This window comes from Pleurodeles waltl, chromosome 6, assembly GCF_031143425.1.
Source record: "Pleurodeles waltl isolate 20211129_DDA chromosome 6, aPleWal1.hap1.20221129, whole genome shotgun sequence".
Taxonomy (NCBI): domain Eukaryota; kingdom Metazoa; phylum Chordata; class Amphibia; order Caudata; family Salamandridae; genus Pleurodeles; species Pleurodeles waltl.
This window is the reverse complement of record NC_090445.1, coordinates 142,881,509-142,953,597: the sequence shown is the minus strand read 5'-3', so window position 1 is coordinate 142,953,597 and position 72,089 is coordinate 142,881,509. Positions and strand designations below refer to the sequence as shown.

Sequence of the window (72,089 nt, the reverse complement as noted above, 5' to 3'; positions counted from 1 at the left end):
CTCCCTCCCGCCTCCCGCCTCCCAGCTGCTCCTCCCTCCCCCCTCCCTTCTTAATGGCTGGCGCTGCGCGTCGCGAGTGAGCGACCTCTGACCTGTTTCAGGTCCTGAGCTAGCCCCCCACGACCGCAGCACCAACCTGCTGCCTCCTGCCTCTGTCCCCTGACCACGCTGCTGTTTGCGTGTTCGAGGCCCTCCTCCACCCGCAGGCATCCTCCTGCGCCTCATCCCTGGGGTCTAGTGGGCTCTGACTAGCTTCGCTTGACCCGTGTGCCGCTTCCGCCGTCCCGTAAGTGTTTTTTCAGTTTTCTCGCTTTTTCAGCGCCTCGCCGCCGGCGCTTCTGCCCCCTTTGTGCCCCCCTGATTGCTGTCTCCCCGATCGTAAATTGTGCCATACTGTTTTTCTGTTTGTGTGATTTTTCTTATTGTATCTGCTCGTATTTTGCTCGTTTTTCAGCGTTTCTGCCCCTTGTGCGCTCCTCGTTCCCTGCCGCTGCCTCCCTGCGGCCCCGCCCCCCTCGCGCCCTCATTTGCCGCTCCCTCCCGCCTCCCGCCTCCCAGCTGCTCCTCCCTCCCCCCTCCCTTCTTAATGGCTGGCGCTGCGCGTCGCGAGTGAGCGACCTCTGACCTGTTTCAGGTCCTGAGCTCGCCCCCCACGACCGCAGCACCAACCTGCTGCCTCCTGCCTCTGTCCCCTGACCACGCTGCTGTTTGCGTGTTCGAGGCCCTCCTCCACCCGCAGGCATCCTCCTGCGCCTCATCCCTGGGGTCTAGTGGGCTCTGACTAGCTTCGCTTGACCCGTGTGCCGCTTCCGCCGTCCCGTAAGTGTTTTTTCAGTTTTCTCGCTTTTTCAGCGCCTCGCCGCCGGCGCTTCTGCCCCCTTTGTGCCCCCCTGATTGCTGTCTCCCCGATCGTAAATTGTGCCATACTGTTTTTCTGTTTGTGTGATTTTTCTTATTGTATCTGCTCGTATTTTGCTCGTTTTTCAGTGTTTCTGCCCCTTGTGCGCTCCTCGTTCCCTGCCGCTGCCTCCCTGCGGCCCCGCCCCCCTCGCGCCCCCATTTGCCGCTCCCTCCCGCCTCCCGCCTCCCAGCTGCTCCTCCCTCCCCCCTCCCTTCTTAATGGCTGGCGCTGCGCGTCGCGAGTGAGCGACCTCTGACCTGTTTCAGGTCCTGAGCTCGCCCCCCACGACCGCAGCACCAACCTGCTGCCTCCTGCCTCTGTCCCCTGACCACGCTGCTGTTTGCGTGTTCGAGGCCCTCCTCCACCCGCAGGCATCCTCCTGCGCCTCATCCCTGGGGTCTAGTGGGCTCTGACTAGCTTCGCTTGACCCGTGTGCCGCTTCCGCCGTCCCGTAAGTGTTTTTTCAGTTTTCTCGCTTTTTCAGCGCCTCGCCGCCGGCGCTTCTGCCCCCTTTGTGCCCCCCTGATTGCTGTCTCCCCGATCGTAAATTGTGCCATACTGTTTTTCTGTTTGTGTGATTTTTCTTATTGTATCTGCTCGTATTTTGCTCGTTTTTCAGTGTTTCTGCCCCTTGTGCGCTCCTCGTTCCCTGCCGCTGCCTCCCTGCGGCCCCGCCCCCCTCGCGCCCCCATTTGCCGCTCCCTCCCGCCTCCCGCCTCCCAGCTGCTCCTCCCTCCCCCCTCCCTTCTTAATGGCTGGCGCTGCGCGTCGCGAGTGAGCGACCTCTGACCTGTTTCAGGTCCTGAGCTCGCCCCCCACGACCGCAGCACCAACCTGCTGCCTCCTGCCTCTGTCCCCTGACCACGCTGCTGTTTGCGTGTTCGAGGCCCTCCTCCACCCGCAGGCATCCTCCTGCGCCTCATCCCTGGGGTCTAGTGGGCTCTGACTAGCTTCGTTTGACCCGTGTGCCGCTTCCGCCGTCCCGTAAGTGTTTTTTCAGTTTTCTCGCTTTTTCAGCGCCTCGCCGCCGGCGCTTCTGCCCCCTTTGTGCCCCCCTGATTGCTGTCTCCCCGATCGTAAATTGTGCCATACTGTTTTTCTGTTTGTGTGATTTTTCTTATTGTATCTGCTCGTATTTTGCTCGTTTTTCAGTGTTTCTGCCCCTTGTGCGCTCCTCGTTCCCTGCCGCTGCCTCCCTGCGGCCCCGCCCCCCTCGCGCCCCCATTTGCCGCTCCCTCCCGCCTCCCGACTCCCAGCTGCTCCTCCCTCCCACCTCCCTTCTTAATGGCTGGCGCTGCGCGTCCGCGCAGCGGACGCGCCGGAGGCGCGCCAGAGGCAAGCCCGTCCGCGCCCGTCCGCGCCTGGACCGCGCCCAGCGCCACACTCCCTGGCCCTCGCGCCCCCCGCATCCGCTACTCGATCAACGAACTCCGCGCCTTCAACCCCGGCCCCTCCACTGAATGCTACCGGGCATCCCCGAAGCACACGAAAGGACCTTTTTCCTGCCGTACCTGCAACTTCTCCTGCACCAGAACGACCATTCCAACTACGAAAACATCCAACCCCAACCACCTGAACTGCATCCTCATCAACACCCGCTCCGCACGAAAACACGCCATCGAGCTCTGGGATTTGCTCGACACCACTGCTCCTGACGTGGCTTTCCTGACCGAAACCTGGTGGAACGACTCCTCGTCTCCGGACATCGCCATCGCCATACCGGACGGCTACAAAATCACCAGAAGAGATCGAGCCAACAGAATCGGCGGCGGAATAGCCATCGCTCACAAAGCTACCCTCAAAATCCACACCCACTCGGACGACACCCTCAGGACAGCAGAACACCTCCACTTCCAGATCCACACGGACCCCAACACGACCCTCAGAGGAACCCTCATTTACCGCCCACCAGGACCAAGAGCCCCCTTCAACAACACCATCGCCGACCTTGCAAGCACCCACGCCCTCGCTTCCCCGGATTACATCCTCCTGGGAGATCTGAACTACCATCTGGAAAATGCCAACGACGTCAACACCGCGTCACTGACCTCCAACCTCCTCAACCTCGGTCTCCGACAGCTAGTCAACACGCCTACCCACATCGCCGGTCACACCCTTGACCCCCTCTTCACCTCTAGCAACCACATTTCCTTCAACCACACCTCCGAACTCCACTGGACTGACCATCACTGTGTCCATTTCACCTATAAGAAAACCACAGAGCAACACCGCATCCAGCTACCTCCCCACCGCCGCTGGGGCAAAGTCACCCAAGAACAACTGACCAGCACCCTCAGCAACAACCCTCCACCCGACGCAATCGACCCGAGCACAGCCGCCATCAACCTCCATCAATGGATCCTCGACTGCGCCAACACGCTTGCCCCTCTCAAGAAACCCACCACCATCCAAGGAAAGAAAAAAACAGCCTGGTTCACAGACGATCTCACCACCTCCAAAAGCAACTGCCAGAAGCTCAAAAAGAAATGGATCCAAGAACGCACACCCGACAACCTCGCCGCCCTCAAAAACGCCAACCGCGAACACCACCAACGGATCCGCACCGCCAAGCGCGCCCACTTCACCGAACGCATCAACAACAACGCCCACGACTGCAAAGAACTCTTCGGCATCGTGAAGGAACTCTCCAATCCGAAAGCCAACTCCAACGACATCCCGCCCTCCCAGAAACTCTGCGACGATCTCTCCACCTTCTTCCACCAGAAAATCACCACCATCCACGACAGCTTCATCACCGGTCCACCGCCAGACCTCACCCCTGACGTCTCCTCCCGCGACTGCTGCCTCACCGCCTGGACCCACGTGGACGAGGCAGAAACCATAGCAACCATGAACACCATCCACTCAGGCTCCCCCACGGACCCCTGCCCCCACCATGTTTTCAACTCAGCCAACGCCACCATCGCCCCCGAACTCCGCAAGATCATCAACCTATCCCTCACTTCTGCCACCTTCCCGGACAGCTGGAAACACGCAGAAATCCAACCCCTCCTCAAAAAACCCAAGGCTGACCCCAACGACCTCAAAAACTTCCGTCCGATCTCTCTCCTCCCTTTTCCAGCGAAAGTCATCGAGAAGATCGTCAACACCCAGCTCACCCACTTCCTCGAAGACAATTCCATCCTGGACCCCTCACAATCCGGATTCAGACGAAACCACAGCACTGAGACTGCCCTCCTCGCCGCCACAGATGACATCAGACATCAAATGGACAACGGCGAAACCTCAGCCCTCATCCTCCTCGACCTATCAGCCGCTTTTGACACCGTCTGCCACCGCACCCTACTGACCCGCCTCCAAGAAGCCGGCATCCAAGATAAAGCCCTCCACTGGATCTCATCCTTCCTCTCCGACAGAACGCAGAGAGTCCGTCTCTCCCCTTTCCGCTCCAAAGCCACCAACCTCATCTGCGGCGTCCCCCAAGGTTCCTCCCTCAGTCCCACGTTGTTCAACGTCTACATGGCCCCCCTCGCTCAACTGGCCCGCCAACACCACCTCAGCATCATCTCCTACGCCGACGATACCCAGCTCGTCCTCTCCCTGACCAAAGACCTGCTCACCGCCAAAACAAACCTCCACGAGGGACTAAAATCCATCGCCGATTGGATGAACAACAGCCGCCTGAAACTCAACTCCGACAAGACGGAAGTCCTCATCCTCGGACGCACTCCCACGGCCTGGAACGACTCATGGTGGCCCTCCGTCCTCGGACTCCCACCCACCCCTGCCAGCCACGCAAGAAACCTCGGCTTCATCCTGGACTCCGCCCTCACCATGTCCAAACAGGTCAGCGCCGTCTCCTCCTCCTGTTTCAACACCCTTCGAATGCTCCGCAGAATCTTCAAGTGGATTCCAACAGAAACCAGAAAGACAGTGACCCAGGCCCTCGTCAGCAGCAGACTTGACTACGGCAACGCACTCTACACAGGCATACCAACCAAAGACATCAAACGCCTCCAACGTATCCAAAATGCCTCCGCCCGACTGATCCTCAACATACCTCGCCGAAGTCACATCTCCCCTCACCTAAAGGAACTCCACTGGCTCCCGGTAGACAAGAGGATAACCTTCAAACTCCTGACCCACGCTCACAAGGCACTTCACAACACCGGACCCTCCTACCTCAACACCAGACTCAACTTCTACACTCCAACACGTCAACTCCGATCCGCCAACCTCGCCCTCGCCATCGTACCCCGAATCCAGCGCAAGACCTCCGGAGGCAGATCCTTCTCCTTCCTCGCCGCCAAGACCTGGAACTCTCTCCCCACATCTCTTCGCCAGACCCAGGACCTCCTCACATTCAGTAGGCTCCTCAAGACCTGGCTCTTCGACCGCTAATCCAGCAGCGCTCCCCCCCCCCTCAGCGCCTCGAAACCCTGACGGGTACATAGCGCGCTTTATAAATACCATGATTGATTGATTGATTGATGTGCAGCTGTAATCAATTCCAATCTCTGATCTTCATTTGGGATCACTCGATCACCAACATCTGGAATTGTTGCAAAAGCAACATTCTGTGCACTGATATGATATGTATAGTTCGTAGGGTATCCCTTCGGAAGGGGCTTGCCTGCAGCCGAGGCTTTAACGGCAATCAGTATTTCATTATCCAACCTCGTCCGAGAACGAGTCACTGCAGCCACAGAAGCCGTAGCTACTGAAGCTTTGGCTGCTTCGTCAGCCAATGTATTACCGGCAACATGTATTCCTACACGTTGGTGCCCCAATGTATGAACTACATGGACACATGGCATCTTATCCTTAAGATCAGCCACCCTTCCCCATAATATTTTGTGTTTCATGGTGTTCCCTTTAGAATCTCTAAACCCGTTCAGTATCCAATGATTGAGATATTCATTGTATGACTGGACGCAATAATACGAATCACAGACGATCAAAGTCTGTGTTCCTGGCTCTGAATGTTCGAGCGCTAGAAGAAGAGCCTTAAACTCGGCCAACTGGGCTGTGCAGTCCCCTAAGGTCTGAGTGTACGTGTTATGAGGATGAAAAACGCCGTCTTCCATTACCCGCACACGGCTGCGCAAGCTGCCGAGTATTGATGTTTAGTACCCACAGCCGGTTGTGCCGATCCGTCAGTGTAAATGATGGTATCATAACTGTCTATTGGCAATATGTGTAAGGGAGCGGGGTACTCCTGTTCATACTGGAGAAATTCTTGTGTCTGAAGTCTTGGGTCAAACACATAATCAACATCAGTGGCGGTCAGAGATGTTGCCCATTGAATCCAGCGTGGATGCAATGCCTTAGCGTTAGGAACGCTCGCTTTAGTGACAGCCTCTAAGGCCGGAACCGGGGAGACAACAACAATGCGTTTCCCCTGGGCAAGCGGTCTCTCCTTTATGACGGCAATCTGAACTGCCGTCAGAATTTTTTCAGTAGGAGCATAACCTTTTTCTGCATTGGAGTACAAATGTGATTTGTATGCTATTGGCACCGTGTCACCCTCATTAAAGGTGACATAGGTAAATCCTAGGGCACCAGCTATTATTCTGATGACCAAATCCGTTTTATTGTCCCGTGTGTACAAGTGTCTAGCTTCTAGCATGTCTCATTGTATGTCCCATAGGATGTGTGTGTGTTCAATTGTCCATCGCCTGCTAGAATAATTGGGCTGAATTAAGTCATATAGTGGCTTTACGCGTTCAGCATAATCTGGAATATATGTTCTGCCAAAATTAAAGAAACCCAGTAATGACTGCAATTTCTTAAGCGTGTTCGGAGGCTGTAGCTGAGCACACTTCTCTAGGAAGTGCGGGCCAGGCTCTTCCCCTCGTTTGATAGTTCATATCCTAGGAACAATACACTAAGAAAGGCTATCTTGCTTTTCTTAAAATTACATTTATATCCGAAGGCGGCAAATCCCAAAATTATCCGATCGACCCTGGCAAGATGAATGTCAAGGGTGTCATCAGTGAGATAGATATCATCCACATATGATAATGCCTCGGAATCAAGCTCCTGTAAGATTGATGTGACACGGGCCGAAAACAGTCCAAAAGCGTTTCTGAGAACCATAGGAAAATGCACTTAGGTCTCTACTTTCATGTGCTAAATTCTGGCAGAAAAAAACATTAGATATATCCAATGTAGTTTTGTATTTTTTACGCACTATATTATTTATTAGCGCTGTGCTGTGTGAATTTTGTATAGCATAAGTGCGTGCATGACTATTCAAGTGCCTATAATCAACCACTATTCTATATGAATGATCAGGTTTCGCAACGGGAAATAGCGGATTATTCATTGCCGATGTACAGGGCTCAATTACTCCCTGGTATTCAAGTTGTGACAGTATCTCCATCACTGGAGCTTTTGCTTCATGTTTAACAGGGTATTGTGGCTGCGGGTGTGGTGTAGACCGAACGGGAATAACATGACAAGGAGAGTCCTTGTCCCATCCTACATGATTACGGTATAATGCAGGTGCCTGTGCTAAAGCCCATTCAGCAGCTAATGCTCGTTTGTCTGTCTCCAGAACAAGATCGGAGAAAGAAGGCAAAATGACATCTTCCCCATGTGGGAGTATGCGGACATGTTCAGGTGGCCAGTCTCTCTCGGCCAACAGGATATCACTAGTAAGTTCATCCCAAAATATTACACTAATAATGCATTCCACGTCTCCCTCTATCTGAATTGTTAAATCAAAAACCCGATCGGGTGGAAGTACGCGGCCATCCGCCGTTTCAACTGCGATGTAATCGCTAGTTGCTGTCACATCCAGATGATCTTTCAGATTCTGGCGACATATCGTGACCTCTGCCGCGCTGTCCAACAGAGTCACTGCCCACTTCTTGTTCCTCAACAGTGTTCTAAATACTACTGCGATTTTTAATGGTCAGTGCAGCCACTTTTTTCTTTTTAAACTGTGGCTTTTGTTGAGGAGTCTTTTCTTCTTTTTTAACAGTAGACTGTGGCGAGTCTTTCTTTTCTTTCACGTATTCCGGACGTCGATCTTGACGGCCCCCTCTCTCGCTGCGTCTATCCGGTGCGTCCTGAAAGGAACGAGAAGGACGTGAATCAGTATATCTGTCTGGAGTTCTAATGTTATCCCTATTTCTGAGATTATATCTCCTTTCGGAGTACTCCGGATGAGGAGAATCAGCTCTTTTGTTTCTCCTATCCTTGAAATCTTTTTGTTTTTCCCAGCGCTTCTTAGAGCCCTCTTGTGCCTGCTTCGTACCTTCCTTATGGGTGGTATTTGGTATTTCCAATTTTTTAGGTTTGGCTCCCAACCCATCCCGTCCTATACTAGTATAGGTATCAGAGATTATTTTGGGTAGCTGTCTCTCTTGTTCCTGGTGTGGAGTTTCCCGGAGACGCTGGCATATCGCCAGTGCTACTGCTTCCCCTTTAATATTACTCAATATTATCGAGGAGACTGCGTCAAAGTTACGCATCAATTTCATCCCCAGATCTAGGGCTGGTGCAGCCCCATGCTCATTTTGTATTTGTTTTAACACTTCCGGTAAATTGGCAAGTGTAGGGGTACCATGTGTGGTAGTATAAACGGCAGCGAAGACTGTACCCCAAGTGGCACATTCATCAACCGAGGGAACCATCCCAAATGGCAAGCACATAGTGAGCAATCTATGTTTCTCCTGTGGCCCCGTATGGGGGAACACAGCTTCCAGCTGATTTGTTTTCTGAGCAATCCAGAACGGTATTTTTTCTCGATCCGAGGGCACTTTACCCATAATGGTATGCACCGTTTGTGGATTAATCCCAGTAGCCAATTGATATCCACCAGCTACTGGCGGTGCTGGACGCGCTGGTGTAGTGTTCAATGTTCGCATTACGAACTGGACCAATCGTCTATATAATGCCACTAATTCATTATATAGGGGGTCATTCTGACTCCCGCCGGGCGCGGTCACCGCGCGCCCGGCGGGAGCCGCCAAAATACCGTACCGCGGTCGGAAGACCGCAGTGGGTATTTTGAGGTTTCCCCTGGGCTGGCGGGCGGCCTCCAAAAGGCCGCCCGCCAGCCCAGGGGAAACCGTCCTTCCCACGATGAAGCCGGCTCGTAATCGAGCCGGCGGAGTGGGAAGGTGCGACGGGTGCTGTAGCACCCGTCGCGTATTTCACTGTCTGCCAAGCAGACAGTGAAATACTCGTAGGGGCCCTCTTACGGGGGCCCCTGCAGTGCCCATGCCAGTGGCATGGGCACTGCAGGGGCCCCCAGGGGCCCCGCGACCCCCCCTACCGCCATCCGGTTCCCGGCGGGCGGACCGCCGGGAACTGGATGGCGGTAGGGGGGGTCGGAATCCCCTCGGCAGCGCAGCTAGCTGCGCCACCTTGGAGGATTCAAAGGGGCGGCGGTACACTGGCGGGAGACCGCCAGTGTTGCCGGTCTGACCGCGGCTTTACCGCCGCGGTCAGAATGCTCTGCGGGGCACCGCCGGCCTGTCGGCGGTGCTCCCGCCGACCCTGGCCCCGGCGGTCTAAGACCGCCGGGGTCAGAATGACCCCCATAATATCCTTAAATCTACAAGCGGCATAGTCTGTATGCCTGGGTGAGGTGTATATGTGGCAAACATGGGCCACGTAGGTCCTTCATTACTTAAAGGACCTAGCCTCACCCGCCGCAGTATATGTGGTAGGGCGCCTTCAAACCAGTTTTGATGCTCCTGATATGTGAGCGATATTTCATGATACTGGTATGCTTCGTACCTTACGGGTACGTCCGCAATGTCATAAGTGTGAAATGTGTGCGTTCGTTGGTCAGCCTCAGGAAAGGCAACCCAACAATAAAATGTTTCTGTTTGGTATGCTTCAGTTGCTTCTATAATCAAAGTAACTTCCCCGCCCTCTTCTGTAAGGCCATGTGCTAATAAATGTTGTGTAAGTGCATGTCTAGCTTTCGCAGGAATGTCTATGGTATTAGCCATAGTTGTTTAGAGAAACGGAACACCAAAATAGGGGAAGTTTTTTCCTTTTGTGAGTTCGAGCTCGAACAACCTACAGCCTAAGCAGGTGTTACCTGTTTGGCTGAGGAGGATTCTCCCAAAGACCACGGACGTCTCCGTATAATGGTACTGAGGGTACCTGTTGTCTGTGAGACAGTGATAGTCAGGGTATCCGTAAATTAGTGCCTAAACACCATCGTTGGTGGCGCCATGTCGTAGTTTGGACTCTTGCTCTGAGCAAGACTGCTGGTCTCAGGATGACAGTACTTTCGTTTGTAGGTGACTACGTCTCTTCCTACAACTATTTGTAACTGTTGTCCAAACCTTACCGGCTTACTAGCAGTACCTCACCAAAAACACAATAGTAAAAGGTGATTTGTAGCAGTCGCTTATGCATGGACTCAAAATACATTATCTCAGGGTTGTCGTGGTTAAACGGAAATTACCCTTTTCTCACAGATTTATAATGTCTCATACAAACAAAGGCAATAACACAGATGCAGTAAAGTTATAATAGTTTTTATTCAACATAACTGCAATTTGTGATAAGTTGCATGAACTGCAATGATTAGGATAATGAATATACCAAGCAACAGTATTGTAAAGAGGAGAGTCATTGTTATAAAGACCCCCACCATTATGCAATATAAGAAAGAAATATATGTATATGTAAAAGATGGAATAAGCCCTAATACCCTAAGGAGAGTAGGTCTAACCTCCTACCTAAAAAGGAAGAGCTGGGTTCGTTAAACCTAATCTGCCAAAACCGTGTCCGTGAGAGGAGCCCCAACCCTCGTTACCTTGGAATGAGGTCTCTATCTCAGACTCCGCAGGGACACGAAGACTGGATCAGTGTCAAGATGACTGCAGCATCGGTATCAGCGATGGTGGCGATGCCCTCTGGTCAGAATCCCTCTGATTATCTGTCTAAAAGTGTGTTGTATTTATACAGATCTACAAGGTCCCCTGACATAAGTGTTATTCATAACAATAGATAACAGGCATGCTTGGGACGGCAATTAATATCAACAATCCCTCGAAAGTATAGAGAGGGAAAATCCCTAAGTGTGAATGCCTACTGTATGTTTGTCTTTCGTGCTTGATCTTGACGCCTTGGCGCAATGACACTGATAATAGAACCCATAACAAGTGGCCTAACTATAAACAAGGCCGCCATTTTAAAGGAAATAAATAATTAAATGGACTATGACAGAGCAAGCTAAGTAGGTTAAAAGTCACTGGGTGACGGGGGCACGAGTTTACAAGCCTACGGCTAAGCTAACTCCTGTTATCCCGCTAAAACAAACTAGGATTCACTACAAAGCATTGCTTGCTGCTGATTCATTGGGGCTAAGGGTATTTGCATTTGCTGATTAGGTACCATAGGAAACTGCTGTTGCATTGGCTGCAACTGTGCCATTTACACACGGGGCATTTGCACCTGTTGCAATTGCATGGGTTGTAAACCCTGCATCTGGTTTACATTATTTTGATAATTTGGATTTGGACCTCTCAATTTTAGTCCTCTCATATTCAGAAATGCATTGACATCATTGTTTTGCTGACCTACACCTTCCTGCACCATCATTGGGCACTCCCGTTTCCAATGCCCGACAATTCCGCACGTGTGACATGGCATCACCTTCTTCATTGCCTGTATACCATTTGGAATCATAACAGTATTCAAATCAGGACCATTATTCACAAAACTTCCTCGGCCCATGCCTCTCATCTGCGGCTGAAACATAGCATTTCCCTGCTGCTGCGCCATCTGTTGTTGAAAACCTTGCAAACCTTGCAAACCTGTCTGAGCTGCTCTAAGCTGCATCACCATCACCTTTTCTTTCAACCTTTTTTGCTTTGTCTCAATCTCATCACTGCAGTATTTTGCATAGTTCAATACTTCATCGATCGACTTTGACTGCCAACAAATCAAATGCGTTTTAATCATCTGGCTGATTTCGGGTCCCAATCCTTCCACAAATCTGAACACAAAATGGAGCATGTCCTTTGCCTCAATCGTTTCTGTGCCACTGTAATTCTTAGACGCTTTCAACAATCTCTCACAATACGCATGTATTGACTCTTTAACCTCTTGGGCTGTCCTGTCAATCCTCTGCCAATCCACATTTTTCGACGCAACCTTGGTTTTTAAGTGCTCGATCACCTTGTGGTACAAACTCATTACCGTAGGTGATGGTGCACCTGTGTCCCTATCTCTCTCTGGTTCACTCGTTGGCCAACCTACAGCCCTTTTACAATCTTCCCACAAATCTGCCGGAACCACGATTTCAAATAAGGTATTTAGGTCTTCCCAGAGACATTTTGCAAGTTTCACAAATCTATCTGTTTGTTGATACCACTCAATCGGTTTCTCTCTTAATTTAGGGAAATCGTCCGTAAAGGATTGAATATCGCACCTGTGCCATGGTACATGTACAAGTTTTCCCCCTGCTGTCTCTCTCATTGATAACATGGTTATCAGGTCGTCATTCTGTTGTGCTTTCTCATTCCGCTCTGGGGTATTTTCTTTCTTTTTGTCTTTTTTCTTAACCCATCTACTTTCCCACTTGTCTAAACATCTCCAGACCTGTGCGCTCTACAGTATCTCCTTAAGGTGTGTTTTCATCCCTGCGGATCTCATGTGTTCAAAGTCTTTTGTCTCAAAGTCTAGCCTGTAACTTCTGCTCAAGTGTTTAGTCTTACCTATATCGATCTCATTTCTGTCTGCTATTTCTTGTAACTTGTTGTGTATGCTGCTTACTTCTCTTGTAATTCTAGGGCACATGTATCTCAGCTCTTCTTCTGCATATGATTGTAATCTGTTCAGACCCATAGTTCCCTCTACCAGTTCATCTGCCTCCATGCCCAATCTTATTTTATTCAGGTATTCTTCTCCCTTCCCGCTGGATGTACTCTGTGGGGAGGTCAGGCTGTTGAACCATTGTGTTAGCTTTTGTGCATTCAGTCCCATCAATGTAGCACTTACATCAACTGCTACTGAAGGTTGCTGTAATGTTTCAGTCTTTGAGGTTAACGGTACTAATAGTGGTGGATTTGACCGTACCACTGTTGACGGAGCACAAATTGGAATTGAACTAAATCCCGACAAGGACCCAGATTCATTTGGCAGAGTCGCTATCGAGTTGTTTCTGGAGTGGTTTCTATGCATCTTCTCCCTGTCCCACTTTGTATTACCACCCCTTGGTCTCATGCGTTTGGGTTTGCATGTATGTACAGTGGCACTGGTGGACCTACAGTGATAGGCAGAGATATTGCATCTGGATTCTGTCTGTTCCCCGAATTCTGTGGCATGTTAATCCCCACATTATGGTTCATTATTGGTGGCATGCCTAACTGGCCCTCCGTTCCTCGAGCGTATCTCAGCACTTCTTGTACCTGCTTTTGAGGCATCAAAAATTGTGTTGGTTCAGCTTGAACCAATGTCGGTCTTTGGTAATTCTGTCCTCCCTGCGCCATTGAATCAGAAGTCATTCCCATGTTATGTCCATCACAGCAGTGCCTTTGAACCTGTGGCTGATAATTATCAGCAGGTTTCAAGTTAGGCACGTCTGGGTATATTCTCTGGACCTGTGGTATTTGTGGTGAGAAAGGCATATCGGAACTGCTCTGCCTTTGAGATATTCTCAAGTTCGGTGTTACATTACCCTGTATTGGTTCTGGGGTGGCAGTACTAATGCTTGAGCCTTTTTCGCTTTCCACATATGGTGGCGGGCGATCATTCAGCAATTGTATAATGAACTCCTCATCGTCTGACTCATCTGACCTTTTCGAGTTTCTGTTGTTCTCTCTATCTCTGGACTGACTCCTGTTTGTCTTATAGGTAGCTTTCCTTCCTTCCGTCTCCGCTTCATCAGTAATTGCTGGAAACAATTTAATCCCCTGCAATACATCTGATCTCCAAACCTTCTGTGTGCTATCCCATCTAGCATCTGCTAGTGTCTTTTCTACTTTTCTTATTCTTGTCTCAAATTTCTTTTGTTGTTGGTTTCTAGCTATTAGCTCCCAAATTGCTAGTGCCTCAAACTGTACTGGTCTTGGAGGTACTTTCATGTCGTACAGCGCAAATCTTAGATTCTCTAAAACCCTTAGATTAAACGACCCATGGATACGGAACGCTACACTTCCATGCTTCTCTGTTAATTTGCACCATTGCTTTAGCCAAAAACATGGTGCTACCCCCTTTTCTTCAATCACGATGTAAGCTGGTGTACCCTCAGGCGGTGTTTCTTCTCCTACATTTGCTTTAATATAAACATCTCCCCTCATGGCACTCATAAATGCTTTGAAAGATTTCATCTTTCCGTCTTTTATTTTTCTAAAATATGTAATCAATAAGTGACTTTAATTCCCGGAATACTCTTTGCTTGCCTTTCCCTACCAGTTGCGCTTCACGGACTGTGTCCAATCCGTGCGCGACCCTTCTCACCAACCAGCCTATCCCAGCGCGGCTCCTAGTGACGTCACACTCACACACTGCGGCTGACAAAGTCCTGCGGCTTGTCCTCTTTTCATTCGGCTTCACTCATAAACTAATTTCTGCAATATAACGCGAGCACTAACCAAAAGAAGAAAACAAATCTGTCGGTTTACTACAGGAAGGGTAATACAATCGCTTCAGAAACCTTAGGGATTTTTCACTAGCCTCAACAGTTATTCCGTCTTTCTTGGTTTCCCGCTTTCGCAAGCAAAATTTGACCCGCAAACTTTTACTCTCAACTGATCAATGAACTATTCTAGTGCACTTTAGAATTCGTCAAATCTCAAAGTCGAAATTTTCTTTCATTCTTCAACATTCATACCGACTAGTTGACCACGCCCGATCAACCTACTAAACCAAACAGATTACAACATCAATCAAGTGTATCATACACTTTTCAACATACTCTGGAGTCTCTTGATCTCGCAGGGCCCGTCTCAACATCAACAACCACGTGGACAATTTTCTGCACGAAGCGCTACACACATGTGAAGTTCGACGACTTCCCTACTCTCATACTTTGGAGTCACACTCCTCTAAAACTTCAACTGGAGTTCGCAACTCCCCCTAAAATCCTCACAATCTTCTCAATTCATGTGCGCCGATAAGCTGTGCAAGCGCAAAACCCTAACCTCTCTCATACCGTCATTAGAAATGCCGAAAACATTCTCACACCTCCATGTCCTCCATTCGCAAGCTCTGAGATTCCGGGAAAGTCATTGGGGACTTAGGGCATCATCATCCCTCCAACTTGTTTTATCAAAGAAAATTCTAACTTGACTCCGTCTATTGTTCGGATGGGGGCCCAAAGGGCGAAACCATCAATCTCTGCTACCATCTACTGATAATGCGTCCAGCCCTTATAAATTACCTGTATCTGGACACGTTGGAGGTCAGTGAATCTTTTAGCCGAGTCGGGCTCTCCTCATCCTAGAATAGTCGGGTCACTCAGATCAATAATCAATAACTATTGTAATCGGTAATCAATACTCAATTAATAGATCAAAATAACACATCGGAAATCAATAACAGTTGGTATTTCGGCGCACCATAACCTTTCAGTCATGAATAACCACACCAGTTTACATGTATTAAAAGTTAATGAATTTATTTCCCTATATTAACAAAGCTAGCACGATGTATATAAGTCTCAAAACCAAATGATATATGTATACGAACATTACTAGCTGTCCATAACGGCGGAAGAAACGCAATCTACGCAAAATCTGAATTATGATACATTCAGTTATGGCAATGCAAATCACTAATATGAGTAACTGTATTTGACTAATTTCATACATTGGTCAGCATAACAAGATTTCAAATTTGCATGGTGCATCGAATGAATACCTCGACTAACCACTGATTAGCATTGGCATGTGGGGCTTCATGCAAAACTAATTTAGTCAACACAAATTTGGAAAACTTCTAGCATGGGTACTATCAAAATAGCAGTTGGTACCTAAAAGGAAAAACACAATGCATAATACAATTATCCTTTCATATTTACCAAATACAATCAGCATTCAAGAAAAGTCTTCGTCCCTCAGGTACCGGTTCGATCAGCATGGGGCAGGTTTCAAAGGGGCAAAGTTAAGGGCAAGCTTCCTTGCAGCGGCAAGGAGAATGGGGCAAAGTTACTGCATCGCAAGATGGGGCAAATCAAAGTTAAAGTCTCTAGGGTGAGAATTCATAAAGTCTCTTTCTCTGGAATAGAGAAAAGGGCATCAAGGTGTCGTCCAAAATGGAGTCTGGCATCTGGCTTCAAATTGGCATCAAGGAAAATGGCTGACTTCTCTTTGTCCAGTGGGTTTAAGTAAAAAACATTCCAAATTCTGCAGGGTCTTCCATTGGAGGGTTCATAGGTTGGCTTCAAATTGTCCAATGAAAACTGTCTTTCTACTAGCGCTCACTTATGCATACATTGTCCTTGGAGCCTTGGAACACAAGTTGCCAATTATTTTGATATCTGTACCTTCATTGTCCGCACCTGCAGAGACTGACCTTGTATCAAAGGGGATAAAACCGGCCTAGTACGAAACCTTGGAGATAAGTGTATTAGTCATCTCTACTGGAAAAATACAACTTCAAGCAAGAATATATGTTTCATTACTTCAAGGAAAAGCCACGTAGTTCGAATTTGAGACCAGGCAACTATGCCAAAGCCTCTACTAAATTTAAGCTAAGCATAAAGCAGTTTCAATAAGAAATCATGGCATACATTTGCAATTATGACGGATTACTACATTTTTCATTTCTTCATGATTAATAAAGCTTGTTTACAATTATGGCGAACTACCCCGAGGGCACAATTTCCCTCGTACATTATTTTCTTTACTAAAATCACACTACATTATACGATTTTGGTTACATGATATATGAATATATGTTGGACCCTCCTTTTCTCCGTCATCACACCTTTGCTGGGCCGAGGAGGTCACGCCCCTAGGAGCTGTGATCTCCTCAGCCCAGCAAAGTTCAGCTCAGGCAGCCAGGAGTCTGCGCAAATCGCACATGTCTGCTCCTGGCTGCCTGAGCTGAACATGAAGAGTGTCTGTCAGGTTGACCTTTGTTCAGCTTGACAGACACTTTTCATGGGGGGCAAAAGGTGGGGCGGGAGTGGCCCCTCCGCCCTAAAGGACGGGCTGCCACTGATGCGCATGTTAACAGCCGAGGAGAGCGATGCGGGACGATCCAGATGTCAAGGCAAGGTTTATGTTTATTCTTGGCAGAATCAATGCTTATTGGACTGCAAATACTTTACAAATAGAATGTGCCCCAATGACCTTTGCAATACGAATTGCAATCTGCACCTATTACTGAAAAATGAAATTAGTATTGCAGCGGTGATCGGGGCACATTCTATTTATAAAGCATTTACTGTTCGTTATAAGCACACTTAGGTTTTACACGCCCCACCACTTTCAGAATTTGCCAACGCCCTCTGCTTGTGAGTGCTGTAATTTTTCAGAGCTCATCAGTACCTCATGGGTACTCTTAGAATACATTGTCAAATCCCTTTGTCTATGAGCCAAGACATACATGAATGGTTGTTCATGGTTGTTCATGTGAACATTTCTAAGGAAGTGCAAAATCATCTATTTTCTTCACATTCACCAATTTCTGAGTTGTTCTCTTCCAATTCCCAACCTGGATATATATTTATTCTGGCCCTTCAGTAAATCTATAACCATTTCCAGGACAGTGAAATGTGTTGAAAAAAAGGCTGAGGATACCCACAAACTTGTCAGAAAAAGAAAGAGAGGGCGATAGAGGGAGAGTGTGTCTTACCTATCAGTGTACATGTAGGTATTTATGTATATGGGATATCTTGAGCGAGAACCGAGCTAAAAGGCAGCAGAGCGCTGAAAATGGAGCGGAGTATGTATATTACTTGCTGGTATTGCCAGACCGTATCTTTGCCTATAATGTGCTGAGCTATCTGTCCCAGGTGGCGATGGAGGGGAGACTGTGGTTGCTTATATAAATAATTTTGAACTATCTTCTGGCACTTTTAATAAGGCAGGCGGTACATTTGTCAGATGTGTGCTGGGATATGAAAAAGAACAGGCTGCTCATAAAGACAGTCTAAATTTTGTGAAATGAATGCAGAACAGGGTGATGAACTTGACAAATATGTGTAATGGAGGAGATTTGGTTAGAGAAACAAATAGGGAAGCCCTTGAACACACTTGTCCAAGGGCTTGTCTTGCTGTTGCCAAGATGGTGTAAATTGCTCATCTAAGGGATGAATTAAGGGTCCTGCCATGGTCCCACCATCTGCTTCCTGCCTTTTCCTTTCCTCACTTACAGTCATAAACTTTACATTTATTCTGGGCCTCCAAGGGTTCGCCTAGTTTTGGGCCGATACTCATTGCTCTATCAGACCCGTTTAATTTGACACTGTGCCTAAGATCCTCTTTGTCCACACTTGAAGAGCTGCCAGATTCCACCAGTGGAACTGGGCCTTCCTGTAAAGGACAGGACTAACTTTGCGCCATGGTAAAAGCAGACTTGTCACAATGATGAGATAATCTGGCACAGAGAAGGGGTATCCAAACATAAGTATTACACAATGATGTTGCGTTTTGGCATGGTTATGGGATATATTTACATAGGAATTTGACATTCTCTCACAGACTACCTTACTCTTCCCACAGGGGAGGGATGAGATAGCACTAACTGAGATACTGTTCCAGGACAGTAAGAAACACCACCTGAATCCTAATCCTAACCTGGGTTTGGGGTGCAACGGGAGAGGAGGGTTTAGATGTTAGACCCGGTTGTTATTATCCAGAAAAGGTGATGATTACATGCAATCCATGGAAACAAAAGTGGAGAGACAAAGGTTGCAGTGGCGGTTCGGGGGGCTGCTTATCGGATGTGTGTGCGGGGGGGGAGATGTTTTTGTAGAGATAAGAGATACACCACAGATAAAGCATGAACGGTTGGATTACAATTTGTAGAGCTATAACAAACAAATAGGTCTACCTTTTTTTACCTAACCTCATGGTCTAAATTACCATATTATTACGTTGTTGACAGTGATCTGAAGCATAGCATAGAGGCATAACAAGTGAGTATAAAAACATCAACAAATATGGCAAGCCCTGGCACAAAAGCCCCTGAGAAACAGACAGATACATCCTGTGTTTACTTGGCACGCCCAAAGCGACAGGGTGGTGCCTTTGGAAGCATGCATGCCACACAGGAGACACAATGCGTACAGTAGGAAAAGAGCTGTGTGGGTGGTGGGAGAATGAAATCATGCATTAGAAAGAAAAACAAAACGAATGGGATTATTCTACAGTGTGTGTTAATAGTAGGAGGAACTGATTTAAGAGTTTTGCTGCACAACACCCTCATGCTACCATAACATAATAAACATCTCTAGGTTGGCTGTACAAATTGGAACACTGAAGGCAGTTATTATTATTAATAATATACGTGTCATGAGGGAACTGAAAATATAGACATAGCTGACCCTCCCAGTTCTGTATATAAAGTTCACAAACTGCAGACACTCTCCTGCACTGTGGGTCTCAGATAGTGCCACCTGCCTGCAGCAATCTGACACCATGTCTCACTCTATCCGCTCCAGCAAATCGACCGTCATTCAAAGCAGCGGTAGCTCAGGTGGTGGCTTTGGTGGCGGGTGGCTTAGCTCAAGGGCAGGTACTAGTGGTGGTGGCTACATTATGCCTAGTGGGGGTTTTAGCACCTCATCGGGCAGGGTCTTTGCAGGGGTACCTTCTGTAGGCTTCGATGTTGGTCCTAGTGAAGGCTTTACAGGTGGCCATGGAGGGAACTTTGGGGGATTCCAAGGAGCAGGCTTTGGAGGGGGAGCTGGAGGAAACTTTGGCGGTGGAGCATTTTTTTCAGGTGGGGGAAGCTCTGGAGTTTTTGGTGGTGGGTTTGGGGGTGGTTATGGAGTGGATACTTTGTTCAATGTCAATGAAAAGCAAGCCATGCAGAACCTGAATGACCGACTGGCCTCCTACCTGGACAAAGTGCGTGCATTGGAGGAAGCAAATGGAGAGCTGGAGAGAAAAATCCGGGAGTGGTATGAGAAGCACCGTCCAACTTCCCTTAACAGGGACTACAGTAAATACTTTCAAATCATTGCAGATCTTCAAAAGCAGGTAAGAATGTTCGTTCCTTAGACCAACTGCAGCTATAAACTCATGCCAAGAAAATTGTGAACACAGTAAATAGCTTTTACTAATCATTGAGACCGTAGGTGGGAACCAAATATACCTGCTCTAGACATATGCCTTCACTTCTATTGGAAGTTAGTCTTGCCTACCTACTTAGGTCAGGGCTAGAAGGGGGACGGCTTCTAACTTTTTCTAAATTTTCATTACCTAGTTTGTCAAAATTACACTTTTTGTGATCAATAATCACATCTTATACATGCTTACTTGAAATACTAGGTGGGGGTATCACATTTTATTTCTTGAGCTAATCAGACCCATAAACACAATTTTTCATTGTTTAAAACAAAATTCTATTGTTGGATTCTGATGTTCAAATACATGTAGCTCAAATACACAATATACTAGGGGTAACTAATATGCCATTATTTTGTTAACCAATATACATACTGTTAATCTACATACTAAAACGTATTATTGGGCACACTGTCTAATCTTACATGAACCACTTAATTATACGTTTCCACTGAGTAATGCATTTCTTTCTTTTGCAAAACTGTCTATAGTTCACTGACTATAAACATAGTTCCTAACTGCCACCAAGACCTTACCATGTAATTAAGTAGCTACGTATACACCCACAATGCTATTTCTTTTGAGTGACAATGAAAGAGTTCTTAAATATCTGATTTTTACATTTTGTATCTTAGTTAACAGAGGCAAACTAGTACAATCAAGATAATCCCATAAAAAAGGATGAAAAGGAAGTTCCAACATATAAGACAAATGACCAGAAAATGTTAATCGAATGAAAATATTGTTTCAATTGAAACCAGAGGTCTGTTACAGCTAGACACAGTCAATATACGTTGAAGTCAGTATGTCTAATACAATCCCAGTCCTTAGACGTGTAAATAGCATCAAATTGTTTCACCTTTTCAGATTAAGTCATCACCTCGTTTTTTTACATTATTGTTCCCTAGTATTCATAGCACATGAAATAGGATTTGCTTATTGCATATGTTATTATTTGCTTTATGTTACGTCAATGTATATATTCAGGAACAAAGTGCAATAAAATAGATCTCATGGCTATATGAAATATACAACTTAAGAGTAGATAATGCTTTAGTGGCCTATTCTGGTAGGTTTTATTAAAGGCTTGACCACAGTAAGCACTATATATGCAGATGGCAGAAGGAAAAATGTTTTAATTTCAGGGATGGTTAACAGAGGGAGAGTTCTTTTTTATTAGACCCTCCATAGGGATGTACCATGATTAAAAAATAGATTTGATCCACTATTAACTCAGGCAAACGGCAGCTAATGTTCACACTCACCTATAATTCTGCTGGCCCCACTTAACACATATAAAATGGTTGCACTTTTTTGGCCTGATTCACAAACAGCACTTTGTAGTACATTTTGTACTTCAAAGTGGGGGTGGGCAGAACTCACAGAGTTTCACTCCATGGAATCCCGCAGAGTTACGTGAAAACTCCATGAGATTCTGCAGAGTTCTGCGAACAAACGGAATTCAGCACGTTGCAGTGCTTGTACTGAGTTTTAGCGCCGGGCGGTCATTCTAAACTGAAAAATCAACACAAATGGCACCATGTGGCATGCCAGAGGGCACTGCTTCTCAAGTTCATTTGGTTGCCGCTCAAGTAGATTTTCTACTCTAGTGGCAGTTATATCTTACCATTGGTGAGCCACAAGCAAGAAAAAAAAAACACCACCTGTCGGTTTGTGAAATTTGGCCAGAACTCAATGGCCGAAATTCTGCTAACTCTGCCAGCAGAGTGCAATTTATTGCCCATCTCTACTACAAAGTGTTATTCACAAACTAGTCTGCAAGTACCTATAATTATCTGTGCCAAGATCTCTGCACATGTAAGTATAATTTTTAGTAGTAAATGGAGGTGAGACACAGGGAGTGGCTTTAAAAAGGGGCAGACTTCCTCCAAAGGAAGATGGGATCAGGAAGGAATTAGAAAGCTTTAGAGAGGACCAAGGAGGTCACCCTGCTCCCACCCACACAATACTAGGCCAATTACTATATTCAGGGAGTGGAAAATTTTAATTTACACTTTTGTAATAAATTTACACTCAGAGTTTGTGAATACTGACAAGTACTGCACTTGCTCCAAAGTGTAAATTACTTAAAATAATAAGTTACCTTTTTGAAGAGAGCTGCATTAAAAGTTGTAGATTTCTGTTGTGCATAGAGTGGGTCTTCTTTAGCCAGAATGCTATTCGAAGTTATCCAATTATTTTTTCCTCTGTAAATAATTAGAATTCAAACACAAAACAACAGAGGCACAGAAAATGATAGGATATGAATAAATTAGAAAATAAAATGTTGGTAGAAAGATGCTTTTTGATCAGCTCTAAAGAAGGCACATTTTAATTTAAAAGCACTTGCATATAGAACACTCGTTTGGGACAATACACATACGCTTTTTGAGGTTACACAAGTTGTCACTAAGTTGATTGGAGTTCCACAATGTCTAGGAAAGCAAATAAAAGAAAGAACAATGTAGCAAATATAATACCAGGGAGTTGTCCATCCCTTCTCATGATAATTTTACCCTCATGAAATCTGTAAGGGTTTGCTTTGTTTGAACAATACCTAGTCACTCAATTTTAGATGAAGAACGTTGGGCCTCAGTACAGAAGTATTACATCATTTATATAGAATACGATATTGCTAATTGAGGAGTACAAGTAGATACAGAGAAAGGTCTAAGCGAAAGGAGTCAGATTTTGTGCAATTTTATCGTAGTGATAACAACAGATGGGAAACTTTGCTTTAACTGGTGAGTATATTTGCGAGATTCCTGTCTACTGCTGACAGAGCTATTTTTGGGTTTCACCTACACAGCACTTGTGCTGTGCTTGTGAAATCTTTTGCAAAGAAACAAAATGCTAAAAAGGGCTTTGAGTCTGCCCATTACTTACCTTCACTTGCCATTGGTTGGCTCCCATTTCACTTTTGTTTGCTTTCTACCTATTGGTCAGTGCGTCCTTCTTTCCTCCGGCTTCCTCGTGGGTTTCAAGTCTTCATTCAGGCCATGAAGCTTGAACCAAGTACTGCTTCCCATGGCTTGTGCCCTTCCACTGGCCGCAGGCTCCTGTAGTCTTTTGTTTTGTTAATACAGTTCCTTCCTTTTATCCCCCACACTCCTCACGCTGTTACTGCTCCCTTTCTCTTGTTAGCTGTCAGCTCCCCCAAGCCCCAACTTGCTTCCCAATTTTAAAATTATCATATTTACAAGAAGGACAATGGTGCAAGTGTCAGAAACACATTTGTGCTGAGAGAATGTATTTTTTTTTCTTTTCACGTTCGATGCAGAAAATGAACCACACAAAATTATTAAAATAACGTGATAGATGTGGCTTCTCTTTACACTCTTCACTCATCTTCCTCACAATCAATTTTACAGAAAGAAATGTCATTCTGCATTGAGAGGAGAGGATGGGGCCTAACGGGCAGTGCTGCTGATTTTGAAATTGGGAAACGAGGTTTCCGTCTTGGCGTCCGCTCAACATCCTGGGATTCTGGGCAAATCACTTTCGGCCTGATTTAGAATTTGGCAGACAGTCTATTCCGTCACAAACCTGGCAGAAATCACATCTGCCATATTACGACCTCCATAGGATATTATGGGATCGTAATACAGGGGGGAAGTGAGGGATATCCATCACATTTGTGACAGAGTAACCCCCTCTGCTAAACTCTAAGTCAGGCCTTTAATCTCCTCATGTCTATAAACAAAACATTAATATGTCCTTGTATAACTTAACCTTTGCTTAGGTAAAGTGCTCCAATACCTTGTGGTCGAGTTCGTGCTATATAAAACTGCTCACGTTTTTCCATAGAAATGATCACGGTTTTAAGGAACACCGAGTTCTCAGGAGAAGCACAGCAGTTTAAGATGCACAACCATAACAAAAAGGCAAGGAAAGCTTCTATACCTAACTTGTCCAGGCATAGCTTTTCCACTGTTATGTTTCCCATCTTACTAAGTAAAAAAGCTTGTGACAGTGTCACTCACAATATAAATGTAATGTCTCTTTGAGTACTTTCCATCCTGAGGAAATGTATCAAGAGATCAACCGCGATGGCACTTCACCTTTACCAAATTGTGGATGATATGATTATTAATGCGCACTGCTCCGTGGAAAAACATAATGAGCATGATTATGTAACAGTTATCACACAGAAATAAACATTTTCAGATTGGGGCATCTCTTTGCAATTTTGAGAAACAGATGCCGGAGCACAAAAGAAAAAGGAAAAGTGTTCAACTATAAAATGAAACCAAAATCACAACCTGAAAAGCAGCCCTTTGGTTGAGTTTCTAAATGGACTCCTTCCCTGATGTGAAATGGGACCGCATTGAAACAAAGCAAGCATTGGTAGTGCCAAAAGATTTCACCCATGCGAGATGTATTGGTGTTGCCAATGTTTTTTTTCAACACGTTGCAGAGCATCGCGGGCTGCTGTGTAACATGGCTTAAAGTAAACAAAAAAAACATGCTTTGTTTACATTAAGGCATGTTACACAGCAGCCCGCGCTACTCTCCAACATGTTGGAAAAAACATCGATAACGCTAATAGGTCTCGCATAGGCGAAACCTATTGGCCATGCCAATGCTTGTTAACACACCCTTGACTTAAACTGGTGCCATTATTCTAAACTTTTGCTTGGAAGATAAAAGGATGGGGACAAGGAGACTGCGAACCATCAGAGGAGGTTTCCTTTGTGTTGCATGCCACATGGGAGGGTTGACTTTTTCACTTTTAGTCACAGTAGACAAGTTGTTTAGCCTTTTAAGTAGCATGCTTCTCATCGGCTTTTATAAACCAGCCTATGGTGCACCCCATCTGAAAGAGTGGTCTACCATGCCAACCCACTGATTGCCCTGTTTGTGTCTCCCATTCTCCTGTTAAGATCATCAAAGCCACGACTGACAATGGGAGCGTCGTCCTCCAGATCGACAATGCTCGTCTTGCTGCTGATGACTTCAAACTCAAGTAAGAGGAAAGACGTGCAGTCACAAATAGGCAACTGGATCACCTGTCCTCTTTCTGATTCTTGCTCACACTGAGAGACTAGACCTGCTAGTGGCAATAAACTTCTTTGTCCAAAAGGAAAGGAAACATTTTACAGGCTTACTAACCTCATTTGCGCCACAACATACCTCCATGGTGCCCTGAACACCTTCTTCTGGTCCCGATAATGGTCCATCACAGGTGTTTTTTTTCGCTTTTCTAAGGCACACCCATCTTTACCCACATGTCAGGCCCTGGTATGTCAGTACTATCCATCCTTGCATTCTGCTCTCACGCGCTGTAGCCATCTCCTGATCATGAGTGCCCTGGCTGATGAATAACTGGGATCCACACATTGCCCCACCAATGCACCTCACTGCAGCTTTGAGACACTGCCTGGTATCTGGGGATTAGTGCCATCACGCACAGTTTGACAAATGCAACCTAGCCCATATCTGTACTAGTTGGCGTTCTAGGACTGTTACCTTTACACACAGCTTTACCAGTCCACACCAGCACTGCCTCACAAAGAACCCTGATGTTTCATCTTTGTAAGCCAACACGTGTTTCTCTACTAATACTACTTCATTCTGCAACATCTCTGTACTAGTCCTTGTTTTTTTTTACAAAACTTTTCTATAGCACTTTAATTATGTGCTCTAGGGACTGATTCGAAATTCACACCCTGCATATACAACCAGACCAATCTTTGCAGATATCCCTGCAAATGTATGTAGAATTGGACTTGCAGCCCGTTTTGTTTACTGCTTTATACTACTCAACAGGCTTGGTTAATCCAAATATTTTTATATTTCAACGAAAACGCAAAAAATGTATTAAGGGAAAAGGGGAAGCAAATCATAACACTTATAACAAAACGTTTCTTCTTTATACCCTGACTGATCGCCTTCTTCCAGGTACGAGAATGAGTTGATCCTGCGCCAGAGCGTGGAAGCCGACATTAATGGGCTGCGCCGTGTCCTGGATGAGCTTACCCTGGCCAAGTCCGATCTTGAGTCTCAGGTGGAGAGCCTGCAAGAGGAACTCACCTACCTCAGGAAGAATCACGAAGAGGTAGAGTTCACTGCTAATGAGTGGTCAGGGCCGAGCAATAGGACGAGATGGCCAAGACCTCCAATCCATTTCACCATATGTATCAGGGGAAAAAAACTATAAGGGGATGATTTAAAAAAAAAAAGAACTGGACTTAATCTGTAATGTACACTCACTTCAAAACATTTAAAGGAAGTAAGTGGATGTGCCATGAGTATATATTTCCGAAGTTAACCCAACATGAAGGTGGCTAACCATTGTGCCTCTGGTGTTCTTACATTTCCAGAACCTACATTGGCTTTTCATTTTTGCTCCATACGGGAACCTCTGTTCCACAATGAACCTTCCTTCAAGTGAATGTATTCACCGAAAATACTTTCTGTTATCTCTATATGCTGACTTTCTTGTTTCACCTGTTAAAATCACCATATTTCACCTAACCCCCGGGTTCCTTCACTGGCACAACGTTCACCGTTATAGCCCCTTCCCACAGTCAACAAGCTGTACATTGGTGAGCATTAGAGGGCCATATCTGGCTATTCCAGCTCTTCAGGTCTTCCAGGTACCTGAGGATGGACTACCTTAATCCCTCCTCCCAGGCTTGGTACCACTTTTTTAGGTCTCAACTCTAGATAGTTGTCTATAAGCAAAAAAAACGTATTTTATCCAATCTAGAATAAGAGCTCCTTTTTGGTCCAATTTTTGTTTATGGTTTAGTGGCTCTCTTGTCTAGCTCACTTCTCTGTTTTTGAGTCAATGGGTTTCTTTTTTATTCTTGTGTTTATCCTACTGCCCAGTGACCATTTTGATCTTATTGTGATTTTGTATTTTGATGGGATGAGTTGTATCCTTTCACGGTGAACATGAGAGCACTAATTTAGTATTTTATTTTCAGCACTACAAGGAAGTGAATTACTTTCTTTGCTCACTTCTCATTCCTCCACAACTTTGTTACTTTTATCTTTTTGCAAGAGCCCGGCAGATGCACTATGCTGCCAAGCTGCTTGCTTTCTCTGATTGCACCCTAAGCATGGACCTCCAATCGGCATACTTTTTAGGTTGAGCTAGGCAGCACGCAAGCCTTGTCTCTCGACATGTTGCAATCTCCATCTATGGACTTGCACTACGCCCATCTCACACCCATCACTTTTATCCATTCCTTGGCCTGCCTTTCAAAATTCCCTGGATTTCTTAGGTAAGCGATTTATGTTTATCCCGCCTTGAGGATGCTACATTAGAACATGAAATGTCATATAGTGCAAAGTCGATTGGAGGAGCACTTTACATGACTACGTGAAGTTTCATATAGCGCAACCTCGATCTGAGGAGCGCTTTACATGAGTACCACTTATGTACAAGTTTAGCAGTTGAAAAATATACAAACTGGAGCATCCAAAACAGAAAAGAACAGAGATCCTCAACACGGATCTCCCGGCACAGTGGGAGAGCTGATACTACAATAGTCACTGCAGTCGGGAAACTCGTCCCATAATGCTTTGCAAGGCATTTCTTTTTCAAAACATTTTGTCCCATAACTCAGCTCGTGGTGGTCCTATGACAACGGGACCACCACCAAACCGGTCAGCACAACATGCTCTTTCTGTGTAGGACATCCCTGGGTCCCCATACAAGGTTGGGGGACCCAAAGATAGTAACCTTAGCCATCAATCAATGTCTTTTTAAGCTCTCTCTATAGCTGAAACCTTTGTTTTACATTTGGGAGTAGTTTGTGTTTTAAGGGCCTTGTTTGTAATAGTATTGCAGTAAGCCTGAAAATGTATAAGGCACTACATTCTCTTGGGGGTACATATATGGTTACACTGAATTATTTTCAGCCATTCTGTTTTCATGTCCTTATGCCCTGTAGGGGCTGACTGTATGGTTACATGACCATGTTTCTTACAAATGCTATTTTTATTATGGTGTCCTCTAGGAGCTGTTCTGAGCATTACAATTAAGATACTACATTATTCCAAAAATCCCGATTGGCCAATAGGGCCCGGTACATCCATGAGGGGGGCAGGTATAATCATCGGACCTCTTTAAACATTTAAATAGTATTTTGCCATTCATTTTCCCATCCCACCCACAAAACATCTCTTTTACTGTTCGGCCCAGCTCTATCCAATTTATACAATCTATCTATTGCTATCAGCCACTCCTGTACTGTAGGAGGTTGTGCACTTATCCATTTATAACAAATTTGTCGCCTGGCGGTAAGCATCAAAAGGAATAATAAACGTTGCTGAGATTGACCTCTCATCTCACAGACGCCAAATAACACTAAGCCAAGATTCAAAATTATTTCTTCCCCAAATATCCTATTTAAGACAGTCTGCACATCTGTCCAATATTTAGATAATCCTGGACAGTCCCAAAACATGTGCACATCATCCGCCTCAGTGCCTTCACATCGTGGGCATTTCCTCTGGGTTCCACTTATCCGAGATAGTCTCGCTGGAGTCCAATACACTCTGTGCAATGTAAACAGATGATTCTTCCTTATTGCCGCAGATTTCGCCGTATTCCAGAGGATATACCATGATTTTTGCCACGTCGCAATTATGTTTATATTTGGGAACACCTCTCCCCATTTCTGGCATGGAAGAGGAGGGTCCTCCTCGACTGCCTCCAACAATGCTTTGTACCAAACCGCCACTTCTTTCGGTATAGATCTTTGATTTAGTTTCTCCTCCCAGCTGGATCTACCAATTTCTCCTTTGTGTAAAGATTTGATCCAACTGACCAGCTGGTAGTATTTAAATTTAGAAATGTTTTCTCCCACTCTCTCCAAAAATGTGGCCCATGGTACCAAATTCACACCCTCTATAATTTGTCCCCATTGTATTATCCCGCTAACTTTTAGTGGATTTGAAAGTTTATCGCACAGACATTCCGGAGTGCCTGGTGAATCCCATATTGGAGCTGAGCCTGAGTAATAAGCTATCTGCAATAAATTGCGGATCTGTATCCAAATTTTACATGCCTGAAACAAAATCTTGAGTCTAACTTTTTTGAAATATTTTGGGTGGCCAAATTTGTATAGAAAAAACTCCGCTCCATCCCCCATGTATGCTGTCAATGCTGCCCACATTGGTGTATAGTCTGATTTTTCGTTTAAGAGAATTCTACTATTCTTAAATTGAAAAGCCAAATAGTACTTATAGAGGTCAGGTGTTCCTAGCCCCCCCGTTCTTTTCTCTTGCATAACTTTTTCCACTAGATTCTTATTCCCTTTTGTGCCCAAACAAACGAAGACATATCTCCTTGTAGTTTTATAAACCACTTACTCTTAAATTCCAACGGAATAGTATTGAATAAAAATTTGAATTTTGGCACAATAATAATTTTCAGAATATTAGATCTACCTATTAGGGACAGCGGGAGAGCCGCCCATGATCTTAGAAGTCTCTTGGCCTCTAAATATGTTTTCTCAAAGTTTACCCTTGCCACGTCTTCCAATTCTTTTGTGATCAAAACTTCTAAATACCTAATTTCCTGTTTAATTAACGGAGATTCATATGCCATATTCCAACACATAATCTCTGCTTTTTCAGCGTTAACTTTATATCCCGACATTCTACCAAAATCTTCTATCACCAATTTTATTGGAGGAAGTGACAGAGAGAGATCCCTAGTATAGATCATAAGATCATCCGCATATAGTGCGACCTTCTTTTCCCAACTCCTACTCTGAAAGGAGAGGATTTCCCTATTATTTCTAATCCGTGTCGCAAGTGGCTCAATATATAGATCAAATAACAGAGGAGACAAAGGACAGCCCTGCCGCGTCCCTCTGAAAATAGCTACTTCTTGCGAAAGCACATCATTAATCAGAATTCTCGCTGTTAGTGACCTATATAGTTCATTAACTGCTCTGATAAAAATAATCCCTAATCCAAACTTTTCCATAACCACCTGCAAAAATATCCAGTTTACTTGATCAAATGCCTTGGCTGCATCAAAGGTTATTATTGCAAGAGGAAGCCTCTCTACCGAAGCCAGATCAATTGCCGCCAATAAATCATGCACTAACTCCTGTAGCTGTCTATCCTTAATAAACCCTTTCTGATCTTGGTGGACCAGTCCCGGTAAAACCTTCCCCAACCTTTTAGACAACAGACTTGTATAAATTTTATAGTCAGAGTTGAGTAATGAAATAGGTCGATAAGAAGAGCACTGTGTTGGGTCCTTATGAGGCTTCAAGATCAAACAGATTACTGTTTCCCTCCAGGAGCTAGGTGCTTGACCCCCCTCTAAAAGCATATGATTAAATAATTTCTATAGAAACGGAATTAGTTCTCCCCTCAGTGCCAGATATAACTCGTTCGGGAGATCATCTGGGCCTGACGCTTTACTTCTCTTCAAGCCCTTAAAAATGTCCATTAATTCTGACCCAGTTACTTCTCCTTCTAAAATGTGCAACCCTGAGCTCTCCAGGCGAGGCAAACTGACCGTAGCCAAGAAATCTCTAACCTGCTCCTCAGAATGCTGCAGCTCATCTGCATACAAATCTTGAAAAAAGGAGACAAAGGCAGCTTCTATTTCTGTACCTTTTACACAAAGCTGACCTGTGATGTTAGACCTGATTGACGCAATATGTTTCTTTGAATGGTCAGATTTTACCTTCCAAGCCAGTAACTTACTACATCCTTACTACAAAATAAAAAAAATAAAAAAATTTTTTTAAAAAAGATACTACATTATTCGCTGCGCTTACATATTTCCCATAACTCACCGTGTGGTGGTCCTAGGACAATAGGACCACCATCAAAATGTTCAGAATGACGTGTTCTTTCTGTCTAAAGCATCTCAGAGTCCCCACACTAGGCTGGCGGAACCACAAAATAATAACCCCCCCCCACCAGTCTGTGTCTTTTTAAGTTCTCTTATGGCTAGAACTTTTGTTTTATAGATGGGAGTAGTTTTTGTTTTAAGGGCCTTGTTTGTAATATAATTCTAGTAGGCTTGCTAGGCCTGAAAATGTGTAACGCAGTATCCCCTTTACGGGCTAAATATAGTGTTACACTGCATTACGTTATGCCATTCTGTTTTAATGTAATTTTGCTCTTTAGGTGCTGACTATAAGGTTACATAACCATGTTTCTTACAAATGTTAATTTTATACTGGTGCCCTCTAGGGGTTGTTCTTAGCATTAGAGTCAAGATACTACAAAATTGGCTGCACTCGGAAACTTGCCCCATAATACTCTGCAGGGTATTCCTTTTACAAAACATTTTGGCCCATTAATCACTGCACGACGTGCGTTTTCTGTCTAGGTCATCTCTGTGTCCCCACACTAGTTTGGGGGACCTCAAAATAATAATATAAAAAATATAATAAATAACGGCAATGTTTTCTTTTTTGATGCAAATAGAGGGAGAAGGTAAGTGCTTTAGTTATATGCAGGGCCACTGGAATTATCAGGCAGAGAGGACCAAATTATGCAGCAGGGTTGACCAATTTATGTGGCAAGAAAAGTCCAGTTATGCATTTCCACGCCAATAGCTCTTACTCAAGTAAATGCCAGACCTATTGCATTGCAAATGCTTGTTTCATTGTTTAAAGGGTCTGGTGGCTCCACACAGCTAGTAGGCTCTTTGCTTTTTCTGATTTGACCTCCATGCACCCCACCACCATTCTCCACCCTCTCCATCATAATTTTTCTAAATCGGATTATTCAGTAAAAGCCTTAAAACAGCAAGGTGCCACTTGACACCTGGTTTGCTCCAACTTGCACAGTACTCCCATTTCGTACATACTTCATTTTTTAATTTACCATTCCACAATGACCGTCACCATAATAAAATATTAAGTTATAGATGAAATATAGAGATGACCACTGCGTATTCTCTCACGCAAGGTAGTAGTCTTTGATTTATTGATTTTCCTTTTGCTAAGAAAAACCATTCAAAGATTTCCACCACGCTTACACACCCCCAGTGGCCATCTAGTAATGATTTTTCTTAAAGGAAAAGAAAAATCGTTGAAGGATAGCAGCCGTGCCGGTGCACTCATACGCTGTGGCTATCTTTGAAGGATTTTTGTTTCACTTTAGGAAAAATCTTGCTAAAGTGTACTCCACTCCTGAACGTGCCACTGTCATCTATGGAGAAAACAAAATTGAGTAGGTTTCACGACACGAGCAAGACCTATTTTCTTTGTCAGTTCTTGAATTTTACAGAGATCTACACACTGAAACGTGTCGGAGCCCCTGTTTCATATGTTTCAATCTTGTCAAGGTAGAGCTCTCTGTACCTAGGAACTCAGCTTCCCCTCTACTGAACAATGCTGTTAACTTTTGGAAAAGTGTGGGCTATAGAGTGTTTTATGGAATCTATATGGTTTTGGTGCATCTTTGAAATTTCTTTAAAAATGAGGGTTGCATCACCGGTTCTGTTTTGATCTGTCACCCAGGAAATGAACTCCTCCCGGCGCACAGAGCAAGGGGATGTGACCGTGGAGATGGACGCTGCACCAGGGAGTGACCTTCTAAAGAGCCTCAGTGAGATGAGATCTCAGTACGAAGCCCTTGCGGAGAAGAATCGCAGAGATTCCGAGGAACGATACCTTCAGCAGGTGGGCAGCTGCATAGTTCTTAATGCCGCTACTGGAATGGGTCAAGCCGGTGCAAAGGGTAGGCTAGCGTAAAAAAAAAATGACGTTAGTCGGGTGGGGGTGGCGGTATGGGAGAAGGGGGTTTTGCACCAAAAAATGTAATTAGGCAGGTTAGAGTACAAAATTACTCTAATCAGCCTAGCATCATTTTCTGACGCAAAACCATCCATACCACATGACTTCTGTCTTAGAAAAGACAGGAGTCATGCCCTCCACCCCAATGGCCAGCACAGGGGACCAGGGTCCCCATGGCATGGCCACTCCACCCAGTGCCATAAAGGGGGGCCCATTTCAGGGCCCCCAATGGCACTTACCAAAACAATGCACGAGCTTTACCATTCTAAATCTAGTCCTAGCTCTTTCAGAGCTAGAGATGTGCTGAGGTGGATTAATTGCCCTTAGAGGAAAAAGCCATAATTTAGTCAGATAATAACAGACACTACTCTGATGTCAGGATGTCTCAGTGAGTTGAAGGATCACTTCTGAAAAATCTGGTGATCTAAAAAGGGCAAGAGTACGAATCCTGGAAAGATCAATTTAGCTTTCCATCCTTCTGAGGTGGATAACTTGAGTACTATTAAAGTGATCAGAGTAAGCCCTGCAATACGCATTGTTTCGAAATGGCAGAAGTGTAGCATAAAACATATCTAAAATACATTATATTATTTTATTGCTACTATTATGAAATGTTATTGTTACTATTGTGTAATTGTAAAATTGAGACTGAAGTGTTTTCTTTTAAATACTTTATTGTAGAGTGCTGAGCTGAAGAGAGAGATCTCGGTTGGGGTGGAACAGGTGAAATCAAGCAGATCAGAGATCTCAGAACTGAGACGTACTTTTCAGACCCTGGAGATGCAGTTACAGTCTCAGCTGGCTTTGGTGGGTTCTAAAATGTGGAAGCAAATGACACAATGAGCAGAAAATTCAAAATTGTGTGTCATTCAAATAGAGTATGTCCACCATCTACATGCATAAAGCTAGGTTAGAAAAAGCACACATTCAAATAAGGGACAGTGTCGTTTTAAATGTGTTTGTGCAAAAATATATAATCTCTCATACTCTGGTAGATATGTTCGCAATCTACGCCAGTTTGTTGTAATCTATACTACTTTTTCTAACTCCACTTAATAATAATATATTTTCCTGCTCATTTCGTAAATGCTCTTTTTCTGTCTAGACGGGATTGAGGGGACTCTGTTTATCTAACCTCCGAGAAAATCTTTTTTTTATCAATTATAGCTAGTATAAAAAGTCGCTGCTTAACGTGTTGCCAATGTACCCAAGTCTCCATCTGTTGCTTTTGTTTTACATCAGCTCCAATGGTTAACTTTCAAAAGTTGAGTGACATTCAAAGCAATGGTCATAGTCCACTGAGCTATCAATAGGCTTTTTTTAAAGTATGTATTAGCATTTAGGTTAAATGTCACAATGAGCACCAAGGGTAATTTACACTAAATTTTCCAATTACGGTGCATTCCATTTACAGACATAGAACAAGGTGGCAGCCTCATGTATCTAATGGGTGATACAAGGATATTCTCGAAAAGCACAAATATAGATACCCTTGAAATCCCCTAGTGTCAGGGAAAGTTGGCATACACATCGCCATTGAGTGCTGTTGTAGCATCACTTCATGCTTACTTTTCACCTTATAAAAAAGTGTCAAACTAGAACATCTGACCCCCTAACTCACCCTCTGCTACCCTTGGGCTTCCAGGTCATACATCCCCCGTTCTTAGCAACTGCTTGTGCTTCGTGTGTTCTTACGTGTCTAATCCGAAAACAGATCAGGAAGAGGTATCTTATGTTATTATGTATGTGTGCGCATTAGTCTTGGCCAAATAAATTGGGTTTGTCCGCATGGGGTAGATGTCATGATCTATCTCCCCCTCTCCAGTACTAGGAGAGGCTGCTTCAGGCGGTTCACATAGTGGTTGTGTAATTGCTCCCCATGCCAGTAGCGCATCATCAATGGGCTTTATAATGAAATAATTATTTTGGTAGCTGACCAATCAGGCACTTTGTTCTGCCCGCCAATTCCTACTGAGAATTGCCAGACCTTGGATAGTCAAGTTCGAAAAGAAGGTTTTTGTTTATGTGCTGTGGCCAAGACTTGGAATTCCTTACCAGTTTGTCTCTGTTCTGAATAGCGCCAAGAAGCTTCACTGAATGTTACATTCTGTACATATCTTACACTGCCATGTAGGTGGTAAACAGTTAGGAAACGAAAATTCCATGGTGATTGTACAAGTTTGATAAAATCGCAAGAAGGTGGATTTCCAGTTCCACGACTTTTAAATTATAAGAAGGAACATGGTTGTGCCAAATGTGTGGCTCTGCAACATGTAAAGAACAAACTTACAGGTTTGTGGTTATCTACAAATAGTTGCTTTTAACGTCCAACTCTGGAAATGCAGTCATTATAAAAGGCAGGAGTAACGATCTGTCCGTTGCTTAAAAGGTAAAGGAATACGCCATATTTCAAAGAGGGGAGGGATTTTACCTATATAAAAATAATGTTATTTACAATATTTTTTTGGGTCAGGGATGAATTGAATCTCCTTCAAGCTTTCTCCCTATTTTTACGTGACTCCAAAAACCAATGACAGGCTTTCACTGCTTTATAGCTATATATATATATATATATATATATATATATACATAGCAATTGACAAGTATACAAGAAATCTACATGACTAATTATTATCCAAATGCGCTTTCAGGGTGGAAAACATCACGGATGTTTATGTAAAAATCCTCAAAGACCTGGCTTTTTGGTGTAAACAAACGTTTGCTTGACCACCCCCTGATAGTACCCATTTATTGTCCATTTTTCCTCCCGGCTTTGACATGTGTTCACAAAATTGGGACTTTTAAATTAAGGATTTGGTGTTCAAGAATGCAAATTCAAAAGATGCACATTTAAGTTCTACTTCAGTGGATAAAGGATTCACTGAAACGTGTTTTAAATTCAGATTCGATCTGGTTCCTCTTAATGGGAGTTATTAATCTGTGATCTAAAAAATACTATTATTTGAAGACTTTTTCTTGCTACGAACTGATTAATTGAAGACTTTTTCTTGCTACGAACTGACACATTCTGTCATGAAGCTTCCATTAGTATAAAATATGTGTGAACAAAACGAAATACAAGATGTTAGTTGAACACTTTTTTGAGGAATCAACCATTAATAAGAACTCAAGTTGATCATCCTTATACAGTTCTCTGTGCCAATTCCTGTCCTCTCCGTTTATAGAAGTTTATTATAACTGGGATCCTGCAATCCCTGACGGACATTACAAGGATATCCCCGATAATATCTTTCTTGTACCTCGTTTTTTATTTTTAAATAATTTTCTGCTCTCTCTCTTATCACTGTCCGTTTCCTGGGTGGGGTCTTTGCATTGTTGCTTTCTCCCTCTGCTCTCTCCTTTCTGCTTTAGCGCTTCGTTGCTCTTCGTGAGTAGGAATGCGCTTTATAAATATGGCATAGATACATACATACATACATACATACATACATACATATTAGAATGTTAAAAGTTACCCGCAGTTCCATGATGTCATGAAGTTACTCGGCCTTCCTGCTCATTCCATGGTAACTTCTTGGTGACTTGCAATGTCTTTATAATCTACGGAGGAGGCACTTTCTGCCATCATATAGGAAAGGATCGAGTTTCTTCAGTTATGTCAACAGTCATATTGTTATCAACATCCAGTACCAGGGGGAGCAGTGTCCATGGTGCACCTAACCAAATTAAGGTAGTTGAAATGCATACAAAACAGATTAAAGCGTGGTACGAGTAGGGAGCAAAATCCACATCCCTAAACACTGGTACTCTGAAGTAACACCATACCTTTACCTTGCAATTACAAATTGATCCTCACACATTAGGGAATAACCACGCAAACCCAGCTTTTTGAATGAAACTCTGCACAATATTCCCTTTTCCATTGGGAGGAGGTTGCCTGAAGGGGTCTGGGTTTGGGATTGTGTCATAGACGGTAGTGCAAAATAGGGTGGTGGGTTGTACTGGGCTCCACCGTTGCCATAGGAGAGGGTTTGAGGTGCGGTGGAGGCAGGGGCCAGGGCTAGGTTGCTCTTTCAGCCCAACCGTAATGTGGTTTTAACTACCAATTATCTGGCCGGCCAAACTGTGCTGAGCGTTCCCACACCTGGAAAATGCATGCGCAGAAACACATGGGCCACTTATAATTGGATGCAGTAGTATACCACATGACATACGACTACTCCCAACTTGTAATCGAGACACAACGGGGATGTGTATTAACTCCACAAGTGATCACACATTTAATGTGCACTTGAAAAAAAATCATGTGTCCTTCATTAAGTTTTCAAAAAGACCATTTAAACAATGATAGTATTCAGCAGCAGAAACTATGGGGACATGAAAACTGAAAAACACTTGCTTTCAGTGGTGCATCTACCTGTTTAATTGAAGTGCAACGGTAAATAATTAGCATTAAGATCACCTACCTTGTCTTTTGTTGATTATTTGTTAATCAGCAGCACACAATATTTTTTAATAGTATCTTTTTTGGAGCTGGACAGGCTTGGCAGCTGGACATCTTCAATATTTCAGGCACTCACACTTGGTTGGCTGGCAGATATGCACTGCAGGTGTGCAACATAATACTTATAGAGTTAAAAGAAGACCGAATTTGTGCAATGTGCAACTGCATGCTAAATCTTCAACCCTCCCCGCCCCCCACCATCCATCTCGGCCAGGTCACCTGGGCCAGATGCACTAACATTAAGAATACCGATTTCCTAATTGCAATTCTCTCCAAATCGCAATAAGAAAATCGGTATTCCCAATATATGAAACTCTTCTGAGTTGCATTAGCGATTCCTAGTGGGTCGTAAACAGTCCTACCTCATGCATATCAATGAAGTGTGTCACAATTTGCTACCCATTAGGAAACACAGCCATCACAGGTGGCCTGCGGAGGTCAGCAGACTATCGTGTGTGATTGCTTTTTAACTAAGCAATCTTTTTTTTTATTCTAGTGCAGCCTGTTTTCCTTAAAGGAAAAAGGGATGCATTTAAAAAGTCAAAATTAAACTTTGCTTTTTCATTTTTTAATAGTGGGCAGTGGTCAGTGTGGCCACTGCCTTCTCTTAAAAAGTTTTTTTTGAACATTCTCAAAGAGACCCCTTTGCGAATGGGTTACCACCAGTTGTGAACTGGTGCTAAAGTATGACTGTTTTGCGCACTGACTTTGGTTGAAAAATATTAATACATACCATTCTGATTCAGTATTTAAAAGGAATGCCCCTTCCAAATACTGAAGTGGTATTTAGTAGCAAGAGCAAATTGAAATTCGGTAACAAGTTACCGATTCTCAATTTGCCTTTTGTAAATTGTAAGAAGCTTTTTTTGCAGTGGCAAATGGCCCGGTTCCCAGAATCAGGCCGTTTGCGACCCTAAAAAAGCTTGGTACATCTGGCCCTGCGGGTAGTATGTATTACTTATCCTACATCTGTATTCTGAAAATGCTAGATGTTGGTCACCCTGAGTGCTCTTCAAGTTTAGGAAAGGAGGGGAGAGAGTGAGTAATAGTGCACTGGTGAACTTGAAAGTCAAACTTAGTTATACTTTCTAATTCACTTTAAATATTCACCAGAGTACGTTTGTTCTTTCTCAATTAAGCTGCCATTAAATGCTCAAGATTTTGGTCCCAGACTATTATCTCACCAATTTCTCTCTTACTCAATATATATTTTATTTTCCTTTTTTCTTAGTTTCAACAAAAATAATCAGCATTTTCGTGTTTCCACATTTAACTTGCTAGACTTTTTTGAGCAAAGGTTAGCCCAAAAGCCTAATCCTGACTTCATTGGGGTTTAATAGGCTGCAGATAGTAATATCAGGACTGTCTGCCAATTTTGATTTCTACAATAAATCTAAAATTGTGCACAAACTGTGTTTGCACTGCTTTTAAAACTAAGCATGGATTTTTTTTTTTTTTATTTAACTCAAACCCTTAAAGTAATGCTTGGAGGAAACGGATACGTAAAACTGAAAATGCAAATTATTCTCCATTCTGGCACAGACACCATGAAATCAAATGCAAATGTGAGCATTCACACTGTAATAGTACTTCTCAACAAATCCAGCCAGCTCAATATGACCTGTCATATTGAGCCGGGTTTGAATTTGACATGTATTATTTTCCCCCCTAATTTGAAATTGTCACTCATGCTTGATTCTGTTATGTCTAATAACCACTTCTAAAGTTTCAACATTATTAATGCACTCCCTACGAGAAGAGCTTGAATTACATTGGGATGTTTTCATCTACTTTGATAATTAATAATTTATCTGGAGATAGTGTAATATTCAGGGTGCAGGGTCTAATCTCTTTTTCTTGCTTTTTCTTCCAGTAAAATGTGTTTCCCTTTTCCGGCAGGAGAAGTCTTCTGCAGCTATCTGAAAGACTGAAGAGGTATTAATAATTTGCATTCCTTATGTTTGTTTAGAAACAATCACTGGAGGCAAGTTTGGCAGAGACAGAAGGGGCCTACTGCGCTCAGCTCGCCCAACTCCAGCTTCGCATCAGCCACGTTGAAGAGCAGCTGGCCCACATGCGGGAGGAAATGGAGCAACAGAATGAGGACTATAGACGACTACTGGACACCAAGAGCCGCCTGGAGAAGGAGATCGAAACCTACCGTAGTCTTTTGGACAGTGAGGGCGGGTAAGGAACACTATGCAGGGCTTAGTGACCCCTCCGACGCCGAAGGTATGACCAATTGCATTCCCCCCAGTTTAGTTGCAGAGACGTGACAATTAAGTTACTTTGCGAAGTTATAATGTTTGTCAACTTTGCACAACTTCCCTTCCACGCAGAATTTCCACAAAACAGTGTCTTTCCTGGAGATTTTTCCTTCAATGCTACTCTTATTTTTGCAGTACAATGCGCTAACAAATCGTTGATTTTCAGTTTGGTTCCTCCTGCTTTTAAAAAACAACTGTCCTGCAGGCTTAAACCTTTAAATAAACTTCCTGAAGTTAGTGGAACGGAACTCTGCCAACTTGGCACACCACTATGTTTAACATCAGTTCCATAATGTAAACCTTTCTAGGGGAGGGGCGGGAAACACTCTTGGGGAGCGTGCAAAATGACTTCCTTTAACTGGGATAAAACAAACTCCCCAAAAAACAAAGGAATCCCTATCAACTGAAGAGTTCTCCAAAGAACTGGCTATTGTGCAAAGAAAAACTCTATTTGTAAAGCATTATAGAAGACTATCTGGCACTTTACAGGAACATGGCCACCTAATGTTTATTTGGATTTTATTGAGTTGTCCGGAGGCTAATCTAAATAGGTACAGTACGGTACGGTATGGTATGTATGTATAATATGGTATTGTGCTGCCCGAGGCTGCCAAGAGTCATAATGCAAGCAAGGAAATGTTGTCTGATATCTGGGTCATAAACTAAGCAATAACTGGATATCAGAACCCCCTATGAGACCTTGACTTAGGTGGCCCTACACCTGCCATCTTACTAGTGCATGGTCTGGTATGATATGTCATGGCATGGCATGATATATTCTTCTGCATCAGTCTTTCATAGATAACACATTGATCACCTTTCACCATTAACTATACCATTGCACAGGCTTTAATAAAACAAGTGAAATCCTAAAAAAATATTCAGATTTCTGTCCCCTGAGTGTTCCTTGTTCTGTATCTGCTGTGTCACCGGATCTCAGGGAACTTAGCCGCTTGAGTTGAACATCAATGAATGGAGTTAATGACAATACAGTACACAAAGAGAGGAGCAGTACATAGCCTTACAAACTCAGAGTCTTTGCAGGGTCAACCTTTACAGAGTTGTGATCTAGGCAATATACATGACCTAATTAATATAGGAAAAGCCTTACTCACACCCCCTCACCATAGCTTGCCTCACTCCTATCCCACCATTCTGACCAGAGTTGCACTCACTATTTTTTGGCTACAATGCTTTTTTTGAGACAAACAATATCAGAAGTGGATTAGCCTGGGCTCGGTGACTGATAAGATGAGCTGTGAGCCTGAATGTTTGCTTATCCAAGATACTTTGATGTATTGCATTAGCCAGTGTTAGAAATTTGACTGTTCAAGAGTCCAGGGTACACTGCTGTCAAACTAGCACTTTCCATCTCCAAATGAACTCTGTGAAATTGAATTGCAATTGTAAATGAGGGATTCCGATCCCTTGGGTCACATTACAACACTATGCACTCAAACACAAAATTTTGCTCTCTGACTTTACAGGATATCTGGCAGTGGTGAAAGTTCATTTTCAAGTATAACTCGATCATCTGATGACAGCTCTTCGATGCTCAGGTCAAGAATTGTAAGTATAAGAGTTGAAGAGATATTGATCCTGCAGGTTCAGGATGAGATGCCGGTATGATTCACTCCTTGGGGTTCCTCTATTATGAAACACATCTTCTGGTGTCATGGTGGCATTTGGTGGTCCTAAGAAACGTTTCTGATGATCCAGTTGGAACTCTGATTACTGAGAAGTCAGCAGGGGGAAGTGGAGGTCCAGCACAGGGGATTCAGAGCACATAAGCTCAAGAAACAAGAGATCTGTGGGTCGGAAGGTCAACGTTTAGGATTTGACAGTAGGTAATTCGGAGACTCTAGAATTATGTCCAGAAAGAAGAACAGGTGCCTGGAGACCATAATAACCAATCATACAATGGCTTGTTCATAAAATAGTCCACTGGTTTGTCTCTCCCAATGAACACTGCTTGAGCTTGTTGTGAGGGGTTTAGGCTATTACCATAGAGAGGAGGAAATTGAATTTCTTACCCTACTGCTGTGGATTCACAGTCATGTTGATCAACTTTGCTTTGGTGAAAAGAACCCCTAAGGATCTCAATGAAGCAGTAGGACAGCAATATTGCAAGATGATTAGGGAAAGATTAGCACTTGTGTTTTTGAAGGGGTTCTTCTAACATCAAAGAACTAAGGGCCAGATGGACATAGCTTTGGGTTTAGGGTTTCTTAATAGTGAATTTTTGCTATTCGCTATTAGGAAATCGCAAACAGTTTTGAACCACTGTCTGTATTACACTGTTTGTGATTCCCACTGGGTTGCAATTAACCTACTTCAATATTATTCATGAATTAGGTTGCAATTTGCGACTCGGAATCACTAAAACCACAGGGATGGTGGCCTACAGCAGACCACGATGCCTGTTCTTGTTTTTCAATAAAACAACTTTTTTTTTTTAAATGGAGCTCATTATCCTTAAAGGAAAATGGAATGTGTTTAAAAAACAAAAATACAAAGATTTCTTCTCATTTTTTAAGAGTAGACAGTGGTCCATGGGACCACTGCCTGCTCCTAAAAAATGTTTTCACCCACATTCACATATCTGAGTGGCTCCCTTATGGACCCCTTCCCATTTGCAGATGGATTATACATTTTTGTAATACATTATTGTAAAGTATTGCAGCATTTGTAAAGGGCAGGGGTCTTCAACCTTTTGTGTAATAGGAGCTACTTATGTTCAAATAAATTCATTCAGAGCTACTAATATTATTAGTGTTGTAATAGTGGCTACATGAGACAAGATTTCATGCCTCTGCATGGGTAATACATACATAAGACTCATAGCTGCAGTGCCTCTTGTACCACAGTAATAACATTTATGGAAGGTCTCTTCAGTGCCACATGATTTAATAATCGATTTTCTAACTTAAATATATTTTGGAAATTCAGCCATTTTTCTCCAAATATCAGCTTATGTGTTTTGAAAATCAGCACATTTTCATCTGAAATTTACACTCTCAATTTTGGTATAGGTAAAAAAAAATCAACCAAGCAAAAGCTTCTATTTTAGTAAGCTGGGTGGTGTAGAGATGAGCTACTTAGAGGTAACCGAAGAGCTACCAGTAGCTCACAAGCTACTCTTTGGAGAAGCCTAGTATAGTGACTCATACTTAACAAGGCCATGAAGCTCTTCTGTACACGTAACATAACACCACAAAATACAGTAGGAAAAATAATGTGATGCTTAGAACGGAGCACGAACGAATCTATAAAATAAATTTTAAGAGGCATATTGGAGGATTTGGTGGTGTCAATTGTTGTGCCTGAGCGTTTTCCAAAGTTCCCTTTGAAAGTTCGCAATATGTCTGTGCCACCAAACCCTATGTTACTGTTTCTGAGTTTAAATTAATAGTTTAAGGCAAGATCCTTAACATAACTGATAATGACACCGGCCAAATTTCTGTGCACAGGCTTGATGCTCTTTTTGCTGAGTTTATGTTATATAAATACAGAATACATTGCAATATAGTGCAGCAACCTATAATAAAGATAGATAGTACACACTACACAAATTTGCATTGCACACAGAACTTATTGTGTAAAACACCACATCACAAAACAATTGTTCAGAACCTATAAGCCACCATCAGAGCCACCATTTGTGAATATAACTTTAGTCATTAAGTGTTATCTAATGTGAAATGTAATTTTCCAGGCATGTACAGATCAAAGCTCACCTTGATAGTTCTTATGAATTCTACTGCACTTTTTCATGTGGGACTAAACCTTTTATTAAAGGACCAGGCTGAAATTTAGTTCTGATCGTTTATCTCAAATTTAACACTAAAACGCTTCACGCCAAATTCCAAAACCTTCTAACTTTTCATTTGAATTATTGGCAAATTGATAAAGTCCAGAACATAGAGGGAAAGGCTAGAGGTGATAAGTTCATAATCACAGAGACTTTACATAATCTAAAGTAACATGTTTTGGTTAAAATAGGCCTGCACAGGTTGGTCCTCATGGATTTTAAAAGCATCTGTATAACTTGTTTTCAAGCCACTTATGAATAAATGATATTTTGTTATACACTCTTTTCCCTCATGTTCTGATTTTCAGCCAAACCAGTTTCGAAAGCTCATATATTAATTTATTCTGTTTGTTTTTCAATTTTCAAATTTCAGATCACATCAAAACAAGCAAGATGAACAACAGCGATGATTTCTGGAAGCTGAATGAAGCACCTCAATAAAAGACTGAAGACGAAAGAGCATACTGCTGCAGATCTCTTTGTTACACATTCACGGGGAGCAATACAACTTCATTTCTATGCAAGCGGCCCTAATGCTTTCTTCCTGCTGTATCTGGAAATATTATTTATCTAGCATAGAGGCAATAATAGAGGAAACTGAGAGCAAAGAAAGCCCCCTTCCGTTTAAATGTGTATGTAATATTCGATAAACAAAGATGCTGATGCAAAACGTAGCATTCTTGAAAAGTTCTGAAAGTTCTAGCGAATTGCTTCCCCTTTGCCTTCTTGGTAGATATCTGCTGCCACCTAACCAAATGCTTCCGGGGTGATTAACTTCTTAGTTGGTCACAGAAAGATTCTCCTGCAGGTTCTCCCTCAGCATGATTGTTTTTAGCAAGTCTACTTCCATTATGATAAAGTATGTGTTATTCTCTTTTAAACTCAGTGCCTTAAAGTGATCATATGGAGGCCTTTGTATTGCATGATATTTTTTCTTATCAACAGTCAACTGAACCCCGCAAGTGGGATCCATTTGGCTGTACTTTGGGTGTTTTAGTTTCTTTTATCAAACCAATAAAAGGGTGTTCTGATGCAAATTTAAACTTGATCTGTTGGTACTTACTGCCTCAGCAAAACCGTAGCAGGATTTTTCTTCAATTCACACAACACGCTCCATCAAGAGATAAACGCAGAGACCTTGGTTTTTGGGTGGTATGAGCTTACTAGCATTATTATGACACTTGATGGAATTACTGCAATATCAAATCCATCCTAAACCATATCCTAGCAAGAGTGATGAGGGGCAGCATGGATTCCTTCTCATATTTATTACATGCTCTGAACAGCCTAATTACTAAACTGCAGCCATTATTTTCTGTGTTATGCTGCTTTGTCTTCACTGTTGTATTTGCCTTCCGACCCAGCCCTATATCAACACCTATTTTCATCAGTGTTCTAGGTTGCCTTGGTAATGTGGGACCTTTATCCCTTCCTGTAAGATGCTTGCACCCTCTCTCTCGCAGTCCAGCCTGAACGCTCTGGTTGAATGGCCCCAATTTCCGCTGTTGTGTGAATCTGAATTGCTTTCTGCACCTCTGCAGAGTCAACCTCCACTGGTTGACACTAAGTAGAGAGCACAATCCCATAGCAAAACCCCACATTTTAGGTCAATTGCTGCAACCTATTATCCCACTGTGGCCATTTAGAATGATGTTCTAAGGCAGCTCCATATAGTATCAGCTCCTCGCGGTTGAGCCCATTGAATTGTAGGAGAAATGGTGATGCGCCAAGATTCAGTAATGAAGACTCTATCTACGTCATGATTTGTAATGCAATCACCATTTAAAATAACATCACATCTTGTCACTGAATAACAGATGTTTTTATTACCCAACTCAAAGGACCTCAGAGGAATTCAAATCAGTGACCATGGGGGTGAAACATAAACTCCTGGAGTGGAGCCATTAGAACCACCAGACCAAACTCTAACACTGGAAACAACAAATGAGGCACTAATGATAATGAAGAAGCTGTCACATTTACTGTAACAGGGGATGGAGTTGAGATTGAGCACCTGGTTGTAAATCTTAATATTTCATTGGATATGTGAGTTATTGAATGATTAAAGTGCAGCCAAAACACAAAACAGCAGTGTGTTTATACTGTAAAAGATAACGTTGACAAATGAGCACCAGCCTCTGTCATTGTGTGGAAAATAAGGGGAGCTGGCAGAGATGTCATTCACTGATGTGTGTAAGCCTGAAGGAGCTTCTCGTAGTCTGGCATAGATTCGTTTTTGAGGGCAGGGCACCCATACTCCAGGCGGCAAGCAATTTAAGGATCAACTTCCCCAAGAAGAAACAACAGACAATGCACTTGTTGGTGCAGGCACACAATCATAACATATATAGATCCTCTGAGTAATATTTGAGTGACACAGAGTATAGAGGAAAGTTACTGAAAGCTGTTCTGTTGTCAAAACCACATTCCTTGACCTCATAAGGAAAAAAATATTTTTCTCTGTGGGAATTATGTGAGGTTTTATGGAAAAGGTGTATAGCACGGAATGTTTACAACTGCAAATATGTGCATTTTTATGAATTTACTAAACATAAGTGTACATCCTAGCTGACTAGTCATAAAATGATTTTTATTAGCGTGGGTTGTGTTGCATAATTTTTGATATCCCCAAATAATCAGATTAGGCATGCCCACACCAAACAAGAGCAATTTTAGGAATAAACATAAATATAACTTCGTTCACTAGCCACAATTAGACACTTTAGAAGCCAGTGGAAGCCTGTCTTTTTCAATTTCACTCAGTGGAACTGAAATGATGGATTTAAGTCCATGCCTTTGGTGGCATATTCACTCTGGAGCTATAGAGAGGTGAATGGGAGGTATTCCACCATTGGAGACTCCTCCATTTCCACCATCTACCCTGCCAATCTCCACTAGAAATGGTGGTGGGGTAAGCACCTGCTTTATCATGTCTAGCAAAGCTACATCCGTAGAAGGTCCTTCATGAAAAGGCTGGCACTTTTTTCATGAAGGGTGAATAATATATAGCATCATGAACAACATCTCCAGGTGAGAAGACTAATTATTAGGGCAAATGAAATGTGTGTCCAACTTTGGAGTATGTGTCCAGTGTTCACATTTTCGAGCAGACTCTCTTCTAGCAGTGAAGGACGTTGGTGAAACATTATTTCTCCACCAACTGGCCCCTAAAGTAGTCACCTTGTAAAGAAACCCTCAAAACTTTAGGTAGATTAACTTTAATTTGTCTGAGCATTACCTGATGCATGTTAGATAAAGGAAATTGCTGCAAAAGTGGATGGAAAATCCCCCAGCCAAATTCTGATTAAGGCTAAAAGCCTTTCCTGGTCTTTGAGTTGTATTACTTATATATAATGATGTATACAAGCTGTATTTCTACCCATCTCATGTTTGAGTCATTAGAGGTCTTCAACACAAAGGGATGTGGTACACAGTGATCATCTGTGGGTCCTAACAGGTACATGTGGCACCGCTAGGAGCAACCATCCATAACCACAGTCTACAGTGATAGCAATGCACTGATGAAACGCAGACCAATGACATATCGCATGGTAAAAAAGAGACAGCTGTTCGATCTCTGAAGCTGAGTTTTGAAAAGGGAGCTAGACGGATGACAATCAACCTAAACTTTATCCTGATCAAAGTGCCACCTAAAGATGCACCAGGAGGCTACCCTTAATGGTGTACCCACTTTCAGTTAAACTATGTATAATGTAGCTGTTATTTCATCACCTCTGGACATGCACCACAATGTAGAAGTGATGTGGGGTCGGAGTACTTTATGATATGTTGCAAGGAAACGTTAACCATTTCCATGACCGCCTGCTGTGTTGAGAATCTGTCAGGCAGATTGTTGCATATAGGCTGGTCTTTATGCCTGTGCCAGGCATAATGTATGCAGGGGGGCGTTCTGGCATTAGGAGACCTGCAAAAATGGCACAATGAGCAGGCATTAAAAGGATGCACCCCTTGAAATCAATTTGGCTCCTTGCACTTTGCTCCACTAGCGTCAACATTTTTGATGCTAGTGGAGTAAGGCGCTATAATAGCGTTATTTTTTTTTTACGCTATTGGCCTAACGTGTGCCATGGTGGGCCGTAGTGCAAAAATGGCGCACCAATGGTGTTGGAAGGAGGCGGTGGGGCAGGGGGTGCAAGAAAACCGGCGCCTCAGTACTGATGCTCCAGATTCTTGTAAAACTGGGCCTGAGTCTTCCTTGACTAGACGGTGGATCTATTTAAAGCACAGCAATGGAATGTTACGGTAAATAGGTAGAATTTTGGGACTTGGTAATGTTTGTGGTTTGTTGACTTGATTTTGTCTTCCTGTTTTTCAAATGTCTAGTTATGATTAGAGGGTGCATTGTTATATGGCGACGTATTTATAAGTCCAGTGGTGCAGGGCAGCGCAGCAAGTGACCTTGCTGCACTGTCCTGTGCCAATAGGAAAGGGCAGAAATGCATCATATTTACAAGATATGTGCATTTCTGTCCTTTCTGCCTAGCACCAACGCAGCCACCCTTGCACCATGGGCACTTTCCTGCACAAAAACAATCGTTGGAGGCTTTTTCCTCTATTTCTCCTTGTTGCACCTGCCTTAAGAAGGCCTACGGTTTTGATGCATTCCCAGGTTTCCATATTCTTCTAAATCTGGGAATGCATCAAAACCCATGGGTGGTGCTTAGGAGCACCCACCACGAGACCCCTGTTACGATCCCTGACGCAGTGTAAGGCAATGCAGTGAATTGCGCTGTGTTGCGTTACACCTTATCCACAAAGTCATGAACAGCCAGTGTAGATATGGGCCTGAACGATGTGCTGCTGGTCTGTCACAAAAAGTGACGCACTGGCAGTGTACAGGGCTTGTAAATATGCCCCTTAGTCTCAATGGTGGGTGGTTGAGCAGGGAGCTGTGTTTTATAGACTGTGTCTACAATTTTTCTAGCAGTGTCGATCAGTGGCTGTGACTGTAATGCATCTGGCTTCACACACATCCCATGAGCCTTGTCTCCTCGATAAAGGTACTGTGGAGATCCATACGCGTGGAGGCCTAGTATCCAGCATTCAGGTCAGCAGTGAGCATATACAGTCTTAGCCTTGATACTGGCAGGTGGCCGCTAAAGCTTCAAAGAAAAGCCAGACACAAGTTCTCGAACGTATGCGTTTGGTGTCCATTAAAAGGTATATGGAGGCGGACGCTTTGCACAAGAATGGTAGTTTCACTGAACAGGGAGCTGAGCCAAAGTTTGTTTCAAAATTAGTCTGATCTGAGCATGAGACACTGGTGAGGCATCCTTGGCACACCTGCCAAAATTCACATTAGTCGCTCCCTTGGGCAAGTGCTTGCCGGTGCAAGACTAGTCCCACTCTGCCATTCCCGCCCTTTGAGAAGAGTAGGGAGGAGGGGATGAAGGTAGAAAGAATCTTGCCTGTGTACATTAATAATTATCACATAACATTAACGAAAGATTAGTTCCACCACGCCCATTTCCCTCTGTTCACAGAATACTGGCACCCTCAGGAGATCATATTTCACAGAAATGAACACTTATGAATTGCATAAATAACTTAATTTGGGGCTGGTATGCCAAGCTGGCACGAAAAGCTGTTTGTTCAGTAAAAAAGAGGTGGCCCTTTGGTCTGGAACATCTAGAGGATTCTGTATATAAGGGTGATCACACAATGCTGGGTTGCTGGTTTCCTGCACTTGCTGCCTTTCCAAAGCTGACCCCCTTCAGTTTTGCTTGGCCACGATGAGTACCTACCGTAGTGCTCGATCTGTAGGTGCCCCCAGCCTTGGGGGCAGCAGTATGTCTGTCCGAAAATCAGTGCAGTCCTACCAGCATGGGAGTGCTGGCGGGGGTGGCTACGGTGGGGGTGGCTACGGTGGGGGCTTCGACGCTGGCTTTGGAGGAGGTGCAGAAGGGGGCTTTGCTGATAGCTATGGTGGTGGCGAGTATATGAATGGTTATGGAGTTGGCTTTGGCATTGGAGGGGCAGGTGGCTATGGAGGTGGTGGCTATGGAGGTGGTGGCGGTGGAGGTGGTGGCGGTGGAGCTGCTGGCTTTAGCGGAGTTGGTTTTGGGGGTGGGTTTAGTGAGGGTCTTCTTTCTGGCGGCAATGAGAAGCAGACCATGCAGAACCTCAATGACCGCCTGGCCTCCTACCTGGACAAGGTGAGGGCCCTGGAGGAAGCCAACACTGAGCTGGAACAGAAGATCCGCGAGTGGTACGAAAAGCATCGAACCCCAGGTGTGGGTTCCCGTGATTACAGCAAGTACTTCGCCATCATCGAAGAGCTGCAGCACAAGGTGAGAAATAACAGGGTGCATCTTCTGTCTGCAACCAACCACCCAGCAGAGATGGTAGGTGCCACTATGCTGAGAGAGGGAAGCCTCATAGCTGTGCGGCAGCCAGCCAGGAAGGCCTCTAAAAACAATGTCCCTGAAATCCGGAAAGAGCTGAGACAGTGAGAATACAATCTATATCTGGGTCTGTCTGTGCGAGCTTTAGTGAACTGAAAGATGGCTACTTTGGGGACTTATTTAGCAATGAGGGAGGAATGAAGTCTATTGAGAAACATTCTTCACTATAAGAATAAATATGCTGCACATGGACACCAGGGTGTTCTCCTAAGTATTGCTAAAGTCTTTGGGTAGTTGAAAAAGTTGAGGTATACACATTACCGAGAGTTTGCCTCACCTGTGTGTTTCTTCAGGTCAGTGGTACCCTTTAATCTTTAAAGCGCAGAAACAACTTCAGCAACTGTGAAAGGATCATGTTGAAAATAAGTTCCCTTTTTCACAGTTTTCGGAGACTGCAAGTACCACTAACTAACACGCATTGTGTTAAAAGCTAACCAGTAAAGCGCCTCAGTTTCCAAAAGCGGCATCTAGGCATCACCAATAACCATGCTCAGTTAATTATGGAAACATTCTGACGTCCGATGTGCTTCACTGGTATTTGACAGATTTAAAATATCAGCAAGAAGTGAACAACCTTGATGGCACCCGAGGGCCCCTAAACAATAATCTAAGTTCTCGGAATTTTTCCTTCCCAGATCATGAACGCCACGATTGACAACGCCAAGGTAGTCCTGCAGATTGACAATGCCAGGCTGGCGGCAGACGACTTTAAGCTCAAGTGAGTGACACGGCTGTTTACTATGTTATGCTGCATGCAGCAAACAAGCACGTTGAGCGCTCGGTAGAGAATACTGAATGAATGGATGGATGAATGACTAGATGGATGTTAATTACTGGCTCAATTATAATTTTAGCGTCAGCATGTGCCTTGTGTCTGAAATGTGTGAATGTATGTCATATAAAGAAAGAGATCCGTGTGCTGTGTAGGAGAGTCTCAGTTATTTGTGCGGGAAGCTGCTCCTTCAGGAAACTAAATATGTGTTCATCTTCTCCTGTACTGTCAGATGTAGACCAAAACCACGATTAAAGTGAAACAGCGTATTTTTGTGCTTTTCAAAGGTACTGAATACAGAAATATGTCAGATCTGGAAAAATGAAAACCTTTTTGGGAGGTTTCTAAGCCTGGGGCAGGAGGAGCGCTGTTACTGTTACTCTAAGGCATGGGCACTCGCAAACATTTTCCTGGGGGCCACAGAGTTTGGTCTTTGATGGCAGCAGGGTGGCGGTCGGAGGTTGGCAGTAAGGTGGGTGTAGGAGAAGCAAAGCATATACTTCTAGTGTCTGAATAGCACAACGTGAAACTATAAACTTGGGAATAATCACGGCTTCTCCACTTAACCAAACTGTGTGATCCTAAGCAAATGTTTTATTTCACTTTCCCTGCTTTTTGTTCATTATCACATGAGGACCTCAAACCTTCTTGTGTTTGATTTAATAAACTATAATATTCTTGTATATTTGAAACCTGGGCCACCCACAGAGTGACATAGCTGACATGCCTCTTAGCTCACCAAAGGCATTGTTGTCGGGGTGGGGGATGAGGGAGTGACTGTTTCTAAATTCTTGTTAGAAAATTATCACTTTGGAAAAATATATTTCTTCAATGCAGTAATATAATCTGGTGTACTAAGGTGAACTTTCTGCTTGTTAATGAAATACACTTTTTGAATTTTGAGCAGACTTGACCATGCTTTTACATTTTTGCTTCGAATATGTCTTTAAAAATGAAGGTGTTTCTGATGTTACGTTATACAGAACACCCTCTGTTATTCCTTTTCCTTACCTTCAACTCACCTTAAATAAATGCTTGCCTGTTTATTTAATTTTTTTTAATGTTAGTGCTGATTCTAGTTAAGAGCAGCCCAGTGCCGCTGGGCCGCATGTATCGGTCAGGAGCTGCAGCATGCGGCCCCCGGGGCTATACTATGAGTATCACTGCTCTAAGGGATACAGTGACTCTGTGAGCAGGGCCGGCCTTTAAAATGGGCGAGCTAGGGCGAGGCCTAGGGTATCCGTATTTTGAGGGGCACATGGAGCTGTGTGCATTAGGTTATGCCAACATCAGCGCTCTTCTCATCTTGCTGCAGCCTTGTCCTGTCCCCTGCTTGTTCGTTTCTGTCTCGCTTGCCAGTTTAAATTCGTTTTAGTCCTTTATTATCATACTGCAGGTTTTTTATCTCCCCTTTAGCCCTCTTCCTGCCCTCCCCTTGCCCCCTGCAGACACACATCAACACAACCATCATCTGCATGAGGCATCTAAGCTATGGGTGATTTAGGTGAGCTGGGGGGGGCTGGGGATATTTGTGCTCAGGGGCCAGTCACTGCTCATCCAGGTACTGACCAGTGAACACAAAAGGTACCCCCTGCTGCCTCATTTAATTCACTTCTGTCCCCAGTGGCGCCAAATTGCTCTCTGCCCACACACAGGGCGCTATCTTGGCAATGGCCGGCTCTGTCTGTGGGTACACAGTGTAAGGACCCAGGACCCACACAAATCAGCCTCCACAGAATGTGGAGAGCCACTGATAGAAGGAGGAGCTTTTACTATAACCTCTCCCACTGGCTCTTCAAACTGAATTGCAGTTTGTACAACTCTAGAACAGAGGGCTTCAAACTGGGGGACGGGCCCCCTAGGGGGGCCTCAAGTGATCCCAGGGGGGGCGCCAGACTCTAGCCAAAAGAAGCATTATACGATAACAGTGCTTTGTTTTAAGCAGAAGCATGTTATTGCATTTTTTAAAAAGGTAACAGTACTTAAGTGCAATGTTTAAAGAGGTCTAGACATATTTAAACATTGCCATCTTTATAAAATAATTGTGAAAAATTCTGAGGGGTGGCCCAATGATTTTTATTTTTCAACTGGGGGCGGCGCGGCATTAAAAAGTTTGGAGACCACTGCTCTAGAATGACTAAAGGGCAACTAAGTGCTAGCTACAGGTAGAACCAGGTGCTTAGCAGAGCAAACATGATTTAAATGTTTTCCAAAATTAAGAGGGATGCTGAAGAGTACATCACTAACTGTCACAATCAATTGTTTACCTCCTAGATCATTTCTATGGAGAAAACAATTATTTTGGCTCCTTTTTTTAACTAACAATGGTAAAGCCAATATTGCCTGCATTTGTGCATGCAACATATGTAAACAGAATGTGTGAATGTCTGTGTTTACATGTTTTGCCACACTGAAGACGGATGTATTGGATTTGCCAATGCTTGTTACTGTTTGCTATTCAGCACTCCATGGGGGTGTATGTGTTTTCTTGCTCTCCCTCCAGGGTTGTCTCATTTCTCAGAGAAAGGTTGTATTGTGTGTGTTTTGTGGGTATGGAAGAGCCATAATATAGGGGTTTGGCATGTTTTGATCTTGCACTTGTTGCTTTCAGTTTATATACGGAAAGAGGGGGGATGCCAGATTTTAGTAAGTATCCTCATGATTTTTAGGTCTCGGCTCTAATGCACATGCGTGTCTCCAACTGAGACTACTGTGTCTTCATCATGGGCTTCACTCCGCCACCATCGTCTTTCAATTTTGCAGCATCCCCATTCATGAAGGGCACTATTAAGTCCCAGAGAGCACCAGCAAATCAGAGTTAAGGTCCGCAGTGTCCTTGTTGTTAGTCATTCTTCCGGACTACTTTTTCACTTTGTTCTCAATGGGTGACTGGACTCACCGCACATTAGGAGTACTATTGTTCCTGTTGCTCGGTTTCTCGAGTGAACCGAGGGGTGCAGAATGGTGAGAGGTTGGTCTTTTGTAAGGGTCTGTTGTCTGTTTGCTTCTTAGTCTGTTCACTCGCATCCATACAGCTTGATATCTTCTACTCAGCCCGGAAGTACGCAGGAAGCAAAACCTGGAATTTGGCCCGGTACATCATGTTAATAACAATCGTCTTTCTGAAAGTAAGATGTATTTACTCAATTCACTAGTAAACCCCACCCTGCTAGCTGCAGTCCCAACCTTAGTCACAATATATGCATCGAAACGACCTGGCATTCTGCCCTTCACCTTCTATACTATCCTGTCTCATAAGCAAAACGTGCGCTCCGAGAATTGTCTTTAGGTCTGTCTCGAAGGGATTTGAGTGGGTTGTTCTGGTAACAGATGTCATGTACTGCGAATGGCATTCTTGTTATTTGTATCATGTGTTATGCCACCACGAGTGCTCTCAAAAGTCCTGGGAGACATTAAAAATACTTCTTACCTAAAAACAATTCCAGGAACACAATTGATTCTATGTTTATAAGTTGTATGTAATTACCCTTAGTATCGCATTGTCTTTTGATCCATGCTGTCCCTTGAGTCATTTTGTGCCCCACCCTCCCCTTTCTAGTCAATGCAAAACTATTGTCCTGCTTCTAATTGTGTAGAATGTCTTGGTTAGTGCCGGGGTGACTCCTCTGATTTGGCAGAGCAGCATCGCCCCCCGTCAGCAGCAGGAGCTGCAAACCTTAAAAAAATGGAACGATAATAAACAATGTTTATTATCCTTCTACTTTTAAAGGGGCGGGGCCATGGGGGTGACGAGCAGTGAGGGGAGCGCAAGGAGCAGTGCGCATGTATGTTTGGCTGGCTGTCTCGGGTTGGCCAAACAGACATGCACACAGGGCTCTCTCCAACCTGGCACTGTGTTGCCGGGTTGGAGAGAACAAACCCAGGCTCCTAGTCTATGTTGGAGCTTCTAGCCAGGGCACTCCAGTCAATCATTACAGTGCTTTAAGCAGCGCCATGATTGGCTACAGGGCAGGATAGGAGCCTGCAGTGCAGCGGAGAGCGGCGGCGATATTCATGTAAGTTTTTTTTTAACTTTCTTTTTTATTTTTGGTTTACCCCCCATCCCCTCCCTGCCACTTTTCGAAGTCGCCAGCCACGACTGGATTTGTGATGTTCAAAATGCGGCCACCCTACAGAAATATAGTTGGGGTGAGGTGGTGCACACATTTTTGTCATGTCAAGAACCATCCAAATATGTTATTAGAGCGCTTTACATGATCGCCAGTTACTTTACACAAGAACACGTTCATGTTTTAAGGAACAATGAGATTTTGTGATTTTCTCAAGATCACAGGATGTTGTGCCAACGTCGAGACTTGAACCTCGTTTCACAGCTCCATCGGTAGCATCTCTGGTCGTAATGCCGCATCCTCTCCTCCTGTTATGAACCTCTGACTGCAAGAGCTCTATACCCTTTGATAAAAAGGTTTAAAAGCTATCATTTTCAAAAGATACCTCTCAGTACAGTGACATAATGCACTATATTAATATCAAGGATTCCTAATGTGAAATACACTCTTTAAGTATTTTATGAACACTATCATAGTTTACTGCATTTCAAACACTTTCAGAGCTTTGCACAGGCTCTTGCCTTGTCCATCTCCGACCATAGTAGCTACACCTCCCGCTGTTTAAAGCCCCTATCTCCACAGTAACCGCTCTCAGCCGGCGCAATAGAAGGCACGGTCAGTGACATACGGGACACCTCTTTCCCAACTGGGTATGGCAGTGAAAGCTACATGGCCAAAAGACAATAATATTGTAAAAGCCAACAGCTCTCCCATTGCCAAGCCATATTGGCTTTGCCAATGCTTGTTTTATCAGTCTTGCCACTAAAATACTGGCCAGACTGGTGACATACTAGGTAAGTGCTAACCTAGATCTGAACTTTTTCCTGTTGTCCTCCTGCCAAAATGTTGTTTCTGAAATGGATTTTGTTTAATGGAAACCATATTTCTTAAATTGGCGGCCATGTGCGCTCATAAGTCTTGATGCATGCATTTCCATGCCACTGCCAACAAACAATGGCAAAGCAAGCTTTTTGGGATTTTAAAAGTGAGACCTATTGGTTTTGATAATGCTAGTTTGCTTCTCTGCCGTGATTGAGAAGTTAGATTGTGAATTACCTTAGCCATCTGAGAATGGCCAACATAAAAAAGGTGGGTGAATCTCAGTAAAATGCAGTGAAACACCCTAGATATGTGATGGCACTGCTAATATGCCCTCATAGTGTGTGTGAGTACATTTATGGCGCCTACAGAAAGGGGGCAGAACTTCCATAAGCAGAGTGACCAGAGTTTCTTCCAAAAGTAGCTCCTCTGATGTGGCACACTGGTATGCTGATGGAACATCCTCTGCCATCCTGGTGGACTATATAAGTCTGGAATATTTCCAATCTCCCTCCTTGGCAAACGGGAAGACAGAAGGAAGAGCGGGAGGAAGGAAAGGAAAATGGAAGGACCCTTTCTTCAAACTGTGACTGTTCGTTTATGTTCTAGGTATGAGAACGAGCTTCTTCTTCGCCAGAGTGTGGAGGCTGACATCAACGGATTACGCCGTGTCCTGGATGACCTTACCCTGTCCAAGAGTGACCTGGAGGTTCAGATTGAAAGCCTACGTGAGGAATTGGCCTACCTGAAGAAGAACCATGAAGAGGTACTGTGTGAAAGAAACATATAGCCATGCATCGTCTATGCAAGTTGCCATTCATGTGTGTGGTTCTAACACAAAGTGCCCAAGGTTAGTGCTGTCGACTGGAGGGGAGGGACTGCAGGTGGCCCATCTTTAACAGCCCTGTACCCCTCAGCCCCTGTGTCCACCAATGGGAGACAGCCATAGCTGGAGAAAATTACACTGCCCTCTCAGATTGGAAACAGTGATGCTGTTCCTATTTTCACTTCACGTGTCACTTATTCTTTCTTTCACTAATAGTGTTTCTTTTTTCCAGGACGTTGTGTTTCTGTAGTTTTTCCAACATATTACTTATGTATAGTATGTACTCTGAAAAGACTGAGTACAGATTGTGGGTGGTGTTTTTAATAGGCCACTATTGAGAGCTGTGGAGTTCCGGGTGAGGGTAGTGCACATTTCTCACAGTGCCAGTCACTTAGTGATAAAGGGGTTGAGAATACCTACCTAACATCCAAAGAGAGTACAGAACAATGGTCAGGTGCACCAAATGAAAATAAGATTCCATGCAATAGTGTGTGAAGAAGGTACACAGCAGTCTAAACATCAACAGTTGAAAAGTTAAATACTTACAGGTGAGTGGGTGTTATATAGGAGTGAGGGAATTGGTGAAGTGAATAAGATGCAAGAATGTATGTGCAGTAAAGCGTGAGAAATGGGTGCTGAAAAGGAGACAGACGAGGTATGTGAGGTATGCACATGGATGGATTGTTACAGAAAAAACAGCATTTAGCCAAGAGACTGCAGAACAATGTGGGGTGAAGAGGAGAACAGGAGATACTCTGACCACTAACTATTGCACAGACGTTTGTAATGTTTAAGTCACAGCCCGCTAGACTTGTTTAAATGACCTTCAGGGCTATTCACAAAGACAAATTACACTTGTTAGTAATTTACGTGTGTAATTTCCTCTTGCACTTTTGAGTGACTTTACTACTTTTTGCTATTCACAAAATCTGAGTGTAAAGTTACTCAAAAGTGTAGACTTACATGTCTTCACTCCCTGAAAAAGGAGGTGGAGCCACATTTATAGGTGCAAGTTACTACTGCCAAAATAGAAACAGTATTAAGTCTAATGCCACACATGAATACTGCAGCACCTTCCTATAGACAATAATGGAGTTATGAACTTAAAATAAAACCCCATAAAAAGTAATGTTATTTAACATTATTTAAAACAGATAAAACTATGAATATATATAACTTAATGTAAAACGTTTACAAATAAAACATTTATTATTTAAATATAAAATATTTTACTATCATTTTTTAATGTAAAGAATACTATAACAATACATTTTATTTAAATATAATTAAATTAATTCTGTACATCACTTTTAATAATTATTAATGCATAATACAAACTTTTTTATTTTAGTTTGGGAATGTATTTTTTAATTTAAACTTCAGAAGAACAATTTTAATTTAGTTTGACATATTTAAATTCTTTACAGAGTTAATTGAAAATTAGGCTAATAGCATTGTCACATTTCCTTTATTTGTTCTACATTCAAAATAAGTATATAGTATCAATTAGCATTAATATTTAATCTATAAACATTTTTACTGATTTATTTTAAAATGTAATACTTTCTTTTAATGTTCCGTATACGTTATCATACGGAGAGCTCCACGCCAACCGTCGAGTCTCTCTATGAAAAAGTACAGGGAAAAGTGACAAAAAGTGTATTGAGCTCAAAAGAAATTGGTAAAAACATTTGTATGCTAAACAATAATGAAACTTTACATTATGTATTTACTCTAAATGCACAGTCTTCATGGTTGCCAGCTGTAGATGGCCCTACCAGTTTTATCAGTGGCCAGTTCCCATTCAGGATGCCAAAACCCAAGGTAACATAGGAAGTCACTAGGACTGTAATGACAGTTCTAAACTCACAGAGAGCTACTTTTCAGTGAGGGTTCCTTTATGACGAGTTTACCCTGTCCAATGAATGTTGTACAGTCAATGAAAGTTCCTCTGCAGTGAAAGTTCTACAGTCATTGAGAGTTCCCTAACAGTGAAAGCTCTATACTAAGGGAGGGTTCATCTGCAGTGATGGTTCAATTACAATGAGATTCCTTCCCGCGGCTGATGCTCTTTAGCAGTGAAAATTATATGTAATACCTTTGCAGTGAACGTTGTACACTCAGTTGCAGCTCCTTTGCAGTGAAAGTTTCACAGTTAGTGAGAGCTCTTTAGTAGTTAAAGTTTTAAAGGCAGTGAAAGTTCTGCACTCAAAAGAGCTCCTTTACAATGCTGGCTCATGTACAGAGAAATTCTCGAGTACAATGAAAGTTTCAAATTCAGTGAAAGACCGACACTCAGTGAGATCTATGCAGTGCAAATTCTGAAGTTAAAGTTGTATTCTTCGTAAAACTTCCTGTACAACCCATGTTTTGCTAGCAGGGAGAGCTCCTTTACAGTGAAAGTTCTACACTTAGTAAGAGCTGTCAAGCAGGTAAATTTCTACATGAAAAAAAAGAGCACCTTTGCAGTGAGCTGACAGTCGACATCCAGTTGATGCTTATAATCTGTTTGTTGTCTTTTTTCTTTGCCCAGGAGATGAAAGCTCTTGCTGGTGGAAGCGCCGGAGACGTGACAGTGGAGATGAACGCTGCGCCGGGCACTGACCTCCTCAAGATTCTGGATGACATGAGGAGGCAGTACGAGGAGGTCGCTAATAGGAACCGGGAAAGAGCAGAGGCACATTTCCAGGAACAGGTGAGCAATGATGCTCGGCTACCAGGAAGGAACCAGCAACATCTGCCACCAATACACAACATATTCCAACATTCAAGGTAACACTTTAGGGACATCAAATGCCATACATCTGGCACTGCTGAGATATGTCATGGAAGGGTCATCTGGGCTCCCAACAGCACTAACCAATTTCTAATTGAAAGTGCATATCAGTCCAATATCCAAGAGACATTAAGAAATGCTCAACATCTAAAGAACGTGACTAAGAGCTCTCCTGGCCCTGTTGAGATGCCTCACAGTTGGGATTTAGTTATGCGACCTCTCTGCGATGTCATGAGACCTCTCTGCGATGTCATGAGACCTCTCAGCTCAGTTACAAGGCCTCCTAGCTTTCTCATCAGACCCTCTGGCTCTGATTTGTCACATCATGAGGCGTCTCAGCTCAGTTTTGAGGCCACCTGGCTCTCTAGAGGGGCCTCCTAGCTCAGTCATGAGTCCTCCCAGCCCTGTAATGAAACCTCCTGACCACGTCATGTAGCATCTCAACTCTGCCATGAGGCCTCCTGGCCGTGTCATGAGGCTCTGGGTCTTGTCATGAGGCCTCCTGGTCCTGTCAAGAGACTGCCTGGCTCTGTCATAAGGCCCCCTGGCCTAGTCATGAAGTCTTGCTCTGTTATGAGGCATCTTGTTCTTGTCATGGAGCATTCAGGCTGTGACCTGAGCCCTCACAACTCACTCAATTTCTAAATAGGGCGCCAAAGCCATATTATTGGCAAAGTAATGCTGCTTCAGCAGAACATACATTCCTCACGTTACCATCCCTCGCTGAGGCAAGAGAACGTCTTAGAGTACATTGCAGAATCAAGTACATAAATAGGCATTACCACAGCAAAGGCACACTTCAGCCCTAAAACAACTGTACTACACCACACCACCAGAAGACTCTGAATAAACCACACCTCAAACTCGTGCAACAGAACTGTAAAGGTAAATACATTCAAAACAATGCAGTTCCACGGAATTAATAGCCTTATATTTACTAAATAGCAGAGCTCTGTGGCATATGCACTCAGTTGCACAGTAACTCAACAGACATCACAGTGACAATACACACTAATACAACCTCACCATGACTCAGATAATTAAGAAATACCAGAATGATGCACCACGGCACCGTACCAATGGCACAACACACCACAAACGCGTTGTAACATTATACACAACAACAGCACAACACTTATTAGTTGTATTTTTGAGTTTGGTGACAATAAAGGTGTCTTCTGGGTGCATGTTAAGATGGGTGGAAATGCAGCAGTCAGCTGAGCAGGTTCCTGAGCTGGGTTTCCACCTTTCAGTGGGAGTGCTGAGAATCAAGACGTCGGAGGCCTCAGTAAGTGATATTTGTGTTTTTCATTTCTTTCTGTTCTTTTAGAGCAAACAACTCAAGAAAGAACTTGCCATGGGGGTGGAACAAGTGCAGTCCAGCAAGTCTGAGCTCAGCGAACTGAGGCGCTCAGTGCAGAGCCTGGAGATCGAGCTGCAGTCGGCCCTAGCCATGGTAGGAAAATGCTAGTTCATATGCCAGGCCACTGAGTGGATATGGGTGGCTAACGAATTCCTACAGCTCAGGTCTCCTGGTCCTGGTCAGGTCTCCTTAGGGATTTCTCAGCTAGTATTCTAATTGGGGTTGGTAGTACTTTCAAAATTTTTACCTTGCAACCTTCAGAAAGTCCTATAGCAACATTTACAAGTTGGCAAAGCTATGCATGTTTTTTTTTTTTTTTGCTTTACCTATTATGCATGAAAATTGCTACTTTTTCAAGATTTCATGTCACACATACTCATACTTAACGCAAAAATGTTCTGTGTTACATCTCTGAGCTAATTCTCAAGAAGCTGCTCCCAGTCCAACGCTTTATGTTGAGGAACCATCTACCTTTGCATGATTTAAGGATTCCCAAACCCTTAGTTGTGCAAATGGCCACAAGGCAGGAGATTCCTGCTTCACTAATAATGGGGGGGAATTGGCATTTTGCCTAACAATGGAGTAGATGAGGGGGACAGGATTGATCATGGGAGGGGAAGGGAGGTCACATGGGTGAGGTGGGGGGTTTAGTGAGCTGGGAGAGGAGATGACACCCTCTTCTGGCTTATGAGGGATTAGAGAAGGGAGCTTTAGCCACCCACCCACTCTACAGGGTTTTGTTTGGGGGCTTGGGGTGATGGCTGACATTTTAGGAGGAGTTGCTGGTGAGTGGGAGAGATACATGGGGGGTGGAGAGTCAGATTTGGGTGGATCCACCCCTTGGGAGGTGGAATAAGAAGTTCAGGTGAAAGGAGATCTGGGGATAGGTTGACTGGAACAGGTGAATGAAGAAGTGGTTGGAGGATGTTTTGAAAGGAAGAGATGAGGACAACGGCGATGGGAGTTTTTGACTGGGGTGAAGGATGAAAAGAATACGTGAGGCATTATTGGGGAGAAAAGGGTGATAGAGGCAAAGGAGAAATACAGTTGATATGTTAAGGAGTTCAATATGTTTTGCTGTTACATTCTTATGATGTTTGTTGCTAATCCTATCCTAATAAATGGCATTTTGCACAATACTGGAGATAAGATGAATGTCCCACGATGCGCAGTAGCGACTGCTGAAATGGAAGCCTGCATTGGACTTTATACCCCAGTGTCTGCATTCAATTCACAGTGCTACAAGACTTTGCGCATCATGAATAAGTCATCCTAGGGAATGTGCTGTGAACCGTGGCATCACTGTCTGCACCTCTTGATGCCAGCACAGGCAGGTTCATGTGAAGAGTAAGCTGTCAGAAGTTGACTGCTTACACCTTGTAAATGTTTATCACCTGACGAAGCAAAACATGTGTGCATGACTGAGCGTCAGGAAGGGTGGTGGTGGGTTTGGGTGGTCTTCCTTTTGCAATTGTTAGGATCTGCAAGAAACATAGGCCCAGATTTACAAAAAAGTGGAGCAGCACGGCACTGCAACAGAATTTCAAACGGGGTGCAGCAACACTTTTGAAATGCAAGGATGCACCATATTTACAAAAACACAGCGCATCCCTGTGTTTCCCGCTGTGCGAAAAACTGCGCCAGAGGGGCCCATATTTATAAGGCGGCGTTAAGCCACAAAAAGTGGCTTAACGCCTCCTTGTAAATATTGTGCAGTGAATAGCGCCACCGGAGCATCACTAAATTGACGCTCAGGTGGTACTAGGGCATTGTAAATCTGGCCCACGTCCCGTTTACAGTGGTAGTTGTAAAATGTAATTAGGGTGTAGCTTTGAGTTGTAACTTTACATTTGCTGTTGACAGCACTGTCCTTGCGAGTGCAAAGTACCCTTGTTCATCAGGGTCACACGTCAAAGGTGGCTGCATACAGCACCATCTTCTGGGCAGCTACACCACTGGAAAAAGAGGAGGGGGGAAGTAGGTAACCTCCTCGCCTGTATCATTCCCTAAATGTGCCAAAATAGCACAAGACAGTCTCTTAGTGACCAATAACAACAAAATTGAGACACTCCTGTTACTTGCTCTTTAAAAGTTTTATATCTGATATCACCTCAGAGAAGAGCCCTTGAAGAAACACTGGCAGAGACAGAGGGGAGGTACTGCTCGCAGCTGGCACAGATCCAGTCCACCATCAGCAGCCTGGAGGAGCAACTCAACCAGATCCGCCTAGACATGGAGTACCAGAGCGCTGAATACAAGCAGCTCTTGGACATCAAGAGCCGGCTGGAGAAGGAAATCGAGACCTACCGGCGCTTACTGGATGGAGAGGCAGGGTAAGGTCTTCAACTCTAAAGATCAAAGGTAGAAAAAGGAAGAAGGCTGGTCAGAATGTTGCAAGGTCATGAGTTGCATGGTAATGCTGGTCGATAGAGGTTTATCAATCCTATTTGTTGAGATTATTGACCCTCATTACAAGCCATACCATCCCTTCAACATATGATACTTACATAATTCGACCCGCATGGGGAAGGAGCTTCTGTTAGCGGGACATTGTCCAGATTTAGTATTTCCACCACAATTCAATAGATTTTCAACAATACCTCAACTCTGAGTCTAGCAGTAAGTCTCTTGTCTGTCTGGACTGTTTAGATTGTATAGGGATGGTCCAGAACTGCTACTCAAAATGCACAGTAGGGCTTTTCAGTACCAAATTTTGAGAATGGCCGCTCCCAATGGACTCCTTCCTCATTCCCTCTGTCCTGCTACCATCTGGCCTCTTTTACTATCCGACGCTCTCTTTTTTCCATCTTTCATGCTCCTCAAAATCGTAGCACTTTGAACCGATATTCTAGTGGCATGCATTCTTATTGAAATAAGCAACCTATCGTACGATAACAAATGAGAATTGTAATTTGGTGAGCACATCTTATGCAGGGGGGCAGCACTAGCCCCCAGGGCCACTGAGGGCTCTTGAAGTATTTGTGTAAAGCATTGGAAGGTAGACACTGATGCAGCTCTGAAAATTAGTCCCAGAAAAAGTAATCCTACTTGTCACTGGGTCTCACCACCAGGATGCCCTTGCAGGTGATAGAGTACTTTACAAACAAAATCATATAACATTGTGTTTGTGTTCACTGTGAAAAAAACAAACAGATACTGGTGTAGCGGTTGATATGTAGTGTCAAGTGACACCATAGCAGCAGCTGTAGCCTAACGGGAGCCTGCAATCTGCTCACTGAAAGTAAGCAAATCAGATTGCAGATTTGGCTGTATCCAGAAAGGTACTATCTCCCTCTCAGCCACTGGAATTCACTATGTATGAGCATCACACACGGGTAGGTATAAAGATACTAGCTAGTAAAACAATAGTGATCTCCCTGAAGGGGCATATCATCTCACTGCCTTGTCAGGTGATGAGGGGCACGAGTCATTCAAGCTTTTGTGTCTAGAAAAGAAAGAAAAGATACATAGACGCAGTGCAGTGACCTCTAATGGCCAATGCTAGCACAGTGATACATGTGTACAGGAGTGGGTTTTCAGTCTGCGTTATGGCCTCATGGCTCTCTGACACAGGTCATAAGTTAAAAATCAAACAACGGCCCCTCATGGATTTTCTAGAAAAGAACGACAATGGAGTCCCCACAATTTGTTTACCTTCCATACCAAACACAATCCTAACAATTCCAATCTAATGCAAGTGAGGTACCAAGCAGGGTACTAAGCAACATGGCTGAGTTCAACAGGTCTTTTCCAGTAATGTGACACACGGCTCTTTGATGAGGCATACAGAGCATATTGATGGCGAAGACCACTCTTGGTCATGATGTGATTCGTTTTCTTCCTTGCAAATGGCCTACAGACACAGACACATACACACCCACAGACACACACACACAAATATTGTCTCTATCTGTCACATGACTCTTTTGCACAGGAAATAACCTGGATCCACTGGATTGTTTTGTGTCTTTTCCTGCAGATTGTCATCAATGACAACCAAGACAGGTTCCTCCACAAGCTCCGGAAAAGGTAAGTGTTTGACTGGCATAAAGCTGATCTGGTCTATGGTCCTTGAAGTTGTGTCTTTGGGTACAAGTCACTGTCATCTGCACTGAAGTTGGGAATCAAAGGGTGCTTACCAGAAATTTCGATCCACAGAAATTAAATTTCGAAGCATTCAAATCATCCTCTACAGGGTTTGACAAAATTAAAGCGTATACATGATTGGTTTTGGGCACAGAAATTTGTTAGTTAATGTGTAAAAAAAAACTTATATATATATATATATATATATATATATATATATATATATATATATATATATGCAAAAAACAAAGGAGAGCTCTGGGAAGCTCCCAATTTTAGGTGGAGAGCTGCTCTAGTAAGGAGCACCCTGCAACACCAGCAACACTCTAGATTTGCTCACCTCAAATGTCTGCTTATCTAGCAAAGTCTTTAAGCATAGGATTAGCACAGTGCTATCATCGCCGAGCTAGATAGTGACAAAGTCTTTTGCCATTTGTACAGCAAAATCTTTAAGCATAGGATTGACATAGTGTCATCCTTGCCGAGCTGTAAAATGACAAAAGCCATTTACCACTCCAGGCACAGTATTGCGGCTTTGGAGTGGTCAAATACCGTCCAAGCCAACTTGGAATGAGTAAAGCAACCCCTGACACGTGTTTCGCTCTCATTAGAGCTCTTCAGAGGGGTATAGCTTTGTCCAGACACAACGGAGCACCCAGTATAAGTCAAACCAAGGCCCTTTCAGGGATAGAGTGTCACTCTATCCCTGAAAGGGCCTTGGTTTGAGATATATATATATATATATATATATATATATATATATATATATATATATATATATATATATATATATAAGTGCCTGGGGCCCAAAGTTTTCTTACGAGCCCAACACTGGAGGTGCCGAAATCTACGGTAGCTGAATAACATGGTTGCCTGTTACATTTTCCAGCTGCTCCATCTTTCGTCAACTAATCTACACTTCTTGCCTGTATATCTCACTTTGACAAGTTATTTTCCATCTCTTGTTTTTTCCTGTTGTTTCCGTTTTCCCTATCTTCCTGCTGCTTGCTCCCTTTTTTGTCTTTCTCTCTCGTGTTGTTTAATAATGAAAACAAATTTCCAGTCCCTAAATGAGTGTCATTCCCCATCACTTGCAACCAAAGGCACAAATTAATAAGCACTGTCAAATGATTAACCTGAGACAAACACCCTCTAAAAATATGAGACGTAGTAATCCGAAAAAAACGATTTATTTATTTTATTAATTTGTTCTTTTTTATATCGGAACAGCATACCTATAGAGATGGCAGAGCGCTTTGCATACAAAGAAAGAGGCAACATTTAGGTAGGCTATAAATCTATCTGGATAATAAGTGAGGCCATGATATAGTATCGGTGATATGATAGTAAAAGAATTTTGTATGTGCAATGAAACAAGAGCAGCTGAAGTACCAATAACATTGCAAAACGCGAAACCACAGTATTTACCAAGGGGTAAAAACAGAGTAGTTGATAAGTCAGCTGGAGTGAAAAAGCGAAAGGAAAACTCAAAATGGAATAATGGGGTTAGGACAACATGCAGGGAAGAGGGGATGGATGGATAGCGCTAGAGCTTACTTGGTACAAAGAGGTAGAATGGAAAAGGCTAACATTAAGTGAAGGTGTATCAGCCAGCAAGAAATTCATTCTTGAGTTGAGATAACCACAGGCCTCATCCACTGTTAACTATGATTCATAGATCCCTTTAAGGTTGCAAAAACTCAAATTTGCAGCCAGCTATTTTGACATGACAGAAGATTAACCGCTTAACTACTTTTGTATGATTTATTAAGAAAAAGCATGAGCATCCCAAGTGCCACCACTTGAGTGACACCAGTCGACCATCTTGTCTTGTAGATTCATCTAGGATGGTGATAACCTATACTGAAGACGTGATTGATGGCAAGGTGGTTTCATCAAAAAAAAACGTAGTTGAACATCCACGGCGCTGAGGCACACTCGCAACACATCGTGCATGGCCATCCCCAGCAACCACCACCATGATGGAAAATAAACCCTAGAGAACAGAACAGCACTTGCGCAAGGATCCCTGTGAAAGGACTACTCTTCTACTGCTGATGGGAGAACTTCCAAGATGATGTGGTTCCTGTAGGAATCACAGAGGTTATGGGATACCACAGGGCAACTTGGGGAAGGCATAGCCTGTTAATCTTTCTTTTTTACCTTTTGAATCTGTAATGCCACTCTCTTACTCTGTTCAACAATAAACCTTTTCATGCAGATGTTGTGTAATTGTTTTTCAAAATGGCGTGTTATTCTTGAAACTTAAAAATATATCATGTTTTCGTAAAGACACATTAAAAGGGACACAGAACATAAAACCAAATGGAAACAAGGCAACTGGGTGCCTTGAGTGCCTGAAGTTTAGTATCATTCCTTGTGCACCAGTAGTACATTCATCGATTAAGGGGTCAAGAAGGTTAGAAATACAATTCTGTTTCTTCTTGCAATCACATAATACTGCGACTCATATTTCTAGGTATGCATCAGTCATGGCAAACGTGTATTATATACTTTCAGAGAATTTGGTTAATTCTTGTAAGTCATTGGCTTTTTTGACTCAGATAGTCATTGGCTTGAGACATTCTTAATCACATTTTCAATCAGCCGGCAGAAGTATTTCTGTCTTGCTTTCTTTCTGTTGGTTGGTTGGATGTATTCTTCTGCCTCCACTGCAATGAATGGGGGGGGGGGGGGTTATTTTACAGCTGTAATGTATAAAGTCATTACGTATTAAGGGGCACAGTTATAAGCCCCTAGCGCCACCTTGCGCCACATTAGTGTCATTTGTTTTTACGCTAATGTGGCCCAACTAGGCAAAATCCTTGCACCACATTTACTAAGTGGCACAAACTAGTGCACCACTTTTCTTGCAGACCCCTTGCATCCCCTAACACCACCATGGTAGCGCCGTATTTACAATATGGTGCTCCATGCGCATGTTAGGGGCAATAGCGTAATTTTGTTTGATGCTATTGTAACGCTATACTGGATTAGTGTAAAAAAAAATGATGCTAATCCAGTATAGCGTTAGAGGCCCATTGACATCAATGGGAGCCTCATTTTAACACCTGCTTTAAGCAGGAGTTAAAAAATAATGTTAGAAATGGTGGAAATCTTGCAGATTCCATTGGGCCATTTTTATCAACCCTCTAACGAGGGAACGCCCCCTTTGAATTCATCAAGCATATATTATGCATGATGTGGCACAAAGGGTTTAGAAGGTGGTGCAAACCTAGTTTGTGCCACCTTGTAAATATGGCACTACGGTAGTGGCCCGTTAGCGTCACATTTGTGTCAAAAATGTTGCTGTAAATGTGGCACTAGAGGCGCCAGGGCCTTGTAAATCTGGCCCTTAATTTGTAAATCTGGACTATTAAGGGGTGCTAAAGGGTTAGGCAGAGGCACAATAGGAGCCGTCAAAACAGCAAATTGTTTAGACCAATGGTTCCCAACCTGTGGTCCCGGGACCCCTGGGGGTCCACGAAGCCTCCTTAGGGGGTCCGCGACTGCTTAGAAAATTAAATAATATTAACAGATTAGGTCCCCAGCTTTCAGTAATTACTCAGTGGGGGGGGGTCCCCGGATTCCAAAAATGATTAAGTGAGGGTCCCTGGGTTCCAGTAATGATAAAGTGGGGGTCCATAGAAGTCTAAAGGTTGGGAACCACTGGTTTAGAACAATTTTTTGATTTTCTGCTATGCTAATATATGACATATCATAGTCAAATAACAACTTGCAAATGTATCTGCGTGCCAACTTTGGATGTAGCACTTCCTGTTTACCTAATATTATGCATACTGTCCTTTGTAACTGTTTCTTAAACGCATCCAATCTATTTATTTATTTATTACAGTGTTTTATAAAGCGCTGGATATAGTGATAACTTTACAGCGCACACTTTATAGCTAACAATGAGAAACATATATAAACGTGGAAGTGTACAGGTAATAACAGCTCATTGAGCTCTAGATGGGTAAAGAGGATTGGAGGGCTGACATTCGACAGTCGCGACCCAAGTGCTGTTGAAGTACAGGAAACCTTAAACAGTTTGAATTAAAGAAGTTTACTAAATCACAGGTAATTCTGCTCATTTCTGAGTTGTAAGCTCAGGGTAATGAGTTTTCAGGAGAGGGAAACATTTGCAAAGCAATGAGGAATTTAAGTTATAAGAATTTAAAACGTGAGTGATCCCATTAAAGTGTATGGAGGTATTTTGTTTCTTAGGCGGACACCAGTAAAAACAAGCATTTGCAATGCAATGGGTTTGTTCGAGTTAGAACTAGTAGCGTTGTAAATTCCTAACTGGACTTTTCTTGCCACTTTAATTAAAAATGAAAAGTAAAAAAGGTTGACATAAGCCAACAGGAACTAGATAGGAAGTCCGTTTCATATTCCTTTCTATTTCATTTATAGTTTTGATGTAAAATGTGAATTGCATCTATACTAAACCAAACGTGGGTAAACCCGCAATCCATGTCGAGAAACAAGGTAAGGATTCGGTTACAGACCAGACTACAGCGAAAAACAGACACTGCATGAATCCAATCCTTTAGTAACAGTAAAGCTATTGAAAAGATAATAATGTCCCAAGCCAATTAGTCCATACAATATAGGATTTATTTTCCTGGGTTATTGAAGTCTTTGGGACCCTACAGTGCTTCAGTACAAACTAAGCTAGCGCTTTTTGTGTAAACCATATAAATTGATTCATTATCATGTACAATACGGAAGTCCAGATGCCACATTCAAAGGTCTAATGGAGGATGTCAAAAATGTTTGAAGTGTTTAGTTTACCAAAGAGTGATAAGCAGCTAACCAGTTAAAAATAACAGAAGCGATAAAATAACTCGCCAGAGGCCTGTAGCATTCCTAGTTTCAGAGCATCAGCACAACCCTCACTCAACCGAGTGCAATTTTGTGTCCAAAGGTACATGGTCATAAATGAACTAAAGTGCTAACCTAGAGACAAAATAGTTTTTTAGGAAGACTGCCGTACAGCAAGAGACCTTAGTCGGTTAATCTTGTATGCCTATGTCTCAATATTTACGGGAAAGTTAGGGCATAATATATTTTTGTGGGGCTTTACCGTGTGCAGTCAATAAAGTAAACACTGGATGAATAGAGTTTTGTGAAGGTACACCGGAAGATTCTTAGAATACGCATAGGGGCCACCATTTGCAAAATCGTTCAGAAGCTTATTGCTTTGAACTGGTAAATACCAGCTCCTGGAAGTATTACTCACCAAGCAGATAAATGCTGGCAAGTCCACAATGTGTGTGCAGAACTTCTGGACCGGTGTATGTAACCAGATAACATTTGGCATAAAACACGTTCTTGTGCAACATTTTACTGCATAGCTTGTAGCCGTATTACATGTTCAAGGCTGGGGCATCCGGGGCAGTGTAGTGTCCCCATCGAGGGATAACACAAAATAATTTAGCCCATCCAAAATTCAGCACTAAAAGTATAACAATGCAAATAAAAACCTTGAGTGAATAAGCTTCATTGCATGGAGTTACAAAAATTGTGGGACGGGCTTCTTTTTACAAATCGGTTCTTTATGTTCGTTAGTTAGTCTTCAATGAAAACAAACCAAGACTGTAGCTAACAGAGCACATTCTGGGCCTGATTTATGAAAAGTTAGCGCCACCTAAACGTCATATGTTGACATAAAAAAGGTGCAAATTTACAAAATATAATTGTATACTGTATTTTGTAAATGTGCGCCTCTTTTACGTCAAAAAATGACGTCAAGATTCCGCAAACTTTTCATAAATCAAGCCCTAAATTGCAAAATAAAATATGGAAACGTTAATCTGACGACATGGAGGAGGTGGCACATTTAGATCTCCAAAACTATTTTAACACACATAAATATCGACATCAGTTTACATCCAGTACTAAGGGAGATCCATATACAACGTCTTCACAATATGCATGACTTGCAGACTGAATGAAAACTGAAAGAACATTCACGCCCAAAATGTAAGGCCCGTATTTATACTTTTTTTAGCGCCGCATTTGCGCCTCTATTTGACGCAAAAGCGACGCAAACTTACAAAATACAATAGAATTTTGCGAGTTTGCGCCGCTTTTGCACCAAAAAATGACGCAAACGTGGAGCTAAAAAAGTATAAATATGGGCCTAAGTGTCTTACAGATTCTCAATAATGCACGAAAATGTTACTGTTTTTGCGGTGGGTGACTTTAATTTGTCAAATACTTGATAACTACAAATCTTGACGTGCAGATATCAAGATGTCAAGCAGTGACGTATTAAGAGTGAGTTTATTTTCTAGCCCTTGAAATTTATGTTCTAGTACTTTTAAATGTGATTTTCCTATTGCAAACACAGGACTACAAGTACTAGCACTGAACAACAACAAAAACAAGCATTTGTAATGCAATGGGTCTTGCGTTTGCGTGAGTTAAAGCTTTTAGCATTGTAAACTCCATTTTCTGTTTATAACGTGTTTCCCTGAAGAACATGTTTTGAACCACTTCCTCCTCAGCGAGAAAAAAGGCCTCTGAACTGAGTACTGCACAGTACCTTCCTGAGGGGCACCATCCTAATCTAAAGGTAAACATCTTCATTTGTTTTGTTTTTACTCAGCAGACTAGGGCCTTATAAAACAATGAAACTCGGGTGGAATCTATTTCCCAAGCATTTGCAATGCAATGGTTCTTGAGTTAAAGCTATTACCTTGTAAACTCCTAACCGGATTTTTCTTGCCACATAAAATGAAAAGTAAAACAGTTTCACATAAGCGAGGTGATGGCCTCCATGAGCGCAAAGTAAACACACAAAAGGGAACAGAATTTCGCTTGCAGTGAAACATATCAGCAAAAGTGCAATTATCCATGTAAGTGCAAAAGTGCAATTATCCATGTAACAGAGTCGATGTCATGCAAAGCGCTCAGTTTCTGCCCAGCGAGATCACACTGCCTACGAACTAAAGAAAAAAAAATAGTGCAGAAACCATACTGAAAACATGAAGCCTCTATGTTTTCAGTAGTTAGCCGGTGAGCTCGAGGCGGGCTAAACACCAGAAGAGGCATGACGTATGCATGCCTTCCACTAATGAAATCAAGCTAATTTTAAAAGGCAAGCCGATGAACCAACCAAACAGATGGGCTTGACATGGGGGTGGATAAAAGCCCACAAAGAGATTACATCAGTGACAGAGCACTTTGCGCTCAACCCTAAAAACAGAAAAACTCCTCCAGCACAAGGAAACGTGTAAGGCATGCCACAGCCAATCTTTATAGCTATCAGGCAGCCCTGGGGTGCCCCGTGTAACTCCTATAGTAATTCCTGTAAATTGGCCAGCAGAACTGTGCTTACGACTTTAGCTCATATTACAATGCTATAGGTGAAAATACAAATCCCAGAATGCACTGTGCTGATGTACAACACATTGGAACTGAGACATGCCTAACATGGGATCCATTGATAGCTAGGTTACAGCAGGAATAAAAGCACATTGGGTTTTTACCCTTGCAAGCTGGGTGCACAGCAGTCTACGTAACAGTAAGGCATACCTGTGAAACGCCGGCCTCTCTCCCTCTTATTGTCAGTCTTTGCCACTACTG

At 43.3% G+C, this 72,089-nt stretch overlaps 2 protein-coding genes across 3 annotated transcripts; both read left to right on the top strand.

The window, feature by feature from the left end:
• The first annotated feature begins 19,368 nt into the window (after positions 1–19,368).
• On the top strand, positions 19,369–44,399 carry LOC138299399 (keratin, type I cytoskeletal 47 kDa-like). Its single transcript, XM_069237629.1, has 8 exons — positions 19,369–19,995; positions 24,966–25,048; positions 25,984–26,140; positions 32,538–32,699; positions 33,495–33,620; positions 39,248–39,465; positions 41,033–41,114; positions 43,730–44,399. The coding sequence occupies exons 1-8, from the start codon at positions 19,432–19,434 to the stop codon at positions 43,751–43,753; spliced, it is 1,416 nt and encodes a 471-aa protein (XP_069093730.1). The 5' UTR covers positions 19,369–19,431; the 3' UTR covers positions 43,754–44,399.
• A 4,631-nt stretch (positions 44,400–49,030) lies between these two features.
• On the top strand, positions 49,031–66,713 carry LOC138299398 (keratin, type I cytoskeletal 47 kDa-like). 2 transcript variants are annotated; one of them, XM_069237627.1, is made up of 9 exons: positions 49,031–49,667; positions 50,417–50,499; positions 56,052–56,208; positions 58,802–58,963; positions 60,375–60,500; positions 62,523–62,740; positions 64,387–64,436; positions 65,724–65,778; positions 66,330–66,713. In XM_069237627.1, the coding sequence occupies exons 1-8, from the start codon at positions 49,110–49,112 to the stop codon at positions 65,732–65,734; spliced, it is 1,365 nt and encodes a 454-aa protein (XP_069093728.1). In that variant the 5' UTR covers positions 49,031–49,109; the 3' UTR covers positions 65,735–65,778; positions 66,330–66,713. The 2 variants fall into 2 exon arrangements, with proteins under 2 accessions (XP_069093728.1, XP_069093727.1); XM_069237626.1 differs by lacking the exon at positions 65,724–65,778 and having other exon boundaries at positions 49,032–49,667.
• Positions 66,714–72,089: the final 5,376 nt, after the last annotated feature.

Bases quoted from the DNA above. Each gene is read 5' to 3' on its own strand.
- LOC138299398 (XM_069237626.1), top strand. From the start codon at position 49,110: ATGAGTACCTACCGTAGTGCTCGATCTGTAGGTGCCCCCAGCCTTGGG. The intron at 49,668-50,416 runs GTGAGAAATAAC...TTTCCTTCCCAG, and splicing joins TCGAAGAGCTGCAGCACAAG to ATCATGAACGCCACGATTGA. The intron at 62,741-64,386 runs GTAAGGTCTTCA...CTTTTCCTGCAG, and splicing joins TTACTGGATGGAGAGGCAGG to ATTGTCATCAATGACAACCA.
- LOC138299399 (XM_069237629.1), top strand. From the start codon at position 19,432: ATGTCTCACTCTATCCGCTCCAGCAAATCGACCGTCATTCAAAGCAGC. The intron at 26,141-32,537 runs GTAGAGTTCACT...TCTGTCACCCAG, and splicing joins TCAGGAAGAATCACGAAGAG to GAAATGAACTCCTCCCGGCG. The intron at 41,115-43,729 runs GTAAGTATAAGA...TTCAAATTTCAG, and splicing joins CGATGCTCAGGTCAAGAATT to ATCACATCAAAACAAGCAAG.